This window comes from Uloborus diversus, chromosome 1 (genome assembly GCF_026930045.1).
Source record: "Uloborus diversus isolate 005 chromosome 1, Udiv.v.3.1, whole genome shotgun sequence".
NCBI classification, from domain to species: Eukaryota; Metazoa; Arthropoda; class Arachnida; order Araneae; family Uloboridae; genus Uloborus; species Uloborus diversus.
The window spans coordinates 191,073,571-191,145,659 of NC_072731.1; positions in this window are offsets into that span (position 1 = coordinate 191,073,571).

A 72,089-nucleotide genomic window follows, 5' to 3' on the forward strand; every position below is an offset into this window, starting at 1 on the left:
TAGGTGATTGGAGTAAGCTCAATGATTGGAATTTCTATATATATTGCTATTTTCTATTTGTTAACCTGAAATTAATTTTAGTAGATATGAGGCAATGAGAAGTACAGGGATGTAAATGGCAAAATTAAAATTTGGAGATAACCAGTACAAATAGTTGAATAACTTCTCTTCTGTCTCGGGGCAAGAGATAGTACTAGTAGCCCTGGTAGGTGCTGCTATGCGGCATTATTTAGAAAGAAAAATGAAAGCCTACCTAGGGTGTTCGTTAAATGCGTTTTACTCAAAACTTGTAAATATCCACTTACATCCCTTTGTTTCTCATTGCCTCATATGTAAGGCTTGTAAAAGAATTTTTAATTTCCTCTTTTATTCTGCTTTTGCTAAGCTAAGCTCAACAGTTGCGGTTATAGCAAATATTGAAGAAATCGTGAGAAGAGATATAGAAAAGAGTTTAGTCACATGGCTACAACATATTATTTTTGTCATGAATTAAAAAAAATCAATATTTGGCTGCATTTTTATACTGTCGTCATTTCGTGTATAAGTCAGAAATCAGTGTTCAATTTCTAATGGATAGCTGGCATATTAAGCATTTCCCTCTTATTTTAGCACGATCAATAAACTAGTGGGGGGAAAAACCAAACAAACATGCGTAGTATTGTATGATGCATACCAGTATTTTATGCAGTCAAAATTCATAAAAATAATGAAAATAAAAATAATCCAATATCCCAGCAAAGAAAAAAACACAAAAACCGAACATTCCGCTCTCAATCTGCCTATAAACACGACGAACTAAACGAAAAACATTTCCCCGTTGCTAGGTAACGCATATTCGCAAAAGGAAGTCCGAGTGAACAGTTGATGCTTTTATGAGGTATCGTTTGAGCCCCCAGTGTGCGCTCTACGAATAAAACTCTAATTCAATGTTGAAAGCGACTTTAAGCGACAGGACAAAAAATGGGTGGCGCACGCTACGGTTTAATGGGAACTTCCTATGCCAGGGCGGAATAGTTTGCTGAAAGGGTGGAGGGAATATGTCAGAAACAATAGAAGGCCATTTTTGGATTTGCAGCGGGGAGATAAGGCACGGATAGGAAAATTGTTGGGCTTGTTCCATAGACTTTAGTATAGGGACATGAATAGAAGAATAGATTGTATGAATTTTGTCGAGGGTATGCAAAAATAAAAGGGTGATTGTTATCTGTGGAGTATGGGTTCTGTTTCGCTTATTATCGGCATCCACAAAGTTAATTTTTGCTTTTATGAAACATTAAAAGGGGGGGGGGGGGGAAAGCTTTGTGCATATATATCTAAAGATGAGCTAAAACAAAGAAGATGGTACTAAGCAAATTAACGGGAGGAGGTAAAAGCCATTTTTTTTTTTTGCTTTTCCAGCTTATTATTGAAAATTCTCATGCTGCAAGCATTTAAAGTACACTTTTTAAAATAAATTAATTTGACATTTTAAAATATTAAGCACAAAGGCAGGAAAAAAAGGAAGAAAGGAAGAGAAATGTATGCATAAAAAGCCCTATTGAAGAATAGTATTAGCTGGGTGTAACGAACTTTAAAGTCAACTTTTTAATAACGTTAACAATAAGAATTACAATAACTTCAACAATATGTGTGTCCCTCATTAATGTAATAACCAAATATCTATTTTGGTTATCCTGCAATGAGAAAATTTTCCCTCGATAGTTTTTTTTTTTTCAAACCTAGTTTATCGCTTCATATAAAAATGTTATTTCTTGCAAATGAACTTTGTTCAATTGAAGATCTGTTCACTTCCGTTTAAACTTTTACACTTAATACTATTTGACACAAATTTTTCAGGTACAAAGTATATGGGTAAAAACAATAGAGAACAGACATAAACTGCGATGAATTCCTTTTTTTTAAATAAATAATGAGAACAGTACATGATGTAAGTTAACAACTACAACATTAAATTTTATGTTTAGTGGAATCTAATTTAGAATTAGGCTTCTTTAAAATAAGCTCTCTTTTAAACATATCTTTTTATTATAAAGTTGCCAAATAAAATTCTTAAATTTTGTCATAAAAATGACAGGGTAGCCTTTATTCTGGCTTTTAGCGTGTCATCGCTGCTTAACTGTCTTTATTGTACTCTCCTAAGCAAAGAAACCGGACAATATCTTTTTCTTGAAATATTTTTTCTTTTAGCATCATTTATCAGACTTAAGGTCTTCTCACATGCAACACTCGTAGAATTTCAACAAGCGTTGAAGTAGGGAAGTATTCGATTTTTTAATTTAATTTTTATAAGATATAATAACGTACATGAAGATCACTTGTGAAAAAAATTTGCTATACGATAAATATTTTTTTTTTTTAAATAATTTTAAACGTTCATGCGAAGGTGACGTCATCACACTGTCTTGGACGTCATTGTTCTTCGACCTTGGTGACTGAAACGGTGGCACCAGTACAAAATCAACAGCATCTGGGCTACCGTAATAGGTAAAAGTCACAAAGTAATGCATTTTTAAAAATTTCAGTCTCGTTTTCTTGGAAAAAGATTAATAATACTATCATTGTTGACACCTAAGTTAATGAATAGACCTAAGTTAATTAATAAAATCCGTGATGAAAAAGTTAATAGCAGCAATGCTAGTGGTGTGGAAGGTTGAGCTATACAGTGTAGTGACGTCTGTTGCTGTTTAACACTTTAAGAAGGTTTAAAATTTCAGGAAGGTTTCAAGAATCGGGGTAGAAGTGAAGCACCCAAGAAAGCGCTTGCGGAGTCGAACACGATTTTAGGCTAAAAGAGTGGGAGTCGGAGTCGAAGGATGTGAAATTCCTGGAATCGGAGTCGGAACTGGTCATTTCCCCTCCAAGTCCGCAACTCAGTCATCGCTTGCGAAGTCGGAGTCGAACACGATTTTAAGGGTAAAGGAGTTGAAGTCTCTGAAATTCCTGGAGTCGGAGTCGGGGCTGGTCATTTCCCCTCCAAGTCCGCAACTCAGCCATCGCTTGCGGAGTCGACATCGAACACGACTTTGGGCGTAAAGGAGTGGGAGTCGAAGTCGAAGGCTCTGAAATGACTGGAGTCGGTCACTTAGCCTCCGACTCCGCAGCCTCGCTTTTGCATACCGCTTAGTCGGAATTTTTAATCAATTTCTTTCGTAACGAGTCATTTAAAAAAACATAAGACAAGTTTTAATTTATTCTAAAAATAAACTTTTTTTCATTTTCTTATGATGCACTACACCAAGACCGAAGTCCTTTAACGAAATTCTTCATGGAAATCCTTTCGAAGGAATTTCGTCATAGTCTCACAGTTTAATCACAATCATTTTAATTTGTACGCAATTATTCCGAATTTCTAGCAACATCCATTAAGTTTCTGTCGCCATTCCGCATGCTTTCACGCTTCTGAATAAAACTTCTTTTTTAATTAACAAAACTCATTCATAATAGGAAGCATTTTCGAGAAAAGTAAATTTGAAAAATGACATCAATGCGTAGAAAGAACGAATAGAGATTAAATGGAAAATGGAAATTTCATTAGAATAATGTGAACCATTACAGTAATGAAATATTATGGCTGTTTACATACATGAAGAATATATTTTTGTCGTCTGAATTTAGCTGAGTTGTTTGTTTTTATGGAGAAAGTTTGTAGACTTAGTAAATGATTCGGTGTGATGTTAATATGCTTAAGTGAATGTCGTTAAATATTTGACATGGCAGAGAAAATACAGATAAGCTCAAGTTAAATTACAATTCTACTAAGATGCTTTTAATTCAATTTTAATTGTATTTGACGTTATAAATTTTGATTTAACCAAATGCTTTAGACTATTTTTTCGCAGATTTATTTATTCGTGTTGACTTACATATTCTTTGTAATGTTAAATATGTATATATATTTATAAGTTCATTCATGCATAATGAGCTTATATTCCCACTTGATTTTTCAAATATTTTCATTTCTCTGTTTAATTGACTTGACAGATTATTTTTCATTTTTTATTGCTCAAAAAAGAAGTAAAAATGCGAAATTTGCTACATTTGTCTAAAATATATATAACATTACAAGCTTACGCTCAAGTAATTATATGGGAAAACCGCCTATGTTGGACCCCCTAAGAACAAGAGACCTGTGTCGCTAAATGTGAAGCAAAGCAAAAATGAAATATAGGGCATCAAAAGCCAAATTTAATTAGGAACCGCCATAGGTACTTACATTTTCTGCAAATATGACGATATTTTTTTTTTTTAATATTTTTGACAAAGTTGCAAAAGTCCAATTTAGGAATATATGCGCCTATTTTGAACCATGCGCTTTCTAAATTGGACCGCAACAGTAAATGACATATAATAACTTGCATTTGAACTGTACAGTCTTTTTACAGGATTTACAATAGAATTTCTTTTGCTTTTGGCTAACTTAGCGCAGTGTTGATGAACCCACTGATGGCATTTCTTGCACTAAATCATGCTTTAAACTTCATCTCTATGGCAAATATTGCAATACCAGTTGTTTTGTGCGGTTTTTGCTTCTTCTTTCGCTACTTTTTCTGTTTTGTGTCTTTTTTCTGTGGCGATGAGGTTAGAACATTTGCCGTAGTATGTTTACTTCCATTTTTGATGCAAAGGTAATATGTGTGCCACTTTAACAAAATCATCAATAGAACCGACGATCATTACTTGTTGAGAACTAACCACTAATTAATAAAGAAATTAGCTAATAAAAAGGCTAACGAGCCCAAATTTAAGTGAAATAAAAAAAATAAAAAAAATAAGCAATTTTATCCAACAGAACTGAAGTTGAAGCTTCTGGCTAAAATGAAAAGGAGAAAAAAAAAATCTATTTTATGAAGTTGAAGCTTCTAAGCAACTTACTTAACCTGTGTGAATGCTTTAATGAGCCTCAATTTATATTTTGAGTAATCTTAAATGCGCATTTAAAAGTCACCACTAAATTATTTTCAAAAAAAAAAAACCCTATAAAGTTTGTTTTAATTTCATGTTTTTAGACTGGACTATCGGTCCTTGTAATTAATAAAATAATCAGTCAACAAGTAATCTGAATAAGCACAAATTTTAGTCAAATTGAAAAACTATATTTAACAAAACGTAAATTGAAGCTTATTGGACAAACATCTAGTTTTATGGGTGGCAGCTTCTAGAAAGTGTGCTTGAATAAAGCAAAAAGTAAAAATGAATTTCCTAATTTAGTGTTAAAATATGCTCAAAATAATCCTTACTACGTTATTAAGTTACACTAATTACTTATTTTATAACGTGATAAGTAAAAAGGCTTGCTTAATTACATATTCTTAAATTGGACCACCGGTCCCATATAGGAAAATATTTTCGGTCCAATAAAGGAAAACACGCCATTTTTTATTCTTTTATTTATACCTTGTCAACAAGTTTCTCAATCATGCATATATCTGTAATCCTCAATAAATACTGTTTATAATATTATAAAAGCAATTTTCTCAGTTCATAAATTTTAGTATTATTCTACTAGATACAAGTTCTCAAAACAAGACCGAACACGTTTTCAACACAAATCACATCGTAACTCAAACTATGCAGATCACAATGTGACGAAATTTCAACCTCAAAGGTTTCAGACACAAATCTTTGCATTTCCGCCAGTTAAGTATAGCACAGAACTCTACGCTAGATTTTAAGCCCCCGGTCCAATTTAAGCAGCGGTCCAATATTGGCGGTCTTCTCCTACGCCAGTTTGTAAATAAACTAATAACATTTCTAATGAAATCATGAGGTGTAACTACTGAATCTGAATAGATACTCTAAAAAAGGCTCAATTTTTTGGAAACAAGGAAAACAGTGATATATTTTTGCCTGAAATTACTTTGGATTAGACAATTTTAAAACTTTTAAAAGTGGATATTTGATTCACGAAGTGCTCATATGTTTCAATCTTCAATGACAGAATACTGTGTTTTTCAAATTCTAATAATCTAACTAAATATGAATACAAATTTTGATTAATTTAATTTACTTTGCCTGTTAGAAGTATGTTGATAACTATTAAAATTTCGGTTATCATAATAAATATACAAATTTTTGAAGTTGACAGACAATAGAGGCAATTTAAGTTGATTATTTCAATGATTTCTATTACGAATAGAAGCAACTTGATGTTGATACTCAAGTTTAAAAAAAAGTAACATCAATTTATTTGATTTAGCAATTTATTAAAGCAAAAATATTCTGAAGAAAATATTTTTTTTGGAAGAATAAAAAACATTTACCTTTGTGATTAAATAAATGAATAAATGAGTAAATAAATAAATTAGTAAAAACAAAAAGATAAGATAGAATAAAATAAATAAATAAATAAGTAAAACAACTAAAATCAAATTTAAATAATTAAAAAAAATAACTAAATGAAAAAAAAAATGTTAATAAAACCACAAAAACGTGTAAAAGTTTTGCATTCACCAGTTTCGGGGTTACAAGGTGCAGTTATCGCGAAGCAGATTGTTGGCCTATTTGAACCTTTGACGCCAAGTAGGTGGTTGCTGATTAGCATCAGGAGCTAAAAGCTTGTTCTGCACGGAAAACAGGATTCTTCGTAACTTCGAAACACGCGTCTTCAAGTACTTTAAGATTTTGTGCTTCAATAAGAGAGATTTTGTGCCTTTTTTTTTAATTTTTAGTGATGCAAAATACTAATCTGTGAGAAGAAAAAAAAATGGTAGACTGAAAACTGTTAGTGAATTACGAGTTTTCACGTAATATACATAGTCTTTTATTATTTTTTAAAAAAAATAAGCTATGGTGTTTTACCGAGCAACCATTTGCATTTCGATGTAAAAAAGAAAAATTGTTAGAGTATATTTATATGAGTTTTTTAAATACACACTAAAAAAGTGTAACTGTTTTTTATTTTTATTTTTTTTAAGTAATGCAGAAAAATATACTGCTGTTTATTTAAAAATTAAATTCAATCCAAAATCTATATGAATTCTTGACAAGAAAAGTTGATGCTTGTAAACTCAAAGCTAAAAACAAACTCAAAGCAAGGCTACAAAACAAATTTCAATTGAAAAAAAATAAAGGTTTGTTGGGCATTATCTATTTTTCCTTAACATTTAAAACTAGTAACATTACACTTTAAGAATAAAAAAAGAAAGAAATGAATTTGCATTTTCGAGAGAAAGTACAAACAAGATTAACCGATTCACTTTCTTACAGAAATGAATCGGCGGGCAAGAAATGAGTCGGATTCTAAAATTTGATGGTTTTTCTAACACCATGCGTTCGTGAGCGCTTTAATGGTTAAGCTTAGAAAAGATTTATGATTTGCAAGTTGGGGAAAAAATATTTCCCCACAAATTCAGAAGTAAGGAGATGAATAGCAGGAAAAAAATGTTAGACAGGGAAAGGAATTTAAGGCCAGCTTTCATTTAAATAAACTTCCGTTGCTTGTAGGGGACTTTAATCACTATACATCAGCAATGCAAAAACTCTCATGCTTGCGAAAAAGAAAATGTTTCCAAGCGAAAACGAATATATTGAAATTTTATTTTTTTTCGCCTGTTGTTTGAATAAAAAAAAAGTTTTCGCAGGATAAAACATTTAAGCATTTTTTTTCTGTTTTTAATTTGGCAAAAATTTTGGATTAAAAAAAATGTTGAAAAATCTTTATTGCGATTAAGCAATTAATCTTCACACGCGAGCGGTATTTAATACATCTGATCATTTTTGAAAAAAATATGCTAACAAATTTGCTGATTCAAGTGATTTGTTACATTTAATAGCAGAAGTTTCGGTATTTTGAAAGATTAGTGATATGGAGTTTAATGAAAAAAATGTGCAGATTTTTTTTGAACTTGGAAATAAAGCTCTATACATTTTAGGCAATGAAATCAGTGGTATAAAAAAGGAAATTAAAGTTTTTAATTTCATTTTTTTAATGAACCCATTGGGACATATTCTCATAAACAAAAGAATGACTTACGGAGTGTAATATTTATTATAACAGTAAGTGAGCTCAGTGCGTATTCTTTTTAATTTTATTTACATTTTTATACACTGAAGGGCTAAAATAACTAGTTTACCTTCTTAGCTCCCTCGCCACCGCTCAGAAGCACCTTACTACAAAGTGGCATGGGATCTACTAATGACTGGAAAAATAACGTAAGTAATTTACATCACAAATCCAGAGTAGTAAGAGGTAGTGATGATCTTTCCTGAATAGCACGTTGGAAAGTATCGCAGAAACCTTCAATAACGTTCATGTCTTGGGATTTAAGTGATCAATGGAAATATGTAAAGGCAGAACATTGTTTCCGAAGCTTGTTTGTAGCCATTCTTGATGCGTAGGGTGATGCATTGTCTTTTTGAAATTGGCCGTCGGAATGCATAATGGACATGAATGGGTGTAAGTGGTCTGTATGTCTATGTATTTGTTACTTAGTAAATTAATTGTTAGACGTATCATGTATCCGATATTATTCTAACTCAACACGTTCCATATTACGACAGAGACTCAGACATGTTGAATAAACCCTTGTTGACATGAACGGTCCACGGATTCTTGAAGTTATCTTCATACTCGTGCAATGTATTCTTCCCAATTTAATCGGAAACAATACTCGTCAAACCAGGCAACGTGTTTCCAGTCGTCAACAGCTTTCGGTCAGCAAGTAAGTCTTCGGCTCCAAAAGCCCAAATCCCTGATGACCTGTTGAACAGTTCTTATGCTGATCTCTTATTGATGTTCAAACTTCGAATTCTGCAACTATTTTTGGGAAAGTTGCTCTTCTGCCAAGTTTAATGATTCTCTTCCGCCTTCTTTGTTCACGCTCTTTCTCATTCTTTTTCGACCACAGTGATGACTGAAATTCTGTGTTTCACCAGATTCCTTCATATTAGGCACTCTAGAAATAGTATAGGAGAAAATTCGAATTTCATCGAAACCTCGGAGATGCCCGTTTCTCTCACGTCAACAAACACCGTGTTCAAACTCATTTTAATCACGATTTCCTAACATTGTAGCAAATAATAAACCTTGCCAGACACTAGTCATTTGATACCAACTGTTGATTGCAACACTTTGATTCGATCCATACCTTTGTTGTTTGGAACAGTGAATAACCGAGTTGGAGACAGATGCCATCTCATTGAAGCTGAGAGTGCCGACAAACTGGTAGACAGGGGCGGATACTGAAAAATCTTTTGGAGGGGCATGGGAAATTGAATCCCCCCCCGACGCCCTTCATGTTTCATAACAAAGTTCTAATGACTTTATTTTTAAATGTGAATGTTTTTTATTTATTTATCTATTTTTTAGGATTCCACCAGATCAATGAATTTACTTCTAAGTACATGAATATTATGCAATAATATACTTTGAATGTGGACGGAAAACATCTTTAACGTTTCAAGCCAATTAAATACTGAATCCAATATAATGTCACCGAGATGCTAGACAATGAGCGGCTTTACTTAGGAACATTGTCATAATGATTATAACACGAAGGCAAGGTGATTAAATAAACCCATACCTCACTTGATTTTTTTTCAATTAATTTATAATGAAAATCATAACTTCATAACATATAAGTTTTAATGAAGAATTCAGAAACTATTTCTGTGTGAATTTCAAAACAGTTGCTGATTTGTTCTTAAAGCCCTGATACAGTTGAGATAACATATTGATACTACATGCCGCTAGTAAGAACGGAATTGCAGTTTCAGGATGTGATAACTGTTCTGTCTGGTATATTGCACGTAGTTCTGGGGGGGGGGGGCACAATTAATAAATCCTCTCAAATTTTTGAAACTGACTGATTTTTTAAGACAAGATAAAACCATGTAAAATTTTATCGAAGCAGTCATTTACACCGTTAGATTATTTTCAGTATAACAATCTTAACCTCCGCGAAAAAAGATATCATCTGCATAACACTAGCAAACGCAAAACACATATTTGCTGCAATAATATCATTAAAATGCACTTAAAACGGAAGAAAATGTGCATTTTTAAGCTGTTAATGTCTCCATTTACGACCATTTGCAAAAGCTTGTCAAACCACCTGTCGCAGTGTTTGAATTCCTTATCATTGCATATGCGTGTGTATAATTGTCGTCAAGGGGAAGGAAAAAAATCGCAAGAATGATAAGAAAGGGAAAGAAATGGACAAGCTTATAACAGAAATGCGTTTCTTACGTCCCAGAAATGTACATGGATCGTCAAAATATGATGTTCCCTCTGTGTAAACGGAGAGGAAAATCTATTGAGTAGTCATGCAATACGGTCGTTAAAGCCGTGTGTGTGGTATATGGGAGTCATCAAGCCTCCTTTTGCCATTTGGTTGGAAGGATCATGTACTTCCTGAACGTTTATCTGCAGAGTTTTATTTTAGTTTTTTTTATCGAGTCTTCACTGAGAGATTTTTAGTACATCCGACGTCAGACTGGCTGTTCCGTTCGCCCATTATCATCCTTGTAAGAAAGAGGGAAAACAATTCAGAATTTTTGGTTGTCAAATGAAAAGTGGAGGGAGGATGTAATAAAGCAGAAAACGACGAAGAAGCAAATAAAGAATGAAAACAAATGGTTTTTAAGACAAATAAAGAGTTATGGACTTTCCGTTGATGACCGGACTTATTGGAAAAACGTTTTCAAGAAATGATTGTCTATTTATATCCTTCCGGTAATGGAAAATTGAGTCGCATAAAGTAAAAGAAATGACAACCGTATTATATTTATTTAAGACACATATTTATAAAACGTTGATCTCTCCTATCACGAAATACTAATCTCATTTAATGAAATCTGTCTTATTTAGCACATAAAAAACGAAAATGTCGCAATATTATGAGATTAACTTAAGCAGAGGAGATAACAACAGTGGCATACCAGGATAATTTTATGTAAGAGAAATAAATACTGCGTAACATTTCTTTTTACAAAAAACTATAAATTTTCTTTAGTAATTATTTCTCCAAACTCATGAACACATAACATTTAAAACAGCAGACTCGAGCATCATTTTTTTTTTCTCAGAAGAAAACAATCATTTTTCATGGTCTCTCTAAGTGTTTTTTGTTTATACAAAATCAACTTTTAGTGTTGGATGTTTCATATTTGTCATAATTCTCGTAATCATAGCCATAAAAAAATCATATGATTATGATAATTTATGTGATAATGTATCTTTGTGAACAAACCTTCGTGAAAACTATTGATAACTCTAGTGCCGAGTTTCAATACATAAAACCAGAATTAAACCTCTTTAGTGATGCAAAACTTAAAGAAGATAAGAAGATACCTTGTCAAAACTCCCCCCTTCCTTTTCATCAAGTCAACAATCGCTTGCTGATTGATGCTTTTCATTTTATAGTACAGTAAAATTAGGTCAAACAATGGTCAAACCCAAACATAAAAAAAAAAAAGAAAAAAAAAAAAGAAACCTGTTGCAAATTACTTCTTAACCTTCCAGCAATAAGGGGTAAGAAGTCCCAGCACTTTGCGCGTCGGGTTTTTGGGGAAAGGGGGGGGGGGGCGAAATAATCCTCTTCTTAAATAAAAATAATTTCTATTGCTTAAAAAAAAATCTCAAAACTCGCAGAAACCACTCTATAATAGTAAAATAATAAACTCTCACAGAAAAAATTCTAATTAACTGGAAAGCACAGACGGGGGGGGGGGGGAGTCCATGGCGCAAATTGCGTCATTGGAATTTTTAATGCAGTTTTTTCAAGGGGGTACTTCTTTCTTTTTTGAGGACTTTTATTTTGGATGGGTACTCCGTTACACTTAAGTGGTGCGCCATCGCTTGGGGGGGGGGGACGCTGAATTTGCATTCTAAAATCAACGATTGCAGTGAAGTTCAAGGAAAGAAATCGCTGATTTTAAACTTTTCCGAAGTACAAAATGCCACACAATGATATAGTAATATCAGAAAGATGATTCTAAAAGATCTAAGCGAGCTCAAAACCAATTTATTTGTGACTGGAGTTATTAAACTGTTTAGAGCGCTGGTGTGATATCGAAAACAAAATCCCTGTGCAGCATAAAACAAGTCCAAATTGACTCAAATTTCCCTCCCTTCATCTTAATTAATTTACTTCAACTTTTCTACAATCTTTTGCCATCACCGTAAGGGGGTTAAACCGAAATTGCCAATAGTGAGACGGGCAATGCTGCAATTCCGCACCCTCTAAGTCGGTGGGGGTTCTCATTTGCAAACACCAAGCTACCTCTCCTTTACGCAGCTGGTTATGTAAACTATGCTAAATATGCGCACATATACTTGCAGCACTATCTGAAACTTTTAAGTACATTATGCGATAAAAAATATTTTGATCACATCAAACATCAGCTATCCAACTATTTTACAAACACTACTGACAAATTTTGGTGGTCCAGAACCTGTAGTGATCTAACGATGGAACAAATCTTGATGAGAGCAATGAGAAATACAACTGTAGAATTCTAAATATTTACATCTTTTTGTCTCCCAGTTTGGAGATCACAATCCGTTTCTAAAGACACCAGAAGTTTTTTCCCTCTCTATGGATATTGACTCAAGTTGGTAGTGGTACTGCTCGCTGGTACTGGTCGGTCGCTGATAATAAGGCAAGTTGTGATGAGGACTTTAACGTTGAGGTAGTAACATAAAATGGTATTGAAGGCAAAAAAAAATTAGTGGCATTTCTTTGTAAAGGAAGTGTGCAGTTAAGTCTCTAGCTTCTGTTACGAGAGTAGTTACTATCAGTAAAGATGTGTAAACCCAAACCATCTTTTACAGTACCTTACCAGTAACCAAACCATCTTACCAGTACGTACAGTAAGGATGGAATAACAAATTGCTAAAAACTTTCAGTACGAGTTATGCGCTGATCGTATATCAGTATTCGATGAATCAAGTTTCATAAGGAAAGAAATCCTGAACTTTTTAAATTGTTATTGCCTGAAGCAAAAGATCCATCCACCATCACAAATCAAACAGCTGGTGTCATTTATGTTATAGATGGAAGATAAGTTCTTCATCATTGCAATATTCAAGGAAATGTGCCAGATGCGCAGTGCATATGTCACTTGTAAATATGGGAAAGTTAGTGTCATTTTTGATGGGTACAAAGAAGGAGAAAGCACTACAAAAATATCATCTGCGTCCTATTACCACAGCCAAGCCTTCTGCTCTAGAAGACTTTCTGGGTCTCAAATCTTGTGCTTGCTCTGAGGGGTTCATTGGATAAAGTGAATGTTTGAAAAGTCTAAAAGTGGACTGAAATGCTCAACTATACGCACAATAGCTGCAACAATAACGATTTTGCTTAGGACCTAGATTCCAAAAAAGATCTTGATAATGAAGACTTTTTCTACAAGCTTAGGAGAAATGATTTGAAAGCAAAAAACAATTTAGCTTAATTTTCCTGACCATTTGATCAAATGTGCTATCAGAGGGGGGGGGGGGTAATCTTTTAGTATATAATTTCGTTTTGGGAGGTGAGCTACTGTTCTTATGGGGTGTACAGTCCTGATTTAATGCATTTTAGATTTGCATGAAATAATACTTCTACTTGAAATGGAAAGGAGGGGGGGGGGTTGGATTGAGGTATTATTTTATTTGGCAGAGGGGGGGGGATATCTGTAGTTTTGGGAGGAGGTGCACGCATTATTGCACTTGGAGGATGGACGTACTTGACTTCTAACTTTAATTTTGCATAAAATAATATTTCCATATAAAATGTATGTGGGGGGGGGGGGGGGGCTCGGTGGTACTGCTTCGTTTTACGGGGATAGGGGAGCTCTGTAGCATTTGTGGGTTATGTCATTCCTTTGGGGGGGGGGCAAATACCTTTAATTTCGTGCTTTTAAATTTAGTATGACACAATATTCCCTATTGAAATTTACTCTAAAAATTCCGAAAAAATGCTCAAAACAGCAATTTTTAGATGCCCCCCATTTCGAAACTTGACGCACACTGGGATGGGACTTTTTACCTGTTCTTATTGGGAGGGTAATAACCAATTTGCAAAGATTTAGCTTTTTTTTTTGGATGTTTGGGTCCGATCCCTATTTTTACTGTACTATTAGAGCGAGGTTCGTGATGCCAAATAGAGAAAGTAGTGAACAATTTCTTTGCTTTAGACTTTAGGGTAATTTCCATGGTATTAATCATCCATATGGGTTTACACTTTTCTATTCAACTTCAATTGCGTGTCACAAAAAGTCTGTTCTGATGGAAAAAAGCTATTTATATATTTGAATTCAGCTTGCAATTTTACCAACATCAAATATTTTTTTCCCACCATGAACCAATAAATAAGTGTATAAATAAATACAGAAATGTTTCTTTTTTTTTTCTTTTTTGCAGACTAGTATTATTTTTAAATTGATTCAATCTCTTGAACAACAATAAGCCACTTATACAGTTTTAACTTTTCAATGGAAGCTCTATTTATAAAAAAAAATATGCATAAACTGACATCAGCATTTAAGAAATACTTTGTTATTAACACCAAACTAGATGGAGAACAAATAGTACTTATAAGTCAGCTCGAAGTAAGGCAAGGGAACTTTCATTTTCTCCTATAATAGGCAGAAGTAAAAAATAACTGTACAACATTTTTCCATGCGAGACAATAAGAGTACGTTTTTCATATTGTTGTTTCATATATTATGATTGAAAATCGGAAAAAAAAGTAATAATTATGAAACAACATATATATATATATATATATATATATATATATATATATATATATATATATATATATATATATATATATATATATATATATATATATATATATATATAATATATATATATATATATATATATATATATATATATATAATTATATATATATATATATATATATATATATATATATATATATATATATTACAAAAGTAATTTCCATCATACCTTTTTCTCTTTCATTACGATTTCTTTTTCGAATGAAAAACAGCCTCCGCAAGCCAGGCTCGTAAAACCTCATTGTAACTTATTTTCCAACAGCTCCCAGAGCCATATCTCGACTATTTCGGGCCTATCTTTGCCAGATAAATCATCAAGATTAATTGCAGAAATGCTACAAATCAATGCTTATATACGTTCTGCCCAAACACGGAAGAAAAATAAGTGAAAAACGAAAGAAAAGTATCATAATGCATCTGAAACAGGACACAATACCATTAATCCTGGTGTAATGCCACCAACGAAAGCAGAAAATAAATTGAACCATTCCTTCCGAAATTATTTCATTCCAAATAAGTTCCAAACTCCGGAAGAAAGTGAAAATGAATAAATCATGCACGAGGGTAAAGGAAGGCAGCTGAGGGTTCCGAAGCAGAAGATAAAAATTTAATTTTAATCGTTTGCGCTAAAATATTAAACCGGCAGTTTAAACTTGGCAAAAAAAAATCTCCCTTTATTGATCTTTGCTTCATAAAATTATCATTTTTGTTTTCAGTAAGTCTTTATTAAGAGTTAAATACCAAGACTTTTTTTTTTTTTTTTTCCTGTCTCAAATATTTTCAAAATTTTCTAACGCAAAAGCTGAATTAAATTACGGATAGTTTGTTAAGCTGCCATTTGATGTGATTTTATAGTTATGTATCTTATCGTGTTAAAATTGTTTTACAAAAGTTTCTAGCATTTCACTTAAAAGGTTTCCGAGGCTTACTGACAGGTTAGATGGTGCAATACGCAATGTGTTACATTTATTAAAATAAATAAATCTTGTTACACGCGTTTTTCAGGTGTTCAAACTAGAAAAACGTAGTGTTTTTCCTTTTTTAAAAAAACATACGGGCTGCAAACCTTTTGCAGATAGGTAAGTTTAATTTTTTGATTATTGTTATTATTTATTTACAATAAGCTGGAAATTTAAAAATACCTGAGTTGTAAATGAACTTTTGAGAAAATTAACAGAGCCTTATGTCAAGCAATACCGAAGTAGACACTTAATAAGTAAAACATTAATAATAATTTTTTTTTTCTGAAGATGCGATTGAGAAAACACTCATTTTTCATTCAAAAACTTAATAATTTTTTTTCCAGAAATAAAATTAATTTTTCTTAAAAAAAAAAGTTAAGTTATATTACTGCCTGAGATATTTGACCCTAAAAAAAGTTTCAGGAAAAAGTAATAAATTTAATTCTTAGTATAAAAATAAAACCTTTTCATCTCCTAAATAATTTATAAAAAAAATCAGCTTTTTTCTTCGGCAACAAAAGTTCATACCATATCTCTTATCAATGTTAAGTATACGGATGAATCTGTCGTGGGCAGGTAAAATTCAGTAACTGCAAATCTTCATTTTTTATTTTCTTTTATTTCATGTTTTTCACTTTTTTTTTTGCATTTTTTTTTTCATTTATTGTAGGTTAGCTTTATCATACGATCTTGCTTATTTGTTTTTCGCAGAAAAAAAGCACGACCCCCCCCCCCCCGAATTTCAGCATTTCTCAATTGTTGGTATTGAATTCGGAATGCGTTTCTTCAAACATCTTTGGAACTCATTTCTGTAGATACTGCCGTTTACCCTGCCTTAAAAATCTATTTAATTATTATCGCTTTTTCGATTTTTTGGTGTTAAAATTTCTAGTATTATATGTTTTTTTTAGGTGAAACGGATTAAATTTTATTCAAATATTAAACGATTTTCAATTGTTAAAAAAATACTTGTAAATTAATTAACTTAGAAGAACCTATCTCTGTTCGTCAAGGTCCTTTTCTGAAAATATACAATACGTTGGGAGCAAATCCGCCTATTATAGATCATGGTTTACATAGCATTCAAATTTCTGTGCAATGTTTTAAACTATGCAAAGTATTCCGAGAGTATTCAAAGTCAAACAAATATACTCTAGGAATCTTTTACATATCTCATGATCATACGATTTGGGCCCTGTCGGTTTTGTGTCTCTCGAAAATCCACCGACTTGAGTCTGATTTGAACCTGAGCCTTCAGGCATAAGAGTTCAAAGCTTAACCACTCTGCGGCTCTGCCTGTAACCTTTATTGTATTATTCTTGTTTTATTTTCCTTCGAACGGTACTATTGTTTGTTTCATGTCTTAGACTGCTTATTTAGCCAAATTTTTTGGCAAAGGCTGATCATCGTCACCGTTCAGCCAAGAAATAACTTCCATTGAATTTCACTCTCGGAACTCAATCAGGTAGCAAATTTTAAAATGTGTTTCGGTGCTCCTTGTAAGATTTTCAATAAAATAAATGTACCTATTCAGTTATTGCGATTTGCTTACTTTAGAGTATTTTAAGATTTTTTTTCCCGAAAATTACCTTTTCGACGAAAAAAAAGGCAGAGAAAATTTCATTCGCTTCATCGAATTACGAAAAACTTTTAAGTTTCGAGCACAAACAATGCAACAATACTCAGAAAAAACAAGCTATCGCTTCAGGCTGATATGTGGAACACAAGCCCTGGGAAAGAAGGTAATGGAAACAAGGTAAAAAGTCGAGACCTCTTCTTCCCACCCTTCGAAAAAGTCGTCTGCCTTTTGGATCGGTGACAAATTGTTTGCCAGAGCAACTGTCCCCTGGGGGTGTCCAGTCTGAAGTTTGTGACATGTTTTGAATTAACACACTCGATCCGCGATGACTAAAAACGAAGTACAAGTAGAAAAGGAGAAGGATTTCTTCAACTGGCAACAAGCGGCAATTTCTGTCTTTAAGCCAACCGAATCTTAAGTCCTCGTTGCTATGGAAACAGGAAGGAAAGTGCAGATAAAACTACTGGAGTTCGGAAGCGGTTTTCGTGAGAAACCTGTAGAACTTCTCAATATAAAAGTTTCACTTTTATTAAAGTAATTTATTCTTTTCAAAATAGCATAACGCACTCATAAAACCAGGGGTACTTAAGAGAGCACTGGACGCCACGTGGAGGGGATTGGGGAGTCTATGGGGCAGATAGCGCAATTAAAGTTTTTAGATAGTAATTTTGAGACTTTTGATCTCTATTTAGGAGGTTCTTGCTCTAGGGGTTGCTTTGTAGCAATTAAGGGGTGAGCCACCGCCTTTTAGGTATGGGATAAGCACCAGTAAATAAAACACATGATTTTGTTCAACTATTAATTTGTTCAATTTATGCTTATTTTTGGTCTATGAGTTTGCCTAATATTTTTGAGTATTTTTCAGGATTAGGTTTTTTTTTTTTTTTTGGTTCCGGTTGATCTTGAAATCATGAAAGATGAAAATGATATACCGTAAACTGGGACTACTTGGACCCGAAATTTCATTTTTTTTTTGCGAGTTTTACACTGACTTTTTGGTTAAACCCACTATGTGTCCTGATAACCTTGCTTTATCGTTCTGCTACCACCTTAAGCTTTTTTTTAAACAACAATTTTAACTCTTTATATTTTTTCTATTGTTAAAAATTGGGTTCAAGTAGCCCCGCGCTGGGGCAACTTGGTCCTACTCAACGAAAAAGCTGTAAAACAGGAGGTGGTATCAAGAAAGACCAATGATTTTGAAAGAAAGCTCAAAACATAAATTCTAGTGAGCAAACTATTCATATAAATTGCAAGTTAATTATATAAATTAATATAAAATCAACGTACATTCATAAAAACATAATTTTAAGCAAACATAATTCCTCAAATAGAAATATAATCTAACTACAGCTAAAACCAATTGAAATGCTCATTATTTAAACATTAGAAAGAATGAAAACTCCTCTCTTTAATGGCTTGGGTGGATTCATTTTCTCTGACAGTTTTTAATACCTGCTCTTCCTAGCTAAGATGATCAGACTTGTTTTGTGAACGGTCTTTAAATTTTCTTTTTCAAATTGATATACTTGGGCTGATGCCACTCTCTAAGACATTTCTCCGGAATTAATTGAATCTGGACACACTTGTAAATTAATTTTCCTCTTAATAACCTGCATATTTCATACTTCAAAGGATTCTTTTTTTACTTTCGGACTCTTTTTATCCCTAGATCTGCAAGTTATCGGGTATAAATAGTAGCTAACCTCTTTATTTTAAAAGATTACAAACCTTACATAACATAATTTAATGATAAAATCTGGTCTGGGACTGTTTGAACGATGGGTTCAAATAGCCCCATTTTTAAGGCAACTGATGCACTTTTAGTAACTTATATTAGTTACTGTGTTAATTATATAGCTATAACCTTAAAACACTGTTATTTTATTAAGAAATAGAATGCAAACATAAAACTATCTTTACCTTGATGCTATTAGATGTTTCCATGAACTTACATGTGAAAGTTTGCAGACACTAAAAACAACTAAGGTAACGCACCAGTAGTGGCCACAGTTAAGCATATTTTGTGTCTTTTTTAAACTGTGGGTCTACATTATTAATTCCAATTTTTTAGCTCAATGAGCGTATTATAACCCAACTATTCCTAAATCGTCCCATTTTCTAAAAATGCCAGAATTTAAATTTTTTAAATTTTTTATCCATTTTTTCCCAAACTTCAAATTTGATCCAAAAGTCCCCACTCCAAAATCTGAGATTTTCAATACTGGCCACATGCAGGAGTCAGTAGTGGCCATCTGACATCCTTTCCTTAGAATTAGCATTACTCACTTAAAATTCAAATAGCTGATGGATAAAATTGATTCAATGCATTACATTCAATACATTTACGATAGTTACATTAAGTACCAATATATTAATCACATTTTTATTGCACATTTCTTTCTTCAAAGTACATACGTACTTAGGATAAAATAAAGAGTTTTTAGTAGAAAATTTGTATTTATATTTTTTGCACGCTAATGTAAAAAAAAAAAAAAAAAACAGTAAAAGAAAATGAATGTACTTTTTAAGTATTCTACATATGAACTTTGGTAAGTATGAACTGAATAATTATTACCACTACGAAATCATCTTTACTAATAAAAAAGCTGAAAGTCTGTCTGTCTGTATATCTGGAGCTCTGTCTGTTTGGATGTCTGTGACGTGCATAGCGCCTAGACCGTTCGGCCAATTTTCATGAAATTTGGCACAAAGTTAGTTTGTAGCATGAAGGTGTGCACCTCGAAGCGATTTTTCGAAAATTCGATTTTGTTCTTTTTCTATTCCAATTTTAAGAAAATTTTCCCGGGTAAAATTATCATAAAATGGACGAGCAAATTACCAAGTTATCATAACGTGGAACCGTAACATGGGCAAGCCAATTGGCGAGAAAGTTACCATACATTATTTGTAAATACATAGGCGAACCAAAAGACCTTTTGATTTTTCTACTACGAGCAAATCCGTGCGGGTACCACTAGTTCTTAAGAAAATAGTAAGTACACAATTCAATGTAATTCTAGGACAATTTGTTTCCTACAACTTACCGAGGTATATCAATGGATATAGGAAATTGACAGCTTAAGTTTTCAATACTACTAAAGGCACTTGTCCATGCACTTAGTGATTCATGGATTTCAGCTATGATCAAAAATGTTCATGGAAAGTCATGATTTTCGGCAAAAAGTGCTCAAAAATCATGGAAATTGGCATTTGGTCATGAATTTTGAGTTCAAGAACATGCATATTTATTGAATTCTACACATTAGCTTAAACTTACGCATCTTGGCCATTTTTAACGCTATTACGTGTTAATCCCAATTTTTCACACGTTTCTAAATCCAATTGCATTACTTCGATTAAGCATTATGCCCTTCCCCTTCATTTTTTAACCTGCTCAGCAAGCAGGTTGTAATCTCTCTCTCGGTTCTAGTAGAATTTTTCTCCTCTATGTGCACTAGTACCAAATTCCTGTTTTTTTTTACCAACAAGCTATTTAATAATCCCCCCCTCGATATGCGCCCCTAGGCCAATGCGTATGGGTCTAGGGGATGGCCTGTTGAGTAATCCGGGCCTGTCCATAGAAGAGGTAAACGCACTAGCAGTCGCCACAGTGAAGCATGTTTTTCTGGCTTTTGTAAACTGTGAGCCTATAATATCAATTACCATATTTGAAACTCAATGAGCGTATTATAGGCCTTCTCTTCCTTAATCGTCTTACTTTTTAAAATGTCAATTTGTTCAATTTTTTTCAAACCTCAAATTTGATTCTTTAGTGGCCATTGTACAATGTACAGAGTCAGTAATAGTCATATTGCTGTTTAGAAGTGGCCACCAGGTGGCCACTACTAGATCACACTATAATATTATGTCAGAAATGAGGCAGGTTTTTATGTTAAGAGATTACAACCTATTAAAAGGAAAATTGAGTTGATTTATGAAAAACCTTCCTGATTCAGAAGTGGCCACTCGGTGGCCACTTTTGAATTTCCAAACTTTTTTGGTACCAGTAGTGGCCAGGTAAACTGTCAGTCAAAAAAGCAACTATTTCGAGTTGAAAACATTCCGAACATGATCTTTCACAACTCATAACCTGGTTACAGCTCTAAAAATATTATTTTTGAGCATTGTTCTATTCATAATACAACACAATGTTTTTATACCTCGTTACGGAGAAGCGTTAGAAGACAGCTGAGAAAACATGGACAATCCAGAAGACCGTACTAAATAATTTATAACAATTTTCCATGATGCTCTACCTACTCCTCCTTGAACTGCTTACTACACTATAGCCTGAGGTCTACCTCCTGCAAGTTTGAATCCACTAGGACCCCTAGAATCCTTATTTTTAAAATATAAAACTTAAAGTGACCACTACTGAAGCAGTGCTACTGGTGCATTTACCTTATTTAGACAATTTGCAATCATAACTTCTATCAGAAAAAGACGGGAATAGCAGAAACTTTGTATCATGCTCCAGCTCTGCCTAGTACTGCTACCGGTCATGGAGAAGATTTTTTAAGTCTATACTTTGAGTTTTATAGGACCAGGACGGATTTCAAACACTTTTTTCTCATGGGTTTAAGTAGACCCTGGAGACTCAAGTAGACCCAGTTTACGGTAAGCCAAAAATGCATTAAAGACGAAAATTATTTATAAAAAAGGAAAATTTGTTCAGAAAAAAGTTGTATACCAGAAAACAAGTCTACCATTTAGGAGGTTCAGAAATTAGCAATGACTTCTCCTACGGGATTGAGAACCTTTTGAATACAAGTGGGGCGCGTATTTTCAGTTTTTTTTCTATTATTTTTTCTGTTTTTATTTGCATTGAGCAACACCGAAACCTACAATATATCCCCAAAACCAAACCAGTGGAATGACAGCCCATGAGGGCCAAGGCCTGCTGTACCCAACTCAGTTTTCCTGACCAGGGGCTGTGGGGTGCAAGGCAGATAAATGTTGCGGTTAGGTGGTCAGCCTAACGCGGAACCCCCAGTTTTTGGTTTCCAATTAAAGCTTGGTGCTCATTTTATCGACCTACAGACGGGATGAACGACTGAGTCAACCATACTCAACCCGGGAATAGAACCCGGGCTGCCGCTACCACTGAGTGACTGTGTGTGCGCTTTACAATCTATCCCCACCTTCCACAAAAATTCAAAATGATGGGCAGCCAGAAGAATCACCATTAGCGAAAGATACTAAAATAGTAGGACCACGTTGAACTGAGTACACACATGTATTCCTTTATATCAAATCTACTGCCTATGCTGGAAAAAAAAACCAGGATCTCAAAATCTACTTTTAAGAACATGTAAGTTGTGTTTCGATACATGAGTCTTTTCACTCATGTAACAAGTTCAGCACAATTGCTTGAATACCATTGAACCACACATGCTGTTTTAATGCAGGTGATAATTTAGATCCCCCCCCCCTCTTTTGTAAACTTTGCGGGTGAGGTTTTAATATCAAGTTTTCATCATAGTTAAAATTTGTTTCTGCTCAGTGGATACCTCATTTTTTCTGGTAAAGATTTTTCTCCCAGTATAACATCCTTGCATTTCCGAAAATTTGCAAGCGTCATTGCAAAATAGCGTCCAATATTAACAGATTTCCTTAACGGTAAAATGTTTCCGATTAAAAATGATAATAATAATGAAGTTTTAAAACAAAAAAGTTTAAAAAATCCATCTATATAAATAAAGAAATTGATTAATGAATAATATAAAATATTAATAAATAATTAAAAAGAAAAATGAAATAAAATATAAATTCATAGGTTAATGAAATAAAACAAAACCAAATTAAATAAAACATCAACTAAACATAATAAAATGAAATTAATCCAAGTAAGAAAATAATTAATTCAGATGAAATTAAATATAAATAAATAAATTCAAAAATAAATAAATAAATAAATAAAATAAAAAAATATAAATAAAACATATGGATTAATGAAGTCTTTTTTACTGAAATAAATAATAGTAAAACAAAATAAAAATAAATATCTTTTTAAAGTAAAAAATAATTAAATAAAAAATAAATACCTTTCAAAAGTAAAGTAAAATATAATATTGATTTAAAAACTCATAAAGTAAAATAAAGATATGAGAAAATAAACAAATCTTCAAAATTATTTAATGATACATGGAGAGAAAAAATATGTTACGGGGAAGGCGCCGTCCATCTCTGACTACCACATAAATTCTGTCAATAAATTTTCTCACGAAATTGTCGACAAGTTTTTCCCTGCAGCTTGAACCAGTTAGCACGTCCAACTTTTTTTCTTTCTTTTTCAGACAACCTCAAGTTAACACTTCATCTATTGAAGGACGAATGACAGTCGAGAAGGTAGAAAACGGTTCCTCTCTCCAACTGCAACAAGCGATCTCGTGCGTCTTTTAGCCCTTCCTAAAATCTTTAATAGCAGTTGCTATGGAAACCGAACTCTGTGTGTAGATTAAATCGGCGGCCTGCAGGTGATTTTAGAAGATGTCGAAGGTTTTATGGAAGAGATCGATTGGATTTTGTCTTTCTCCCGGGGTGTACATTATCATAGTTCAAAAGCTTAACTTTTATTACTATGCTAAATTATATTTAAGTCTTGAAAGGAAAACTATTTTATTTAATTTCTTTTTTTCCCTTCTTTAAATGTATGCACTTAAATAATATTTTGCACATTGTAAAATAGAAGAAAATATATTTGCGTTAATTCGCACAAATTACTGCAGACATGTGTTTCGGGATTTCAAGGAACCTCCCTTTTGATGCTAAAAGTGAGCTTTTAATGATATAAGTAAAAACATGCGATAAAAGTATCTATTGGATGCATTTACATCTATTTGCTCCAAGTTTTGCATAACGCATATTTACAATAAACAAAACTGAAATGTGCATCAGTCTCCTTCAAACACCGAAACAGGTGTCCGCAGTTATTTGCAAAATTTTACGGTTTAATTCTTGTAGTTTCTTTTATTTTACTGAATAAAAGTATTTAGCGCTGCTGGACTTGTGCAGTAAAGCCATTAATTTAATAATGTGCAACATCTGCATGAGACTTTTATTTTTCTGTATTAAAAAAAATGCAAAACGGTGATCGAAATTCAGGTTACTTATTATTCCTCCCGCCCCCAAACATTTAAAGTGAGATATTACTATTTAGAAAAACGCATCATCCAAGAGTAGGGTCTGGTGGGGGAAAGTGGTCAATGGGGGTAAAGTGGTCATTCGTGAAATAAATGGCTATAGCTTGGAAATAAATGTTTGAATGAATGTGAAAATTTTATTATAGAGTAGGGAAGTTAGAAACTACATTTTGAATACAAAATTTTACAACTGGCAAAATTTTATTTGGTGAAAAAAAATATTTTGTGTGAATATGAAAAGTTTTAAAATCGAAACACCTCTTTTAACTTCCTTGGGAAATTTTGTTTGTTAGAATTATGAACAGATTGACTGCATAGGAAGCTTCCTACATGTCTCAAGAACTCTTACTCATCAGCAGTTAGCTGAATCTCTTTTAGATAATTTTTTAGAACAATTTAAGTAAGATGGGGGTAAAATGGTCATAATAGTAGGCGTAACAAATATTGTTCTTCTAATGCCACTTAATCGTTAAGTATAAGGTAGATATAAATTAAAATAGTAATTTCACTTAATATGTATTATTTTTACAGTAAACGGGGTTAAATTTACGAGTATATGCATATGCACACGCATATACTCGTGTAGGGACGTATATAGACGTATTCACATAAATGCACCAATAAATACGTATATGAGTATCTGCAAGTATTTTTAATCTATACAGATATACATTCGACTATACACGTACATACTCGCTTATACTCGTATATGTATAAACACTTATATAGTCAGGTAGACACGAATATACGCGTACGTACTCGAGTATACACTTACATACAAGCATATAATATACAAGTAAACAGGGTGAGTTTAAACATTTAGGCAAATGATTAAAATGTGTTAGAGGGGAGGATAAGAAGCTAGAATCGTAAGGAACATATGGTCACAAACACAATGCTGACGCACCACATGCACGCAAAGCCAGAAACTAATGGATGCAAAACAGGTCACAAATTTATATATTATACAAAGAAAATTTAACACAACATTGTAGGTCTCAAGAAAGTTTTAAAGCGATTGATGAAATTTGCGGCCTGCTGCTAGAATACATGTGCGTTGCAATCACAAAGCACTCTCTTGCAATAACGAGACTTTTGAAAAAGTTTCATCTGTCGCTGCGCCTTCGTTGCGATGCTTGTATTAGAGCTACTACAGGCCGTAACTTTTACCAACTGCTCTAAATATTTCTTAAAAACTAAAATGTTGGTTAAAATCATCTTTGTGTTACAAAATTGCGAATTGTTTGCATCAATCAGTTTCTGGCTTTGTGTGCATGTAGCGCGTCAGCGAACGTAAGTTCCTTATAGTTCTTTGCTTCTTATCCTCCCCTTTCACACTCATTAGATTTTTGCCCAAGAGCTTTTGCTCATTCTGCAGGCACACACTATGCTTATATACTCGTGTATACATACATGTACTGGTGTATACACGTAAATGTACTTATATACGTCTATGCAGGACGTAATCGTGTTTGCACGTACATACGTATGTACTCGTGCTTCACAATATTTATATGTTAGTAGACACGAACCCCCCCCCCCTCCCAAACACGCACTAGATGTATCCACGAATTAACTCGTTTATACCCGTATATGTGTGTATATACACTTATATATGCGTGTATACGTTTACTGTACACGTATATACTCAGGTATGCACATATGTACTCGATATACAAATGCATACATGCATATGATATTCGTTTACACGCTTATATACCCGTACGTACACGTGACACGTATATACACGTGATACGTATATACCCGTGTAGACACGTATACACTCATGTAGGTAATCACGTATACATGCTTATATACTCGTGTATACACGTATATACTTGAGTAGGCACGTGCATGTATGTATCTGATGCACACATGTATCTACTCATATATGAACGTGTTTACTAATGTTTACACGACACGTATATACTCGAGTATACACATATGCTTGTGCATATACTTGTAACTATAAAAATAACCGAAATATACAAATATTAGGGTTGTTTATAATGGTTTTGCATCTATTTTTATTTATGACCACTTTACCCCATGCTATGACCATTTTCCCCCACCCCATGGGGTAAAGTGGTCATAAATACAAAGGGAAAAGAAAGTGTTATAAAACTACTTAAATCAATATTTATTTTCCTAAAACTCAATGTACTGTGTTCTTTAATAATGCAATGTAAAATAAAAACAAAAAAAGTTTAAATGTTTAAAGAATTTATTGTATCTATTATTCACATAAGTTGAAAACCTTCGATTTTATGACCACTTTACCCCACCAGACCCTATGTTTCTAGAGATCATAACTAAACTTTTGAAAACGTATTTTCAGGAGAATTTCTTGCGTGTTAAAACTTAGACTTTTGAAATCACGTAATTCATTCTTATTCTTTGTCCTTTTGGGAGAGTTTTATTGAACGTACAGACTGCACTTTCTTTCGTTTAAGAGCGTATAGCATTTTTCAATAGAAAATTTTCAGAACTCAAAGTTAGATTTTGTAAACAATTTAATCATGTTTCTCTTTTAATAATATTAAGAATAAAGTTTAATTTTTGAAATTCTAAACGCACATTCAATTATTTTTTTTTACTTTTTGCGACAGTATTATTAAAATCAAAGCTAGAATTTGTATAACTACTTTCACCTATAAAACCTGTTCATCAATTGTATTTGAAAAAAAAAAAAAAAGAACAAACCTAAGACTTTAAAAATATATATAAAGTGAAAAATAGAAAGACAGAGGAAAAAAGAAACTAATAACTTCAGTGATTTTGTAGGCAAAACTAAAGAAATATTATATATATATATATATATATATATATATATATATATATATATATATATATATATATATATATATATATATATATATATTGCTTGTGAGATCGTCATAATAAAAATTTATCATATTGTTAAAACCTTAGTTTTCTGTATTTAAAATTGTTCGTTTTTGAATTTTACACCACTAGTTGGCTTTATTCTTCCTACCACACATGAAGGTTTTATCTGTTAAGAACTTAAAACGCTGTTTTTATATTTCTGCTGCAATTTTGAGATTTCCTTAAAAAATATTTGTTTGAATTTGGTGTACGTTCACAAATTTCCCGAAAAAATACCATTTTAGGAGACCACAGCGACTTCCCACTGTGGCAGGCCTGGAAAACACTTCTGCAAATTATCTATCACTCGTTGAGTTTTTTGGGTAAAATGTTTCGACCCCTTATTCCAAATCCTCAATAAACTAAGTACGATGTTCAATTTCTTTCCTTTATGTCTATTTGAAGGAAGCATGGATTTTGCGAAGAAGGTCCTGGAAATTCATTAGAATGGAACGTGAAACAGTGGAAAAATGCAACCTTTCTTTCTGGATGTTCTTGATGTTTGTAGTAGCGTCACACAGCGGAAAATGTTAAAAAGTAATCAAACTTATGATAATTAATTTACTTCTGAACTCACCCTCCCTCCTACTTATGACATATTCTTACTCCTTACATCACATAAAAATTTTGAACCAATTTTGTTACGTTTTATCTCCGTGCGAATGCACCATCGTGCTGCTTACCTTTACAAGAATTCGTGGCATGTTTAAAATAAATGAATGAGTTGGAAATAAAAAATGACTATTGAAGTCTAATCGCAGAAGTTTAAGAAATAAACTTGGTTACTTGAGTAAACATTCTCCAAAATAAATTTTATATTTAATTGTTAAGTAGCTTAACGCTTAAAATTAATGGCTTGGTTTAAAGAAAAATAGTGATAGTTCAAAAAAAAAAAAAAAAAAAAAAGGCAAAACCCACACACTTATTGCCAACTATTTTTTGGTCATGCAGAGAAGGTTGAGAGGAATAGAACGGCGGAAAGAATGGAACAGCATCATTTATGACTATAAAAATGCTAAATTTTACTTCTTACTTAACCAGAAGATTTAAAAACTTCCCACTCTTGCTTAACTTTTCTGAACAAGCGACAAGTACTTTTTTTTACATTTTCTTTTGTCCCAAATGCATCTGCCCCGCCGTCCCGTTCTTCCCAACACTTTATTATAGGTTGGAATTTTCCAAAGTCAAAACACATGAAAAACTCTCAGGTGAAGCTTATTGATTTTACTCTGAATAAAACATAGACGGTTAATTGTGAACGCATTTACTTTTCTTCTCTAAAACGTAGAGCTACGCTAAACGAACCAGCTCGGTATTATGCCGATACTTTGCTCACACAATCAAATGTCTATAGATAGACAACATATAAAAATTCAAAGTAACGCTTGCACTCTCATTCTACTCTTGAAACACGAGTGAAGTAATTAATCAAGACGCGCTGAGCTAAAAGAAATAACTCGCATGTTTATCTGATTTTTTCTTTTGAACTAATCAATACTTCTCCCGACTTTTCTTAAAGTGAAGTATGAAGTACTTCAACTCTTGATACCGAGAAAAATTCTCAAGATGAAAAATTACGTGGAAAAAAATTTGAAAGATAGAGAACAAGTAAAAGAATATGCGACATAAAATAATTTAAGAAAGGAATTAAACTCTGTTAATACTGTACTTTCATATCAATTAGAGCGGTCTAATATCAGGGTGTCTTTTTTCCAAGAGGGAATATTTTTTTAAAACAGGATGGAGAGGTGAAAAAAGAATTAATTGCTCAAAACTGGAAGAAAAAAAAATCAGGTTTTTAACCACTTGTCTCTTTTTTTAGCACTAAATCGATAGCCAGCAGTTTATCATTTTTCAGTTGCCGAATTTTTGAGGACTTTCTTTTTTTTCCGACTTTAAAAATATCGTTTGATAAATGATGTTTTGAACTTGTATGAAGGTTTTTCAATAAAAAGATGGCGTTTATTGATTTATTGCAACTTTTAGAAGTGAATAAAGTAGAATTTATGAGAGATAATGTTCTTCTCAGAAAGATGAACATGTGGCTTCAAGTCGCGCAGTAGTGGTATTTTAGACATCATTTTCCACGTTTTTTAAATTTTAATGTTTTGGAAATTTTAACTGTTGTAAATAAACGAAATTTCATTTATAACATAGTTAAAATGCAAGTATAATAAAACAAAAATAAATAGATAAAAATTAAAGTAAAAAGCTAAAGAATCTTTTCCAGATAAAGGAAACAAGAATCACTTTTTAAACGAGCTGATGTGTGTGCATCACATGACTTCCTTTTACTCCAATTTAATGTCATTTTACCATTATTGGCAATTTTAATGTCATTCAATAGTCTACTCTCTAATTATCACCAACAGTGGCCAAATTGAAACCAAATTTAAAATTAAAAAAAATCGCCAAATTTGTCGACAAGTTGGTGACAAAACTTGGCGACCAAAATATTGGCGATATATCGCCAAATGTCCAATAAATTAAAACACCACTTGAGTTTACATCGAAATTAACAATGGTTTTCCCCCCAAAAGGGGCAAAAGACCTCCTTAGAAACATCCGAATGCAGCCAAAAAGGAAGGTGCACAACTAGGTCCCACTAGGAGTTTACGTACCAAATTTCCACTTTTTAGGACATACCGTTTTTGAGTATGCGAGATACATACACACATACACACATACACACGAACATACGGACGTCACGATAAAATTCGTTGTAATTAACTCTGGCGTCGTCAAAATGGATATTTCGGGTGTCTGTAGGTTCCTAGGCATATATCCACATGTGGTTGGGTCGAAAAAAAACTCAACATTCATTCAAGGGTGAGAAAAATGGAAATTAAGGCCGATTTTTGACTGAAAGTTTTTCGCGAATACAATACTTCCTTTTTTGTAAAAGGAAGTAAAAATGCTTTTATAAGTTTCAATCAAGGCTAAAGAGAATCTGAGAGAAAAAAAAAAAAAAAAAAAAACAGAAAAACTTTACCAGCTCTATGGTTCTTTACATATTACTAGGCTTGTCAGACGTCCCGATTTGACCGGGACAGTCCTTATTTTCAGACAAAATCCCGGATTCAGACAAAAATAATTAACTGTGAAGGATTATTCAAAATAATACTTTTGTCATATCTGCACCTCAGTCCAAAAATTGAGATTTTCTGATTATTACTGTACTAATCATACCCGCACGGCTTTGCCCGTAGTAGAAAATTAAAAGGCTATTTGGTTCGCCTGTATATTTACAAATAATGGATGATGAATTTCTCGCCAATTTGCTATGTTTATTTGCTCGCCCACGGTCGCATATGGTAGTGCTCGTCCACGTTACGGTAATTTGCTAGTCTACGTTATGATAATTTGTTCTACCACGTTATGATAATTTGCTCGGTAAAATGATCTTAAAATTGGGATAGAAAAATAACAAAATCTAATTTTCGAAAAATCGCTTCGAGGTGCTCATTCCTATGCTACGAACTAATTTTGTGCCAAATTTCATGAAAATCAGCCAAAAGGTCTAGGCGCTATGAACGTAACAGAGATACAGAAATCCAGACCCACAGACTTTCAGCTTTGTTATTAGTAAGGACTGTGTAGAATTCTAGCCCATATCGACCCACGCACACGTAATTGAAATGAAAAAAAAAAAAAGAAATATTGTTAATTTTTACCAGTGTTAAAAGAGTGCGCTTCCTATCCTTTGCATGCGCCAGACAAATGTTTTTCCTATCTCCTGTAAAGTAGCGATTATGTGACTTGCGTTAGTCTGGCTCTGATTTGTAACATTGACCTGTAAAATTAATATCGGATTAGCTTGTTAGGATTTTCACTGAGAGATCAAAAGGTAAAAAGACTTTCTAAAAAAAGTCCTAGCCAATGCAAAAAACATGTAAATGTTGTTCAAATTTTTATTTCTCGTTCTAAGTTTTTTTTCTTACTAAAATAACTTATAAATATTAACCATGTAGGATATAAAATGCTCATTGTATTTACTTGTGTCATGTATTATTTATTAACCCTGGTTTAGGCTCATAATTAGTAACGTTTTGAATATCTGCTGCGGTGGTGGGGAGGGGGGGGGGGCGGGGAGTGTTCCGGTGTCCATGTTGAATATTTCAGAAATCTGGCAAGCCTACATATTACAAATAATCGGATTTTTTTTAGCTCACAGAGATAAAAAATTTATTTAATTGTTTTTTGGAAAAAAGAATTTAAGACTCTTTAACAAAAGTACAAAAATTAGTTTAAAAAAATGAAATTATGTTACTCTTTTCACCGCAAGGTCTTGAGTTCTATAAACTCCGAAAATGATATTTACTTTCGCTTGTTACTAAATGCAATTTAATGGAGTTATTCAACGTTTTATACTTTGGGGAACCCTTAGAGCTTGCTGTTTAACTAAAAGAACCATTTGATCAATGATAAGAAAAAAAAAAAAGATATCAAATCATCATTCTGCTGAACAGTACAAAATTATTATTAAACCATTTTTTTTTTCACATTAAAAATATCTTAATAATATAATCAAAGGTAAGGTAGCTAATTGGTATCGTTGTGTTCTAAAACATATTCCATGAATAATAACAAATTAATAAAAAGGAGGAAAAAAACGACATTTTTACACTGTAAAAAAATTTAGAAACGTTACTGGTTACTCCCGCGGAACGTTTCGGGATTTCAGAGGTTATCGACTATTTCCCCATAAAATCAAGTATCTTCGCAAAAAAGTTTCCTGAATTGCTAAAAGATGCATAAATGCGGACTTTTCACTGGTGTGAAACAATTTTTTTGTTCCCAGTTTAAAGATTGACTGAGCGTGTTTATTAAGTGCATCGGTTGTAGCTTGAGTACGGCCCGTCTGGTTTGACGTAAAAACTCCCAATGGGAGCAGGTAAAACTCTGAAAGGGTGCAGCTTTGCGAGGCAGGTAGTGTTTGCAATTCTCGCGTAGCTTTGGCTGTGTGAGCTTTCCATGTAAATGCGAAAGATTCTAATCGATTACATTAAACCTGCTTGCTTATTTTTTCTAAAAAATTTCCCGAGACATGACTGGCTTTACCAGGGGAGATTTTCCAATATATCAGAAAGTTTCAAGGATAATTTCAGAAAGGTTACTGACTTTTATCGGAAAACGTTCCTGGTGTTTACAAGATGTGTTACTGGCTGAAATTGGGCACATCAGCTGCCTATTATTTTCCAGGGACGTTTCTGAATCGTTTTTACAGTGCATTTGTATTTATTTTTACGAGTAAGCAAGCTTAATAATCCTGTTCTTGAATTAAAATTTTGCTAAAATCTTGACGGTATGATTAAGCGGATAGTAAGCGAATAGGCAAACGCTAGTTAAAGTTTCAGTGAACCTTTGGGTGCTTCAGAGCTTAGGTTGAAGGCCTCTGGAATAAATAGGCTTGCATTTACCCTCAAAAATAAAAATAACTTGCTACACAAAACACATGAAAGTATCCTTCTTTTCACAAAGGAACACCTTTATTGCAAAATGTCTACTCAAAAGATTTTGTTGAAAATCTTTTAGAGTAAAAAAAAATTAACAACTTTACAAAATATTTTCTGCTAACCAAGTGGTTAGAAAGAGTCCGCGTTGGGCATTCGCAACAGTGCCAAATGCGATAATAACGTAAATTAGGCGAAGCGAACTCTGGTTTGGCGAAAAGAAAATTCTACAAAAAATTCAACAGAAAAAAAATGCCATCTTCAAAATTATGTCATGAGATTGTTAATGATTCCGTAAAAGAAAATAATCCCCGCCAAACAAGTACAGTAGAAAATGTTTATAACGAGCCCTGATTTAACGAGAACCCAGATTTAGCAACAAAATCAGAAATATTTGGTCGGTACGATATGTTAAATGTACATGAGCATAACTCGCTTATAACGACCAAACCTTGCTTAAAACGAGCAATATTTTTGTGATTCGTAAAATTTCTATTGATTTCCAGCTCAGCTTATCCGTTTTGGATAAATTTTCTTTAACATTCCAAAGTCAACCAAAGTTAGTGATAAATCATAAATCTTGAGAGCAAAAGTTGACAGCACTTCTTTTTTGTTTGTGAAGTAAAGAAAAATAAAAACTAGCAAAGTAATCAACCTATTTGGTACATAACAGCAATTAAAAAGACAACTGAAGGCAACTCCTCCACTTCTCCCCTGAACGGTAACAAGACCTTCTCGGTTTTGGTGGGAGATGTGGAGTGACTTTTCAACGCCATCCAACTAAGAAACTTTTCAGTAATTAAAAAGAAGAAAAAAAAACAGCTATGATGAATTTTAATAATTTTTTCCCCGAACTCGCTTTTTATGAACACTTGGTTATAACGAGAAAATATCGAGGTCTCTTTGCCCTCGCTATGAGCAAGTTCGACTGTGTACGTATGAGTGCATCAGTGAATGCTACAACTTTAAAATATAAAGACAGGCGTTTGCGTTTGATACTTCCTAAAATGATACTTTATTCTATGATCTGTTAATACTGTTTGTCTAAGACTTTTAAAATTTTGCTAATGTTTTTAAAATTTGACTAATTTAGTGGCGAACAATTTGAAATCCCTATTGCGGCCCTATATGTTCAATTTGACATTATTGGACGAGTTCTCAGCTACTATTGTGCATATGTATGAGGAGTAATGCCCTTATGTTAAACGGAAGTATATTCTGAATTTATAAGACAAAGAATGCTTATTGACGGAGGGAAATGAATAATATTATCCGAGAATGTAGCATTGCCTTATGTTCAGACAAAGAATATCGATCCCCAAGCAAAATATACTAGACACACGGCCATTAAAATTTCATCTTTGACTTTGTCGGCACCGAACATAAGCCGAGCGCTCTTTACATATGAATATTAGTAAGGAGAAACATCGTTATAATCACATAAAAGATCACATCAATGTTTCTTATAAAATACTCCAGCGCGTATCGATATTTGATACTTACTCCGTAGGGAGAAAGGAGAGGGGAGATTTTAGAAATTTATTACAGGTATGTCAAACTCCTTAATATGCTTGTTGGAAATTTTCTCAAAATGTCTTTCATAATTCTTTCATGGCTTTGGGAAATGTTTGAGAGGATATTTGCTTAGAAACATGGCTCAGTTTACTAAACTATTTTGCAAGTAATTTTAAAGGAAAATATTTTTTCTTTATTTTCAAAGAATAGTAAGATTTTTATCGAAAAAATTACGTACTTGTTAGCATATTAATTTGATATTTGTATTTCACCATTTTGTCTGAAACTACGATCAAATTTCTTCAAAGTTTGTTCGTTCCTGTCTGTGCAGTTCGTGCAAAGAATCATCAACAGCACAAATACGTCATCTACCTTTTTCAAATTAAATTTTAAGTTTAGAGGGAAAACTTCCACAAGTTTACACTGTACTAGCACTTAAGTTGCTAAAGAATGCATTACTAAAGCATGAAACATCACTAACGTATAAAACTTTACGAAACAGGTTCTATGCCAAAACTTTTCGCACTATCAATGGAAAATGACTTCACATCTGAGCTGACCTTGTTTTCTTGGATGAGGCAATACAATTTTTTAACCTTATTTTTAATCATTTTAATTTCAAATTTAACTGCAAACGATATTTTGGATTAATTATTTTTAAGTGGGTATTTTTATTTCTCAATTCATGTGGAATTTCATACGATCATTATGAAATTGTATCACATTACAGTTGTAGTTAATACTGGAACTGTCTCGAATAACTTAAACAGTTACGCAGAGATAAATATGTCATAAAGGAAATACATGTTTTTTAATATTCTATTTTAACTCCCCCATGCAACGGTTAGTGTTAATTAGTTACAAATACAATTTAAAATTACATATTTTTTTTCACCAATTGAACGTTTCGAAGTATAGACTACCAAGAAATCGAGGTTTAGTAGCATTCATAAACCTACCTCCTGTGCCTGCGAATAAGTAAGGCGCCACCATTGAGACTAAAGAAAAATATAGTCTAATTTTCCTTACTTTCTTCTAACAACTATGAAGTTAATTTTCAATTTCAGTAGTTTCTAAGAAGTCATTAACTCATATAAACTTATATATAAACAGCTTTAAAGCTCCTCGCTATGGTTTACATTTCTTACGAAAATATATTTAACACAATATGCAATACACACATTACCTTGCTTAACACTTTGACAGCTAAGTGCTTAAATATTATTTCAACCTTGACGTTGAAACACTTCTTAATTCCTGTCAAAACTCATCTCCTTGAGAACTCATCCTGCGTCCCTCTCACTTAAGCTCCAATAAATATTTAAACTTATCATCGGGAGAGGAATGTTTAAGTTTGATGAAGGAGTCTCAACTTACTTTCACGCAACGTAGTAGCAGCTCGAACTGAGGCACAGTTTTCGGAAAATGAGGGCTCGACGTCAAAGTTGTGCATAAATATAGAGATGTGTAAGTACATACTTAAAAGGGGCTGAAAGTGAAGCCCAAGTGAAGCACGCCACTTACTCGTTAATAGATGAATATAAAAATTTCATGACACCTGTGTATACATTAGGAAGGATCTCTACAAAATAAGCGGAAAATTTTCCATAAATGGATGTTCACGGGAAGAAAAGGTGTACTATTATTGAGGGGTATGAAGATTTTTGATAGACCAAAGAGTTTAGCCAGTATTTCGAACGAAATTAGTAGACATGCTTCTTGTATTTTTACAGGAACATATATGTTGGTGGAAAACACATCTGTAGCCAAAAAAAAAAAAAAAACATGTTTCCCAAAAACAGTTAGTAGTTTTCTTACAAACTTCGTATATCTTTGGTTTGTTGTTATTTTAATACCAAGTGACAGTCTGTCACGAATTTCCACAGACCCATATTGTCGTTATTGCAACCGGCGTGATTGCGTCATAACATTTTTTCACTGCAACAAAACCTAGTCGTCACTGGTATCAAAAATCCCTCGGTGATTCTTCAAACACAGTGCTAGCCACATTATTAGACTAAGAACTGTTTCAAAAGCAAATTCTTTATTGATTACATAACTGTAGACACATTAACGAATAGTGAAATAATTATCTAATATTTAGTATGCATTTCCTTGTTCTTGATGAGCATTTTAAGTCTTTTTGGCATAGTTTTCACAAGGTTTACACCATTTTTTAACTTTTTTAAAAAAGGAGGTAAAAACTTGTTTATACTCACATACACATACTCACTAATTACTTAAAACTAACTTTAAATATAACAGAACACACTAATAAAAAGAACTAGTGAACTGTTTAAGCTGATTGAGGTTATGTTCCTGGTAGATAGATAAACAAAGAACATAAACAAATCAGACAGTGTTGCCACCTGCAAACATTAAATTATGCTAAAATAACGTAATAATCAGTACACAGTATGTACTGTACTTTAACAGTAAAATAAATAGTATTTTAGTACAAATAGTGTACAAAAAAAAACCCTTTAGTCTGCCCTTAGCACTGTATTTCTAGCAGCGTATGTAAATTGTGCGCCTACAAAGGTTAGTCACAAAAGTGCCTAAAGCAGTATTTGATGGTAATAAAATAAAATCAAATAAAAAAATGAAATAAAATAAAATTTTGTGACATGGGCGAGTGGTAGCTTCAATTTTAATAAAAATAAGGAATTTCTGGAATGTTGTTTCTAAAATAAACTTAAGTATTTAAACGAAATAGAGCTCTGAAGCTGAATATTCAGCAGTTATTTTCATTCATTCTCATGAACCGGAATGTTTTTTCTGCAGGATACTTTAGATGGAGTTTTAAAATTCCAGATGAAATGATGAAAGAGCTAAGACTAATTCAGGTATAAAATTTTCTTATTTGCGTTACAGTGTTGACTTTATTCCTAAAAAAAATCTTTAATTCAAAAAACAGATCATAAGGAATTTCCAAAAGAAGATTTGACAATTAATACTACGATAAGACATTACATTGTTTTGTAGAAACTCTTCAGACACCGACGAACTGAAATGAACAAAAAATAAAAAAAGCAAATCTAACATTTAATGTTTGATTTGACTCTACAAATGTTGTAAAGAAAAAAAAATGGCGAAACTTTTACTTCCGAAAGACAATCTTCGTTTCCAGCTCAGTAGTCACCCAAAGAATTAATTTAGGGATACTCAAAAACTGTCCTACCTTTAAGGAACATATTTCACGATTCGCAACTATTCGTCTAAGCGTAATGCCGGGCTTCGATATTCAGTTTGAAACGAAAAGAATCATAAAGTTCGGTAAGTTTATGCATTGAATTAAATTGCTTTTTACAGAAAATGTTCATGCAAGAGAATTGTTTTGTAGCTGCAACTCCGTTTCAATCGGTTTTTCTTTGTTTATTTCGTAAGAAACGAACAGAATTTTTGACATTCTTCTTGAGTGCTATTGGGAATACGTTGTATCATCAAATCTCTCGAGAATTCTATCTTTTAAACCAACAAACCATATATTTTTTTCTTTTTGCTTTATAAATTTGGGTTTTTTTTTCAACAGAGATTTTAATTTTCTCATCTCTTTCTTCGCAATGTGTTTTATTTTCTTGTAAATGAGAAAATTAAGAACTGACGCAGAAAAATATTTCTTAGAATACAAACTTAGAACTTTTTAAATAATTGAGGCTTTTAATATAAAGATAGCTCGATCCATGAATTAAAAAAAAATCGCTCATAGTTTGATAATTCTTGGGCGATACAATCACGCTACAAAAGATTAAGGTTTGAAATGAAATCTTCTTAATTAAGCAGTCAGTTACCACCCTTAAGACAGGATTAAGGCAGGACTACATGCAATACACAGACAGCCTGTTAATGCTATCCAAAGACTAAGCTTCAGTGAGATAACACCTGCCATCAGCTTAATTGTCGTTTATTCTAGACTGACGAGTCACTAAAAAGAAAGAAGCTGCAGTCTCTGAATGGCATAACCAGGCTGTCGATATATTGCATGTTTTTCTCAATCAGTTAAAAAACGCTCTATAAAACCACTTTTATTTAAAAACGAGCTCAAGTCATGCTTTTACAAAAAGCGGCAAAAGTAAAAACTCTTGGGCAACACCAACAACATTATTCTAATGAATTGCTTAATTATTTGCAGTTAATAATTTTTCACGCTAATACATGGCTTAAAATTGATATGCCGCATTAATATAAGTAAAATGTTAGCTGAATTAAAAAAAAATGCAGATTTAGTTAAAAACAAAATCAATCCAAAATTATTTTTATCTGTAAATAAATTAGAAAATCCTGTTAATGAGAAAAAAAAATAATAAAGTCGTGCACCGAAGGTTATGCAGACCAAAATAATTGTTTTCGGAAAAACTAAGTGAGAAGAGGGGGAATTTTTATTTTTTTTGTTTTCTCCAACCTGTACAATTTTAATAAACGGTTTGAGCTTTTTTTGATACTAAACTCCTCGACAATGCAGAATAGATATTATGCAAAAGCTCTACCGTTTATTGGAGAGGTAATTTGCCAGTTGACCTTATGTAGCTAGCAGACGTGATTGGATCATCAAAATCTGTGTGAACAGAATTGCTCATAGTAAAACTGTCTCAAGTAAAGAATTATTGCCAATAATCAAGCGTATGTGATTACAGGTAAACACATAATTGGAAATAATAACAAAAAGGAATGAAATAATAATGAAATAAAAAAAATATTCAAACAATTGATTCTTTAAACTTTCATTCTTTAAAGATAACATATTAGAAATAATTATTACCGCTTAACAAATGACAACTGGTGGTTTCATGTGTGACTATTTTACGTGGTGAATGGTGAGCAAAACGGATGCTGATATGACGTCAATAATAATAATAATAATGCCAAAATAATAATACTAATTAAATAATAATAATAATACAAAAATAAAATAATAATAATAATAGTAATAATTATAATGATAATAATAATAATAATGATGATGATCATGATGATGATGATGATAATGATAATAATGATAATAATAATTAATATAATAATAATAATATTATTAATGATGATAATTGAAAAATAATAATAATAATAATAACAATAATAATAATAATAATAATAAAAACAGCATCCAGCACACAACATCTTGCATTTAACCCCGCCCATTATTTTATCTTGTTTCTACAAATGGCTTCTGTCGCAACCATTATTGCGAAAACCATATAATTTGACTTCAATCATTACAACAGATTCAAGTAGTAAAATATAAATTCAGCAGGATAGTAGTTCTGATTACATAAATTAGCGATGAATTTTAGACTTGTTCATTAAAAAGCGTGTCATCATTGCATATTTTAAAAAAATCTACAAAGTTGACCAATGATGATGTTAATAAAAATCTTTTTATGCAAATTGCTAAACCAGTAAGGCATGCTTTTAGTCTGAAAATTAAAAAGTTCTTTTTCATCATATAAATCTGTCAAAAATTGAAAACTTTGAATCTTAAAAGAAATATCCAAAAAGTTAGCAGAATCTATTTCCTCACTAGCTTTCCTTAATTGAAATGTTTGTGAATACATGACCTTAAATTCTTCCTCCATATTTTTGTTAAATACAAGAATAGCATCGATATATCTGAATATGTTGATTCTTTTCTTTGACCGTGCAATTGAATTCATAGTCGAAGAGGTACAAGTTCGCGGCAGTGCTGGAGTAATTAGTACCCATACCGATTCCATGTATTTGTTTGAAAGTAGCACTATTGAAGGTGACAAACTTATTCGAAGTACAAAAATGACAAAGACCGTCGAAAAATGTTCTATCTATCCCTACCATCTCACCAATATTAAAAGAATCATGGATTTTTCAGAAGAGTTGCATACAGGTCTTCTAAAGGAATATTACAAAACAAATTTTCAAAATCGAACGAATATACAGATGTGGGTGTGGAAGTGGAATTTATTTTAGCTTTAATTTCGTAGCTATTGTCTATGCACCAGAAATAACTCGAGTGCATGTATTTGTTCTTCAGAAAACTGTAGATCTGTTTAAAAAAAGATTGAAGTTTGACGTTAAAACATTTACCAAACCTGTTTTTGGTTGAACCAGGGCCGCGCCAAGCCTGATCGGCGCCGTCGTGCAAATGTCTTTTGAGCGCCTTTATGCAGTGGTGTTCAGCAAAATATAGTTAACTCCTGGGGTCAGGTTTTGTAGAGAACTGTAATATGGAAAAAAATATTTTTGGCATTTGATTTATTAAAAGAAAAATAATCTGTAAATATTCAGTTTTGGAACACAGTGTACTTTTTACTTCATATCTCGAAGTATTTCGAGTATGGGTGGATGTAAGGGGGGAGTGATTGAAATTGACTTTTGGAATCTGACTTTTTCTCTTGGAAACCTTGCACTGAGCTGCCGTTTAATAAGAGATTGCCAGTTTCAGTTAATCAAAGCATTTTACCCGAATAATTAAAAACCATCTTGAAATGTGATCGAAATAATTATTGCTTGCTAGTATGTAGCTTAAATTTCTAATATTTGATGTACTGTCCAGAAAGCAAGATGTCTATTTCTGGACTGATCAATGTTTAGTTTGTTTCTGAAGAAAAATGTTTCAAAATATTGAAAATTGTGAAAAAACCGGTTAATCGAGATAGTGGGTTTTTTCATGTATGCCTGCCAAAAAAAAAAAAAAAAAAAAAAAAAAAAAAAAAAAAAAAAAAAACGGGGCTGATATTTTTTGGGCTGCGCCCGGTTTGGCGAACCTTGCCTTTGATATTCTAATGTATTTTTGGGAAAAGAAAATATTTTAAATGTCAAAGTTAACACCGCTCTAAATGTCTCTCTAATTGATAAATAATTATTCAAAGTGTTATGTCTGTCAAAACATGACAACAGGGTACTTAATAGATTTCTAAATTAAAGTACAGGATATTTCCCCTTAAAATCTGAAATTAAAATCATTTTGGTATTTTGGTAAAATCAAAAATTCTAAAATACAGAACCATTGCAAAAGGCATTGAATTTAAAATCCAAGCACCTCCAAAGTTTTTTTTTTTTAAATTTAATACACAAATAGTTAAAGAGATAAAAGGGGGAAGAAAATCGAGTAATTATGGTCAACTAGTTACTTTTCGGAGTTAAAAAATTAACCTAAATTATTTTCTACAATATATAAATATTACGCACATCTAAGTAATATGCAAATGTGCTTACCGTATTTTTTATGTATGATAACACGAAGCAGTAGAATTACAACGAATTAAAAACCACAAAAAGACTATGATTACATAAATTATAATTCACCCCAAGAACTAAAATGGGGATATGCAAATTTCTTGATTCTCGTATGCTCCACCTTGTTACTTTCTTTTACAAACGAGCTGATGTGTGCATCAAATAACTTCCTTTTACTCCAATTTTAATGTCTTTTTCCCGTTATTGGCAATTTTAATGTGATGCATTAGTTTATTCTCTAAATATCACCACCAGTGGCCAAATTAAAACCAGAATAAAAAAACCGCCAAATTTGTCACTAACTTGGCGAAAACACTTGGCGACCAAAAGACTGGCAATATATCGCCAAGTGTCTGCCAAATTATATTACCACTTGAGTATACATCGAAATTAACAATGATTTAACTCCAAAAGGAAAAAAGACCCCTTTATAAACACTCGAAAGCAACCAAAAGGGGAGGTGCGCAACTAGACCCCACTAGGAGTCTACGTTCCGAATTTCAATTTTCTAGGACATAGCGTTCTTGAGTTATGCGACATACATCCGCACATACGCACATACATACATAAGTACATACGGACGTCACGAGAAAAATCGTTGTAATTAACTCGGGGATATGTCAAAATGGACATTTCGGGTGTTTGTACGTTCTTAAGCACTTATCCGCGTTTGGTCGGGTTGAAAATAAAAATCAACATTAATTCGGAGGTGAACAAAATGGAAATTAAGGCCGAATTTTAAGTGAAAATTTTTCCGTGAATGCAATACTTCCTTTTTTTGTAAAAGGAAATTAAAATAAGTATTGTATTCGCAAAAATATTTTCACTCAAAAATCGACCTTAATAATTTCCATTTTACTCACCCCCGAATGAATGTTGTGTTTTTTCTCTCGACTCGACCACACGTGGATAAGTGCCTAAGAACGTACAGACACGCGAAATATCCATTTTGACGATCTCGAGTTTATTACAATGAGTTTTCTCGTGACGTCTGTATGTACGTATGTGCGTATGTATGTCGCATAACTCAAGAACGGTATGTCCTTGAAAGTTGAAATTTGGTACGTAGACTTCTAGTGGGGTCCAGTTGTTCACCTTCTCTTTTGGTTGCATTTAAGTGTTTCTAAAGGGGTCTTTTGCCTCTTTTTGGGGGAAATCATTGTTAATTTCGATGTAAACTCAAGTGGTGTTATCATTTGGCGGACACTTGGCGATATATCGCTAATCTTTTGGTCGCCAAGTTTTCTCGCCAACTTGAGACAAATTTGGTGATTTTTAAAAATCTGATTTCAATTTGGCCTCTGTTGTTGATATTTAGAGAGTAAACTATTGAATCACATTAAAATTGCCAGTAATGTGGAAATGACATTAAATTAGAATAAAAGGAAATCATGCGATGCACACATCAGCTGGTGTAATATATACATATCGAAATAGCATTCACAGCTCTACATTAAAGAGGAAAATGCTAATGTTCATTAATTAATGTCATTTGTTTTCCGTGTAAAAGATAGCGCTTTTGAACAGCATGTTTAGGCACAACAAGTCAATAATTTTTCCTTTTAAATTCTCAGCAAGACGGATTAATTATTTCAATGAGCAGAATAATTTCACTGCCTCCTTAAGATATAATCAAGAATTCCATTTTACCTTTTGGTTACAGTTTATTTTCCCTTCATTTGAAGCATTTTTGATCGGTAGAGCTCGACGCCTTTTTAGCTCTGGCGCCGTCGTGCTTTGCACGACCTTGCACATAGGGACGACGCGGCCCTGGGTTGAACAAATAAATCTAAACGACTGGGGATTTATGGAACTAGGGATTCATGAAAATGAATGGTAAAGACTAAGAATTAGAAATGGAAAAATTATGAGCAAGCTTCGATTTGCAGAGTTTTTTTTAAAAGCAATAAACTGCTTCAAGATAATCTCGGTTCGATTTGCTGTACTAAAAAGATGAAGTAAGCTTTTGTATACATGTACTAATAAAAAACTTTTTTCATATGATACCGTAGTTATTTGCTGCTTTGTCAATAGGAACTATTATGAATTGTTCTTTCAGTTTATTTTTAAATTCTGTCATGTTTATGCAGTTTTTGATAGCAGTACTTTTTAGTATTCAGCTTTGTACTTAAGAAAGTTTTGAATTCTAAGATTATTTTTTACCTTCATTCTTGGAAGGCTTCAAAAGGTATAGAATTTGTATATGCTGTTTTTTTAATGAAGTTATCAAGGTTTTCATTGAATATTTTAACTACTTTACCAAACTTGCAAATGGCATTTTTCCTGAAATTTGTTCAGAAATTCATGAGATTTTTAATGCTTGCGTTGTTAACGATGCTTAAATTACCCGTGATTATATGTTTGTGATGAGGGTCAATAAGATTAACGTAAGTATCTTCATTACATATACAAGGAGTATTTTCAGGTGTATTCGAAAAAGCTACCTAACAGTAGTTGAAAATCTTTTTACAAAACGGTTTTGGGTATTTGAATGCGGCAATAATATTCTTATTTTGTACAGGAAAAATTTTGTTAAGGTTATTTAAAATTCAACTGAATGGGATATTCTCGAAACTTTTCTGTTGGAAAAGAATAGTAAAATAAATGTGTTCTTTCAAAGGCAATTCAGATTTAATTCGATAAATGATTAAGTCAAGAATTAAGTCTTTGCATTGTTCATTTAGAAATTTGCATTTCAAGCAACTTTTTTTTAGTTTTTTGAAAGTGGCGATTTTTAATTTAAATGTACTTCTTTTAACTTGACTGACATTGAAAGATTCAACGAATGCATTTTCAGTATCTTTACACCATTGTTCGAAATTGATATTGTTAATGAAGTTTACTGTTTTTATAAGCGCCTTCTTTGCCCTCTGAGTATAATAGTTTTGCAATTGAAATTCCGAAAAAGTTTAAAAACTTTGCCAAAATCACTAGTGTTTAAAAAATTAAGCTTCGTGTTTAAACCATAAGGATATAGAGTCTTATGTGTAACTAGTGGTACCCGCACGGCTTTGCCCGTAGTAGAAAATTAAAAGGTCATTTGGTTCGCCTGTATATTTACAAATAATGGATGATGAATTTCTCGCCAATTGGCTATGTTCATTCGTTCTCCCATTCCAAGTCACGATAATTTCGTAATTTACTCGTTCATCTTATGATAATTTTGCTCCGGAAAATGTTCTTAAAATTGAAATAGAAAAAGAACAAAATCAAATTTTTGAAAAATCGCTTCGAGGTGCACACCCCCATGCTACAAACTAACTTTGTGCCAAATTTCATGAAAATTGGCCGAACCGAGTCACAGAGACCAGACATCCCGACATCCTGACAGAGAGACTTTGAGCTTTATTATTAGTAGAGAAAAAGATGATTTTTTTTTTGGCCTGTCTTTTGCATATTTCTGTACTATCGTTTTTATCTTTATTTTTTGTGATTTTCAATTAGTTAAATTAATGTTAGTACATTAAAAAGACATGTTTGTCACTTTGTAGCTAAAAATAAACTCTACCGAAAATAAATGATTAAATAAACAAAACAAAATTGCAAAACCTGGTACGGGAGAAATACAGCGTTTACAAAATAACTACCGAGTTGTAATTTTTAACCGCAAGGTACGTTTTGTAAAGCTGTATATAGCCTGTTACTAACTCCATTCAGAAACTTCGTTGTTATGGAACAGTTATTTAATTAAAGGAAATACGCTGCTAATTAAAGGATTATAGTATATATCGATTACTTTAAAGATTTCTACCTATTTCTGATTTCATTAAAAAAACCGGAGTAAAATCGATGCAATCAATTATAATTTTCAAAGAAAGTTTAATGATTCTGAGAAAAAATTGAATAATCATGAAGTAAAAACAAAACTAAATGAATGATTTAGAATTCTTTCCATTTTTCGCCTTCTTTATGGTGTTTTACTTCGTGTTACTGTGCATAAGAAATGTACTGTAAGAAAAGTACTATGAATAAAGACTACCTTGTGAAAAGTAAATCAAGAAAAGAAAGTGATCATTTTGAAAAAAATGCGGAATCAGTTGACTTCATGAAATGAACTTCAAAACTATATCTTAAAAGATAACAAAACATAATACCGTTAACATTTTTTTTTTCAGAAAACATTCTCAGGAGGAAAGAAAACTGAAAAATATATGTAATAGAATATCTACCATGTTATTTAGTTTTACAGGTAAGAAAGCAGAACGTTACAAATGAGAAGCATTAAATGACGAGTATAATAATAAAATGCATTTTTTTATTTCAAATAAAAAAAAAATGTTTTTGTTCTGAATATTTTGCAGTAAATTTTGTTATAGGACTTTGACTAGCAGACAATCTTTTATTACATCAATGCAAGATTCATTACTGTATTACTATCGTTATAAAGGTGAAAATGATCATGATAAACTTTTTAAAAGTTTTGTTTGAATAATTACTGATAAAAACTGTATGTGTTAGGTTTAACTAAGCTCCAGAACAATAAGCATTCTTTAATTTCATGCATTATTCCTCAGTATTTTTTGTAACTTGTTTCCATTTAGATGTATACACAGTTTAATCTAAGCATACAAATATCGTTTAAAAACTCCAGTAATAAATTCTCATTTGCAGCATTCATTTTAGTTTCCTTGCTGCATTTAATTGGGTCAGAAACCATTTTTATTTCATGTTGCCACAACCCAATTCCTCAGTAATAATTTTCAAAATAAATTGAAGTGTACCACTTTCTGTTTCTTTTATTTAAATTTGAAGAACAGTATACCTTTTGCTTTCTTTATCTTAAAATATTCAGTTTCATAATCATTTTAGTTTTAATTCCTTTTAAAAGAGTTCTCGAATTGCATTCTGAAGCATGATATAATTCTTTCAGTGTAGTAATCGTTCCACAAGACAAACGGTGCAACTAACTGATTGCATTTCATACATTTAATCTAAACTTGTGTTTTTATGTAACGTGATCTAAATCGAAGAATTGCTTAGGAGCAATTTCCGTCGCTTCCATTAAAGTTTAATTTAGTTTTCTTTATTTTTGTGAATCACGAAAGAAATTACTTTCTGCAATTGGAACCAGTGTTTACACGCTTTTCTTAGTGTTTTTGAATTAAAATTGCTTACGTCAAGTCAATATGGTGTGTGAAAAGATTTTCAAGTGAATCGTAAGAGCAATTGTTACCTGTAATGTTTTAAATTATTCATAGGCCATTCGACGGAATATCCGTCATTATGTGATATCCGTTTTAAATAAAAATTGCTTACGTCAAGTCAATATGGTGTGGAAAAAGATTTTCAAGTGAATTGTAGGAGCAATTGTTACGTGTAATGCTCTAAATTATTCATAGGCCATTTGACGGAATATCCGTCATTATGTCAAAACCGTTTTAAATAAAAATTGATTACGTCAAGTCAATATGGTGTGGAAAAAGATTTTCAAGTGAAATGTAAGAGCAATTGTTACCTGCAATGTTTTAAATTATTCATAGGCCATTCGACGGAATATCCGTCATTATGTCATATCCGTTTTAAATAAAAATTGCTTACGTCAAGTCAATATGGTGTGAAAAAAGATTTTCAAGTGAATTGTAAGAGCAATTGTTACCTTCAATGTTTTAAATTATTCATAGGCCATTCGACGGAATATCCGTCATTATGTGATATCCGTTTTAAATAAAAATTGCTTATGTCAAGTCAATATGGTGTGGAAAAAGATTTTCAAGTGAATTGTGAGAGCAATTGTTACCTGCAATGTTTTAAATTATTCATAGGCCATTTGACGGAATATCCGTCATTATGTGATATCCGTTTTAAATAAAAATTGCTTACGTCAAGTCAATATGGTGTGGAAAAAGATTTTCAAGTGAAATGTAAGAGCAATTGTTACCTGCAATGTTTTAAATTATTCATAGGCCATTCGACGGAATATCCGTCATTATGTGATATCCGTTTTAAATAAAAATTGCTTACGTCAAGTCAATATGGTGTGGAAAAAGATTTTCAAGTGAATTGTAAGAGCAATTGTTACCTGCAATGTTTTAAATTGTTCATACGCGATTCCATGGAATATCCGCCATTTTGGCCCGCACGTGACAGCTAATATATTTCATGAAAAATAGTAATTTCAATAAGTGATGACTACGTTTTAACAAAAGTTGGGTTACTTGCACTAGTTGGGACAATAGTAACCTCGCAGTGCTGTGGTTATAATCTGCGTAGTCTTCACAATGCTGCCAGCATGTCTTGAACAGCAAAGTTTTATTCATTACCTTATTAAATTGTGTTTAAAAAACATGTATATGAGCTGTCAGGTACGGATCAACATGTCCTCTTTTTCGTGAAATGGGCATCAAATGGTCTTTCAATACATTTAAAGAACTAACCAAGGAAATGGTGAAAATTTAGGTCATGATGGCTACAAATGATGTTCGCGTTACTTTTAATTGGTCGGCATTGATTTATTTTTCCCCAAGTATACAAATCCTCACATGAGGCTCATTACTGCTGTGAAACTCATTTTAATTATGGCGTTTAATTTTTAAATGAAACGTCTTATTTAAAGCATTCTGTTGAGTTAAAGTGTCAAATTGAAATGAATGAAATAAGAAAGTACTTTACATTGATTAAAATACCAGATAATACTTCAACGTTGGCATAGGCTATGCCGTTCTTTGTAAAGTTTCGTTCGGGAGAGGATCATTCACTTCGACCCGCTCATTAAACATAAATTTGTTAATTTAAAGAAGTTACTTAAAATTTTCAAAAAGTTCATTAAAATTGTTAAATATGCACTGTTAAATGCTATTAACTAATTATAGTATTATGAATGATTAAAAGCCCTGACAATGGGCTATGAAAATAATAAAACTTTATTCATTGACTGGCTTATACAAGATGGTGACGAAAAGTTTGTTTCCATGTAATATGTACAGCATCTGAACTTACATTAAGAGAGGCAAGGGGTATTATTTTTTATTTTTTGTTAATACATTTTTTTAAAAATAAGTTTCTGCTTATGTGGAGCGTGACACCCCGACTAACCCTATTGTACGATAGGAATGAAATGATAATTGAGCATTAGTATTTTACGCCTTCGGGTTTGTAACACAATTTCTGCTGGGATCTTGGAAAGACGGAAAAACCGCATAAAAAGTTAGTTGGCTTGAAGCTCCACGGGAGAAGGCTCTCTTAAGTTGAGCCATGACCTTGATAATAATGACCATTTTTTTTAGGTTGTTAAGTGAAAAAAGTTGGGTTATTAGAACAGATTGGAGTTGGAATGATTTTTCGAAACTACTACGAAAGTCCGCAACTCAATTACCCTTCCCTATTACTCAAAAAGGTAACCATTGTCCTAGTCATAGTGTAACTTATCAGAACCGCCCTATTTTAGAATTACATTGGTGCTAAAATATAAAAAATAAAAAGGAGGCAGCGAGATAAATGGAAGAAAAACTCGTGTGTACCAAGTGTAGGAGTGCGCGCTCCTCATCGACGAAGAACAGCATACATGATTTTTAGTAGTATAATATCTGTAAGACTAACGTATGTCCAAAATTGCGATTTTTCGTTTATCAGTACATTATATGTCGAATCCTAATCCGCATCAAGCCGTATGAACGTAATAAAAAGAAAAAAAAAACCTCTTTGTAATTATTTGTCAGCTTTGAAAACCAACTTCATGACAGTTTCTGTGGATGCAAAACAGAAATGAAATAAAATGAAAACTAAATAAAATGAAAACTAAAATGAAATAAAATAAGATCTTCACCACCTTTTCCTGCGCTGAGCAGTTAGAATATGAATTTTTGCTTAAGTTCTTTTTTTTTTTTTTTGAACGTTTAAGAATATTTTTCATCAAAACTTTTTGCGTATCTTATATTTTAACTTAGTATAAAAATATTCATTCAGATTAAAAAAAAATCAGTTTAAAAAAAAAAGAATGAAAAACTACACCAACTCCAAAGAGACACGTGACAAAAAAATCTTAAAGTACAAAATTTTCTTATTCTTGTGTATCTGTTTGGTACATTCTTCATCTAATGTATTTGGTGCATTTTAGAAACATTAAGTAATTGATGAAATGCTGCTCTCCCGATGCCTTTTTTTACAGTACATTCAGAAAACTTTCACACACAATAGATATATACGTCAACTTGTTTGCTGTTCTTCTCTTCAGTCCAATGGAAAACCACTAAAACATATAATTTTTTTAACAAAAAATAAATATATAGAGAGACAGTTCAAAGACTAATTTTAACTTAAACAAAAACACCAGTTTACACTCATAAGTTTAAATATGTCCATTCCCCAGTCGAAACATTCGGAGCAAGATTAAATGCTCAATTACATACTGAAATTTTCTATCGTGCTTTACATATTTGTAATGAAATCTAATTAGATTATTTCAGTAGTAGCAACGCTAAGAAATGTGTAATTGCACTTATCCATTCTTCGGAAAAAATTATCGCATCTGTTTTAATAAGCACTAATTGGCATAAATGATTATCGAAGTTGTAGAAAAGGTGGTTTTCTTTGCAGTCCCATTGCTAAGATTCTTTTAAAGCTGATATCGCGATTAAACATTCTTTCCCACTGATTAAAATAAATTGAATTTTCTCGATCTACTGTGTTTCGATAAATTTATGACCTTACAGCTTAGTGCTTATTGCCAATTGTTAAATGATGGTGCAATGAATTGATATTTATCTACTTTGAAATTTGTAATAAGGGAATATGGCCCAAAGTGGGTAGATTTTCGAAGAACGCTCGAAAATTGTAGTTTTTGGATTTTTATTGCAGCAGTTTTATTTTTATTTCGTAGCCGGGTTCTTGAACTTCAAAATAAAAAGTGATTTTTGTATCATTTCAAACCCAATCTTTATTTATTATGAAATATTACACATATTTGAAAAACCCTCTTTGCCCTACCAGGGAGCTCAAAGCGGGTAAGTTTTACTAATTGTGATTTGGTACATTCGCCAATCAAATATGAACTTATAAATAATTAAAATAATTGAGTAAATACCTGCCATTATAAAAAAAAATTAAAAAGTTGTACTTATTCCAATTTAAAGTCAGAACATTTGCTTCTAAAACATAAGGAAATAACTGATTAAATTAATAGACTAATTAATTGCCATCCTAAAAATATCTTTTTAAAGTTATACTTATCCTATTTAAATAGAAAATCTAAGTCGGCACATGTGTCAAGAAATTATAAATAAACGTATGATTAAATCCTATGCCCGCTTTGCCGGAAAGCACGTTTTATTTTCAATACTTATAACCTTTAATTTAAAAAAGAAACAAACGAAATGATCATCGTAGTTTGTAGGTGGATGGTTTCAGAATAACGTAATATTATTGACAGTCAAAAAAATAGGCTGGTCTTCGACTAATCATAAGTTACAAAACTTCTTTTTTTTTAGAAATGTATCATTTTTTTTTAAATTTTAAGCCTGGTTGCGCCATACCGCTTCACTGCTGCTTCGTTGGGGCTGATTAAAACTCGGCGGTGTTCGGGTAAACACGACATACGTATGCATCGCCGCTTACACACCCGGGGGGGGAGCATACGAAGGCCTACCTGTTTTGGGCCCCCCTCTCCTACGCATATTTGAAATATTGCGATATTTGCTTTTAATGTTTGAACTATCTAAGAAACTGCTATGTTTTCAAGAACTTATGTTTTCAAAGTTTTGGAATATTTTTTATGATGGAATTTCGTGGGATTGTGAAATTGCTCTACTAAATTTTTATCAATATTTAATGTTTAGTATATAGCAGATCAACCATGAATGCGGGGCAAAGTGAAATGGTGAAATATTTAATCTGTTTTTGGCGTCACCTATCCAGTAATATTTTAACCATATACAAACACATGTAGTCGATTCCAGTAAGGTAAAATTAACCTTCGATGATAATGCACACTATTTTCAAAAATTAAGACTCATATCGTAATATTTAGAAAAACTCAAAAATAATTTTTGGTATCATAAAATATTAAATTCTTACTTTTAACATTTTAGACATTAATTGAGACTTACTAATATTTAGTGCAGTATAATCACTTTCTATTAATCGTGTTTTTATTTTAACTGTCTTGTATTAGTCATGCGCATGCCTGGTAAAGTGGATGAGGTGAAAGAATTACCTTTGTTTACTTATTCAATCATCCATCAAATCACCTCTATATTCATGTACTGAATTATTCATTCACACTACTTCATTTGATAATTCATTTAGTCATTCATTCACTGCTTTTCTTGTCATATACTATTTTATTCACTCATGCATTGTCCTTCATGTATAAATTATTTAATTTATTTTTTATTGCTTTATAATTTATTCATTTATGTTTTGACTATTTTATTTACTCATTAGTTTAAAAATTTTTTTAAAATATTATGCAGAAAAACTCATTAGAAAAATATTTTCTCTTTCACTTTTTCCTACGAAAAATAAAGGAGTGAAAAATGTCCGTTTTCTTTTAAGGGTACAAATTTACCGCCAAAAATGACAAAAAAAAAAAAAAAAAAAAAAAATCAAGATAAGTTTATTTATAAAATAAATTCTTTCTTTACTTAAGTTTTCAGAACAAATTTCCAATTTGAAAAAGGTAAGTTATGTTCACTCTTTCATTTTCCACCAAATTCCATTACATTTGCGTGTTTTGCAATCATGGTTTTTGCAAAAAGTTGCACATTATTGAATTTTCAACCAAAATTTTTTGCCTATAAAGTTGTTTGATATTTAATGTAAACATCATAAATTTTTCTTTCAATAAGTGAAATGAATCAAAATGCACAACTTGTATTGAATTAAAACTTTTAAAATAGTTTAATATTACTAACTATTATATAAATTCGATTATAGAAATACTTTTATTTTTTAGTTTTTAACCCATTCCATGACCAGCCCGAAAACCCTTAACGCGCATGCCGCAGATAACGAAACGGAGTTGCTTTTTGCTACATTGTAATAACACTTCTCTCCCCATTTTGCTATCGGTATTTTAATGTTGTTTTTGCTGTTCAGCTTGCATTCGAAAATCGCTTCGCTTTATTTGTTTTTAAGCACTGAATTAAATAGTGCAATAAAATACAAGGTTGCTAATATGTGCTGAAATATTCATACATTTACGTAGTACATAACAGGAAAATAAGAAACAATAGAGGATTGGACGAAAAAAATTATTTTCATAACACAAATTATTATTTTATTGATTTATTTTTCTTTTTGCTTTTATCTCAGTATATCTTTTTTTTTCCTTTACTGTTAAATGTAAGATGATCTATCTTTCAAAAGGCCTCAACAAAACATTCTTCAAACAATAGGCTGATCGATCTAACGTGTGAGCAAGCAAATTGAATGGACAAAAACGCTTTAAGTGTGGGAATGATATTCTAAGAGGATAAAAGTATTCTTCGGCGCCTTTTGATATATTGTGACACTTCAAAACGACCAATAAACACAGAGACATCCCTTTGATGGCAGGACTATGGTCGACTTTTATCGTAATTCAGGTGACTTTTAAATCCCTTCTGAATGCCCAGATATCAGTTGCTCAAGCGTGGGAAGTATTTTAAAGATAAATGATTACAAAAGATCAAAACTTGCGGCTAATCCCCCATTTCCCTAAAGGATACTTTTGTGCATGCAGCTAAAAGCCCCCAGCTGAGAGAGGAATAACTAGACCGACTGGGAGGTCTGCATTCTCCAAGGACCCTCTTTGCAAACATCCGAGCAAGTTAGTTCCATTCAAAGAATGGTCAGAAGGTTTTAGTGTTTTGTGGTCAACCCTTCCACATTATTTTCTTGCAGCAAAACAGTTTAGCTCAGAAAGGAATTTCAAAGCAAGCTTTTATGCTTATATGACGGAACATGTCTTCAGAAGGAAAAAAAAAAAGGAGATCTTGCTTGAAATCGAGTCGGATTTTAAATCATTTTTTTTAAACATACTTGGATAAATTTTAGTTAGTTTCATAGGATTATTTACTAATTATGGCAATTTGATTATTGAAAAGAAACCAAATATTTAATTTATCTTTTTAAAATCTCATAAAAGAAGGCACAATTAAAACATTGGAGCTATTTTAAGACAATAAATAAAATCTGAAAAAGAATGGGAGAAAAGGAATGTTTCGTTTCTTATGAGTAAAGCGTACAACAAAAGAACTCAAGATATTATCATTTTATTTGTACTGTCGTATCTATTTTATGTTTTACATAGTCAACTTTTACGTATAGTCAATGCGGTCGTCATTTTTTTTCGTGAAATAAAAAATATTCAAAACCGTATCACTAAAAATCCATTAAATGGTGCCGCAGTTATAAAAAGATATAATTTACGTTTCAAAATATCATGATTTAAAAATAAATAAGTAATAAAAAATAATAATAGTGTACAAATAAATAAAAAGCGTAGTAAACACATTATAATAATAAAAAAAAACATACTCGTACAAAATTAAGATATGTAAGATAGTTAAAAAAATAATATTGTGTAAAATAAATTATAAAATTTGAGGATTATGAACAATTTAGTGAAGGATACTTGCGTTAGAAGGTGGATTTTTGATAACAAGAAAAACATATTTCTGTTTATTTGCTTTATTCAGGCATAGAAATATTGATAAATATGTAAGGAAATATTTTCACACTTGTTCATCAGGAGTTCAAATGCCAGAATGCTAAGAAACAAAGCTACCACGAAAAGATAAAATTATAATGCCTGATTATTTGAAGCATTATACGTGTCCCATCAAAGAGTACTTGAAAAGTTAATATCTTAGTAAAATAAAATAAATTACAACAAGTTCCGTGAAATACTATAAGTTACATTCCCTTTTGTCTAAGAAAAGAGCTTGATTGCCGCTCCCCTAAAAGCTCCAGAACACAACAGAGAAGCGCAATAACAGGGTTCTGCCCCTGGAAGGATCGCCGACACACATTCGGCCGAGGCAAAAACTGCTAGAAACGCCGTGACGACACAGGATCGTCGAGGGCAGTTAGGAACCATTTTCTTGCGACGAGCCTGAATCGGCCGGGGCAGTATTAACACAAACTGCGCGGCCGATCCTGTATCGGCCGGGGCAAGGAATGGGTTAATGTTTTCAAAGAAAATGAACATAAAAATATACTGCTTTCATTAAAAAAAATATATATAGTATTTTTAAAACGATACATAAAACAGTATATAAATTTGTTTCATTGGCAGACATATTTTCAGAAAAAATAATTATGCAAATGAAAGAAAAAAAAACCTTAAGATGTAACAAATAAATGAATTGTAAATAAATTTACGAAATCATCCAGCAAAATTTGCAGGCAACACTACTGCGCATGCAAATCAAAACTCATTTTAGGCTCAAGCATCAATCATAGCTTAAATATATTTAGCACAATAATCTTGAAAAAGAAGACTGCTGCAAAGTTTTCGCATCAAAATATCCTGAAATATACAGCAAAAATATACGAAAAAGCATAAGTCTTTAGCATAACTTTCGGGGAAAGAAATTTCAAAAGCAATGAAGAAGTCAAATTTCAGCCAACGTCTATTTTACAAATCCCTCGAGAGTTCATGTATTTTTTTATGCACTAGCATTTGGTTTGTATTGATTTCCGGGACAGATTATGAAACAGGCGCCTATAAAATTGTAATTCCCTCGTAAAAGATTAATAAAATTGAAGATAGCACATTCAAAAATTTAATGCAACGGATTCAGATAAACCCAGATGTCATAAAATATTGATATGGTGAGTAGCGAGGGGTTGTGGTCAAACTGCAGTTTCTTGTGAAAATAAAATTATGAGTTCAAGATAAATGGCATTAAGGGCGCGCCATCAAATAATATTTATTCATGTGGACATATGGCTAATTTTACGCTTAACAGTTATTAGTTAAATTGCCAGAAGAATTAAGGGCAAAACTGGGGAATTCTCTTTAGTCGCCACTGGTCAGTAGCAACAAATTCATGATAGGCACAAGCTTGAATTAGTGGTTACTATTTTGTTATTCAAAGAGCTAAATGGTATACATATGTTTTTTTTTTTAAATTATCAATCCTTAATTCAATAACTACTGCAAATAATATATTTTTCATAATTTAGTTCATGAAGGCTACTTCTCGATTTTATTTTAAAAAGAAGACAATTACTTGATGGCTTACTAACATTTTGTCATATCTCTTCTAATTAAACAGGATTAAGCAGTTTTTTTAGTTTTTACATTTCATACAAAAACACTCCCGACACAAGTTGTATTTTTTTTTTCAAACAATTTTACTATTTAAATTTAACTTATTTGCATGCACGTGCGAGACATCCAAAGTTACCCTCTTGTAACTTGCTTATGAATTAGTTAATAATTTTGCTCTATTAATATACTAATGGTGAAAGAAATTGCATATTTTGAGAGCTAAGGTTTCAATGTAAATAAAATATATCTGATTTGTTGAGAAACAATAGTTTAAATCACAGGGGAAAAAATATGTATTGGGCCATTCCATGAAAAAGTAGTCACTTTGTCCTGCACGTGACAGTTCATATGTTTCATTAAAAAGTAACTATTTAAAAAGGTAATGACGATATCTTTTGCTTAAGTAATCACACTTTCGTTTGTATTTGTTAAGAAATAAAATTTTTATCATTGTCCTTTTAAATTATTATTTTGAATGAAATATATGAGGCTTCACGTGCGGGACAAAATTACCGTTTTCTAGGGAATTACCCTTAAGATTATTATTATTTTTTTTTTTAAAGCAATCCACAAATGATTTTTTCATCTTTTTTTTTTAGTCGCTTCATGGTCAAGATAGGAGGGAGGGGGGGCTGATAATTTTGCCATTTGACAGTATGGTAATTTTCGACGACCGTAGAAAGACGAACGGTTGATAAAAAGTCGATTTGCTACAAGAGCGAGCCCCACGTCTGCAGCACACCCACATTTGTAGGTATACATGTTGCTGTGAAATACCGAATCCTGGCAAATCGCCGGTGAATATCAACATTTTGTATTTGCAAAGGATAACTCGTTGACAACTGCACTTTTAACTTCAAGTGAAAGAAAAATACAGTATAAATATTTTTTTCCACATTTTTTTATAACATTTGTGAAGAAATTAATTAGAGAAATAATAAGATTAAATTGGGAAAAAAAAGCATAAACAATAATACAAAAAATAAATAATTTGAAAACCCAATGCAAAATTGAGTGGAGTATTTACTTTTTTTAGAAGAAGGTAATTGAATGTATTAGTCTGGACTTCAAGTTCAAAATTGACAATAGATCAGCACGGACATATGTCTTATTTGGAGAAGACGAATAATTTTACATTCAAGAACTTTAAAGTTGGTTTTCAAATTGTCGCATTCTACACCCTTAAAAATTAATAAAAACAAGATATAACTTTTATAAAGGGCGCACAAGAAAATCAAAGAGGCTGCACGTTCCTTTTCTATATCAAGATAACTTTCTAATTGGTAGGAAAGACCGCCTATATTGGACTCCCTAAGCACAAGAGGCACTTGTCGCTAAATTTGACTTACAACAAAAATTAAAAATAGGGCATCTGAAGCCAAATTTAATAAGAAACTGCCACAGGTTCTTACATTTTCTGTAAATATGATGATATTTGAAAAAAAAAATTTTTTTGACAAAAATGCAAAAGTCTAATTTAGGAGTATATGCGCTATATTGACTATAAAAAAACTATAAAATCAATTTTCTCAGTTCACAAATTTTAGTAGTATTCTACTAGATACAAGTTCTCAAAATAAGATCGAACACGTTTTCAACACAAATCACATCGTAACTCAAGCTAAGCAGATCGAAATGCGACGAAACTTCATCCTCAAATATTTCAGACACAAATCTTTGTATTTCCACCGGCAGAGTGTAGCACAGAAGTCTACGCTAGATCTTAAGCCCCCGGTCAAATTTAAGCAGTGGTCCAATATAGGCGGTCTTCCTCTACAATATAATGAAAGTTTAGAGTAAAGCTAAGGGTAACGTCAAATAACTCGCTTGCATTGCTCTTAAAAATGCAAAAATAATCTCGTAAAAACTCAACATTTATTCTCAATATAAAAGATTAAAGGCTGTCAGGTCATTATCAATATTTTAAAATGCAACTTTTAAATTGTGTCATGTAGTACGCATGTGTTTGAAATTTTATTTATTTATCTATTCATTTCATGAAGAGCATATAAGGTTGAAAAGAAATCTGTAGTGTAAGGAAAAAAAAACTTATCTTAGTTCCTCACTCTGATTTTCATTCGGCGGCTTAAGATGTTAGTACATGCATTTAAAATACAACGTTAAAATTTGTCATACAGTATGCGGGAGTTTGAACATTTATTCATTTTTTTATTTATTTCATTTAGAGCAAAAGCGATCGACCAAAAAAAAAAAAAAAAAGTAAGGGAAACAAGCCCCTTTTTTCCATCCGGTTTCACTAAATCCTAGAAATATTGATAGGAATTTATATTATAATGTTTAAATGGTTCCAGGTACAATAGGGCCGTTCGAAAATGTATTTATTTATTTCAAAACTAGAGCAAAATCGATTAAAAAATGCAATGTTTAAGAAAAAAAAACTTATTTCATTACTCCACTCTTTACTCCACTCTTTACTTTCCATTCTTATCAACTAAATCATAAAAATATTAATACGCATATAAATTTCTGCACAATAATCTACTTCTAGGTTAATGAGTGTTACTTTAAATTTTATCTAAATCCAAGATTCTAATTCTTTTTATCTTAGCTTTAACTGTTTATCTCAGTTCTTACTGAGGTGCATTAATAGCCGTAGCTTGGCAACGCTGTATCTTTTATTTGATTTCCCATCTTTTTTGTCAAGAGAGTTTAATGCGATCAGGCGACGGCTCCATTAAACAAGGCCAGAAAAGTAATATTTCCATTTGATAGTTTGTTTTATTTTCGCGATGGGTTTCAGTTCCACCGATTAACTTTAATTTTCGATTTAAGTGGAATTTTCGACTTTTATTTATGACTTTTTTTAAAGAAGAATGAGGATTATGTGCGGGTAATATTTAAAGCTTGTATTCCATGGAGCGAAAGCTTTTAAACATGTAGATTGTTTTAAAAATTCATTTCAAAATGAGGAAAAATTCCATTTAAGTCAAAAAATGTAACAAAAGATTTTAATTCAAAGGAATTTAAAAGAATAAATTAAAAACAAAGTACATAAAACACTACCTTTTGAACTACTTTCGTGCAAAGGATTTTTACATAATATAAATTAAAACGAAAGGCAAAATACCGTAGTAATTTAACAAATAAATAAATTAATTAACAAAGAAATAAAAATAAACGAATAAATAAATAAAAAATAAACGAATAAATAAATAAACGAATAAATAAATAAAAAATAAACGATCAAATAAATAAGTAAATAAATCAGTGAAAATGAATACATAAAATTAAAATTGTTTCTATGTTTTTCTTTTTGTATCCCTTGAAGAAAATCAAATATTATGATGAAACTATTCTTTCAGCAATGTCTGCGAAATGCTTTTTTAATAAAAAGTTAAAGCTGAACACATTAAAAAAATGTTTTCAAAAAGTAAATAAATTATTGAAATAAAAGGATATACTAAACAAGTGTACAAATACTATATAAGTATGAAAACGTAATAATTAAAGTATTAGTATTAAACTAAAAAGCATTTTCCTTAGACAGCTTAAACTTTTATCAAGTTTATCGTGTTCAGATAAAGAAATTATATATTTTTTTCAATACTAAAAAGAAAAAAAAACCTTAAAATTTCTCCATGCAACATTATTAAGTTTTAAAGCAAAATGCTCAGGCAGTTTTATTTTCAACGACCTTATAAAATAATTTCTTGAATAAGTTTTGTCACGCGTTCTATAAGGATAAATATTCTGAACACTTAATACAGAAATAAATTGACTGAAGGAAGAAAGACGGGACAGAAAAAAGGGACGATTAAATGAGCAAAAAACACTGAATGAAAAAAAAACCTTTTACTGCACAAAGTAAGGGATGAGTAAAAAAAATAATTAAAAATTTTCACGCAATATCGTTAATCATTTCCTTTCTTTTGACTCTCCTAAGAGTAGATACGCCGAGAGAAAATTTTCAAAGAATTTGATGTTATGAACTAGGTTGCGTCTCGTTTATTCTATAAAAGCTGACATCAGATAAAATGCGCCTCTAGAATATTCAAATATCTTTCAGTTTCTTTTCTTTTCTGTTTTTTACTGCAATTAAGGCATTTTTTCTTTAAAAAAAAACATAGGAGGAGAAGAAAGTGAGGATGATTGATGATTTAAGAAAGTTCTAGTTTTTCAAATACAAAATTTAACTGTTGGTTTCAATAAATAAAATTAGTTTTCATGTCAACGGAAAGAACAAATGTTTTTAGAATTTGAAATTTTTGTGCATTTTATTTTGTTTTATTCATTCGTGTTTTGTTTGACCCGTTGAGATACCCATTGAATGTGAATAAACAATAAATATGAGGTAGTGAGTAGCAAAATGGACATTTTCAAGTTTTGAGTAAAACGCGTAACGTCTTAGGTAGGTTTTCATTGATTTTTTTTCTAAATCATTCTGTATAGCAGCACCTACCAATACTAAGGCTACTAGTACTATCTCTTCCCCCAAGACAGAGGAGAGGTCCCCCTACCATTTGTACTGGTTATCTCCAAATTTTTAATATTGCCACTAGCATCCCTTTTTTTCTCACTGCCTCATATGAAGCATTGGAAAGCAAAGGGATGAAAGTGGGGTTTTTTAAAGTTTTGGGCAAAACGTGTTCAAAGTTCAGACTCTAAGGTAGGCATTCATTATTTTTTTCTACAAATTATGCTGTACAGCAGCACCTATCAGGGCTACTAGTACTATATCTCGACCCAATGCATAGGAGAGGTAAACCTACCATTTGTACAGGTTATCTCCAAATTTCTAAATTTTGCACTTTCATCCCTTTGTTTCTCACTGCTTCATCTAAGCGTATTTTTCTAATGAAATATCATTATGTTAGAGTAGTAATTGTGTCAATTAGAATTGAAATATTTTATAATGCCTTTGAGATAAAAACTCGTTTGTGTTAACACATTTTATAGCATGATAAAATATATTACATTTTAAAAAGTATTTTTTAAAAAAAATACGTTATTATAAGGCTGAAAACAATCAAGCGCGCAATGAGGATTGGGGTCGCAGGTCAATTTTCCACACAATCCTTGGTTTTAAGCAATATTGCGAAACAGTTTATAGAACGTATCATGCACCTCACAAAGATTAAACTTTTATTTTTATTTTCGTCATATTCGACAACGTAGCTAGAATTTCTACGGTGATAGATAACGAGGTAGAATTTGTGTGTGGGGGGAGGAGGAGGTTGGAAGGTGTCTTAAATACTATATACATGTTTGTAAGTACAACACCACACTTAGATTAGCAATGAGGTTTAAACTTTTGGGTTCTGGAGGAGAAACCACTTGTCCCCCCCCCCTTTGCTAAACACCTGATTACTTTTTTAAAAAATATGAAATTGTTAAAAAACTTCTAGAAATAAAAAGGGAAAGTTTTCATTCGGTATTTTTCCTCTTCCCGCGCCCTTCTTTGTCTGGGACCAACTATTGCTGTGCACTCTGGCACACTTATACAGCTGCTATAATTTGCACAATTTTAGCAACAAAGAAGGCATTTAAAAAAAAAATAACTATTTTCAGAAACAAAATAGCATTTAAATATAAATTTGCGAGAAGGAAAAAATATTAAAAATAATTCAACATATTGTACGTTTTGAATATCCATTGAAATAAAATTTCTACATCTGCAACGAAAATCTGAACATTTAGAAAACAGAATGTGTCCTTTTTTTCACTCAAAGAAATCCCAAATACATTGCACAAATTGTAACCTAAAATTCAATAGGCATTAACTATTCAAAAAAAAAAAAAAAGAACACTACCAATGCTTATTCTTTTTTTATGAATTCTTTTTTTTAATTGTCATCTAATATTTTCTTTGAACTGTTTTTTCGTTTAAATATTGCATAAATTACTATTTTGAATATTTTTTTCACGCAAGTTTATTTTTGACAAAGTTCAACACAATGCAATCAAAACTTTTTATCATCGATTTTGAAAGGAATACGTAGGGAAATCCTCCGCATGTTCTGCGCATTTTTCAATACTGATCAATAATCTTCGTTGCAAATGTGATAAAAGTTAGTATTTTAAATTACCTTATCTTCACTATCGGTTACGCATAATACCATAAAAAATTCAAATATTGGCAAAAATTCCCTTTTTATTGTTATCGAGTTCGCATGCAAATCGGTAGGACTTCGTTGGATAGCTTTCAGCTTATTTGCATGCGAGAGTGACGTATTGTTTTAATAAATGAGATTATATCCCACACATTAATGGGAGAATTATTCATGCCGCTGCAGATTTAGAGGGAAAACGCTTAAAGAAGGGATAAATTGAAAGGCAAAAAAACGATAAATTAATTTTAAAGAATATGATTTGACAACATCGGCCTTGGAAAAAAAAACCGTTTTATAAAGTAACTCTTGGGCAAAGGGAATTAAGAAACATTATGCAACACCATTAATCATTTATTATTCTTTCTGCTGTTCCAGGAATAAATTCCTGGTGAGATAAAATTAAGAAGAATTTGATGAAATGGATTTATCTGTTAGTGACGTTGAGATGTTTTGAAGCTGATACGCGACAAAAAAAAAGTATGGTTTCGATCACGAAGATAACTCAGCGCTATAGATCTTTTTTTTTAGTTGGAAAGTTTAAAAATGTGTGTGATTAATCGTTTAGAAAATATATTTTTAATTGCGTATTGCTATTTGAAAAATCTTACGAGAATTTAATAACTACAGTTAAAGCAATTATTTTGAAAAGCTTAAATTTTCGTCATTTTCGCGAGCTGGTCGTCATCGCGAAAATTTAAGGCTCGCGAAATATTTTCACTATTGCTATAATTATTTTTTGTTTGTATAAAATTCGTAAAATTTCCAGCTCGCGAAATCACCGAGGTTAACATTTTCACGAAAAAAAGTGCTTTCACAGTATTAAGAGCGTTTTGGAACATGGGAATTTCTGTAAGAAGAATATGCCCAGATATCTTGATTTGTCTGGATTTCCCTGATTTTTAGATGCTTGGTTGAATTTGAAAATGTTTTGATTTTATCCTGAATTAGTCTGAGCTTTTATAAAATTTTAAAACAATGAAGTTGAATGCCCTAATTTCTATCTCCTGGATGGATAATTTTACCAGTGCCTGTACTGAGAAGCCGAAATTTACTTAGGCAAATATACAGAGTTTATATCCGGTTCTTGTGACAAAATTTCAACAAATACCATTTATTTATGGCTTAGTTTAACAGATGTTTCCATGTTTTCAAAGTTTGTCAGACTGAGTGTGTTAATAGAGTCTCAAACAGTTTGATTGGACATAAAAACCATCAAACGCATTCTTCAATCGTTTTCTTGCTGTGAAATGTACCTACACAAAAATTTAAGGCGACGAAAATTCGCAAAATAAGATATTCTCAACTATCGAATACTACGTCTAGGTTAATTGAAGTAACAAACGGTATTATGAGAAGTGTCTTGAAAAGTGCTATCATTTTACACATTCTATTTTTTAAAGGTGTATATTTTTCTTTCTTTTCTTTTTTTTTAAGGAAGGTCATAACTTTCTTAATATATCATCAAACTTCAAAAGTAAGTATCATTTTATTGAAGATCACTCACTCTTTTCAGTGAGAAATGGGTTTGGATGGGTTTGTTTGGTGCCAGCACTAAAAATATCTGCTTGCTTGACTAAAATAGAATGTTTGATAGCTGAGAGCCGGTGCCGCGCTTGACTTTGAACCAAACCATCCAAAGATCAAGTTCCTGTTTGTTCATCTGTATAGCTTGTTCAAGGCTAGTTAGTATACTCACCTAAGCCATTAAAATCAAAGCAACGGGAATGCTCTTCACTTTTTAAAATCAAACATTGCTTGTAATTTTTACATAGGGTGCTTTTGCTTAGCATTTTAAAGCGCAAATGATTTGCACGGGTCAATTAGTTTCGTTAAGTAATATAGTATTTTGGATCAAATGTATCTAGGCACCCTAAACAACAGCGAAAAATTCAATTTAGAGTACAAGTTGATTTGAGTGCATTAGAATATTAGAGTTTTAAATTTATAAACATGATTTTTTCTGTCTTGGTAAGACTAAGACACAAAACTCAAAAATACTAAATGCTAGTTTCATACTTTTTCAAAAGTTTGGGCTAACTATGTTACTCATATTATGAGTTTTAAATTACCAAAACGTGACCTATGTTATTAATCGTCTCCTAAGTAACACATATCATTATGAGTGTTTTTCTTTCCTCAAATTCTTGGAAGGAGAAAATCTAGAATGAATTTATATCTAAGTGACGTAGAAGTGATAAAAATTCATGTTAACTCTTTAGGAAAACTTAGCAATTCGCATGCAGCAGTTCTTTCATAAGCAAAGGTTTGGATGTCGAATGATTAAAGAATTAGTTTTTTTTTAATGGATATTTCTGTTAAAAGCTTACTAAACAATTTTAATATCTATTAAAAGCAGTTTATTTTAGAATATTTTATGAACTAAAATTCAGTTTCGTCCACTGAAGTTGGTTTTAGGGAGTTTAAATTTCAAGTAGCTTGGAAAAGGACATTCGCATTTAAAAGCACTTAAAAATAAAATAAGGTGAAGGAAATTTAGTGTAATATATTGTTTGATAGAATGAATACTTTTCGACATTTTGAATATAAGGTCTTGTTGGTGCTTATAAAAAAACTGCAATAAAAAATGAATGTTCAAATCACGAAAGTTCCTTAGTGCTAAAGACTATCACTATGAGTAAACGACATCAGGGCCTTAATTCTACCAAAAAAGGCAGGAGTCATATATTTTTTAGAATAATTTTTCAGAATTTCATATATAGTTAGAATGACATTAATATCAATTTTAACTATTAAAAAAATTGTAACAAAGATTCACTGTGTCTAGGGTTGCACTCAAGCTGTTCAATGCTGAAACGAGTGATTTTATATTAAAGCAGGCCTGGCTGCAATTCATAATCGTAAATTTTTTTTAATTTTTCTGGAAAATGAATTAAAATTTAGTTTATCTTTGACTCGAATATTTTAACTTTTACTTTTTTCTGGAACTGAGATAGAAATGATGGTGTCAAGAGAAATCACGGTTTAGCACGTCTCTACGCTCTTCCATTATTTCCTTCTCTTTCTTCAAAATCTTTTTACAAGAAAATAGACTAAAAATACTCAGTTAAAATAGTGTCTTTTTTTGTAATCACTAAACGATGCACAAAGAACTCTGGAGCAATTTTTTATGCACAATTAATCATCTGCTCCAGGCCTTTGACGTTTATATTTATTACGGTTAAAATCTCTTCAGCCACTCTTGGATATCGACACGTGCCTTTCTCCGGGGAAGAAATGTATACATCAGGGAAAACGTGTCCACAACAATGCATGCTAAAAATCCCTCTCCGGAAAATGGCGACTCATCGACTTCTTTGGAAGATAGGGCAAAGCGAGTGATACATAATAGATACCCTATCCACTCTTAAAGAGATCCATCTCTTGAGTTGAGGGAGGAGGAAAGCGGATATACTAGAGCGGATAAAGAGACGAGTGCGGACAAGAAAAAGGGCGGGGGGAGGGGGGGACAAGACGGATATGCTAAGAGGAATCTGCTGACTTGTACGAAAAGTCACTTGGAACGAAGCAGAAGGGAGTGAGGGGGGTGATGAAGAAATGCTGATGAGAGAGCAGGAGGAGAAAAAAAAAGAGAATTTGAAATTGCAAGAAAAGATATTTCAGATTGAGTTTAAGATTTTAAGTGCTTTTAGATTGGTATTGAAAGTAGGAGGACGCTGGCGTGCAGAGACTAATTGTGACAGTTTATTTGTCCGGAGTGTATGTCTTTTAAGAAAAGCTTAGTCGTATGTATATGTTGGGAGAAGGGGATGGGTGGCTAGCGGTATTCTTAGGTATTGATGCTGGAAATTGGATATCTTGTTTGCCTTAGCTGGATTTGGGTTCTTGAAAGATGATTTTTTTTTACATTGCTTTATCATTTTATCATCAATCAAACAGAAAATTTAAAAAACGCTGTGCTTTTGCTTTTAATTTAAAACATTCGAACTCGCTTATAACGGGATCTGATTTAACGAAAAGCTGGATTTTACTAAGCAGTCAAAAATACTTAGTTGATACAATATTCAGTCTATGAGATCATAATTCGTTTTTTACGAGCAAACTCCGCTTCAAATAATCATTTTTTTTTTTTTTTTTTTTTTTTTTTTTTTTTTTTGTGGCGCATAAAATTTTTTATTTACTCTTCCAGCCCAGTTTATTTTTTCTTGAGAAAATTCCTGAAACATTTCAAAGTCAACCAAAATTTAATGATGAGTCGCAGATCCTAAGAACAAATAATGACAGCTCTTAAAAAATATGGATTAGAGAAGTATTTAAAACTAGTGGTAACCGCACGACTTTGCCCGTAATAGAAAAATTAAAAGGTTTTTGGTTCGCCTGTATATTTACAGATAATGTATAGTGAATTTTTTCGACAATTGGCGTGTACCCATGTTACGGTTCCACGTTATGATAATTTCGTATCTCGCCAATTGTTGTGTACCCATGTTACGGTTCCACGTTATGATAATTTCGTATCTTGCCAATTGGCTTGTGCCCATGTCACGGTTCCACGTTATGATAATTTCGTAATTTACTCGTCCATCTTATGATATTTTTGTTCTTAAAATTGGAATAGAAAAAAAACCAAATCGAATTTTCGAAAAATCGCATCGAGGTGCACACCCCCCATGCTACAAACTAATTCTGTGCCGAATTTCATGAAAATCGGCCGAACGGTCTAGGCGCTATGCGCGTCACAGAGATCCTGACAGACAGACGGAGATCCGGACAGAGAGAGATCCTGACAGACAAGAGAGACTTTCAGCTGTATTATTAGGAAAGAAGATCATATATTTTTTGATGGCATTGTTACAATTTCCGAGATACTTACTTTGGTGGAAGTTGAAGCTTAGACAAAAGCCAATGCAGATGGGAAAAATAATGAAAGCGACTATGATCGCAACAAATGGGAAGTTTAACTATCCACAACAGATTCAATGTATTTTGATGTGCAAAATAACTTCAAACGTTTTTCGAAGCCAATGATTGTGTTTCGGGCATGAGTATTCCCCGAAAACAATAACTCAGGAATAAGACAGTAAGGCAGCTCTAAGTAAATCAACCATATTCTTTAGCACTGTTAAAATTCTTTAGCAATGTTAACCGCAGAGGTTAAAAGAAAAAAAAAAACATAAAAAAAAACAGAGCAAATACAAATGCGTTGTTACGATTATTTATGAACCCGTTTTTTACGAGCCCTCGCTTATAACGAACAAATATCCTTTCAAGCTCGTTGCGAGTATATACACTGGCCTCAAAAAGATAAGGTACAACATGTTTTTCGAAGCTAACAATAAAAAAATGGCTGTAATAATAAAATACATAGTTTGCATGAATGATAATAAGGAACTTTAAAACCATTTATAAAGAAAAGGTTGCTAACACTTTTATTTTATAGGAAAAAACATATTTTTACAAGTGAGAAAAAATATTCAAATTTAGATGTTTCGTACTTTTGTGTGTAAGTTGGTAAGTTGTGTTGATTTTCATTTGATATACAGTAAACTCCCGATTATCCGCGGAATAAGGTGGCATGGTAGCCGCGGATAACCGAAAACCGCGGATAATCCGAATAATAGTTAAAATACGGTGCTACTATACAATAGCTAAAAAATATGAATAACACCTACACATAAATTTGAATTTTTACTAAAAACATTGCTACATTGCATCTACTATCATTGAATGTAAAAAATGTACATATGTAAAAGCTAAAAGCGAACAAAAACACAATCATAAGTTTAAAAAACATTTAATGACCGTTAAAAAAATTAGTGAAAAGACCCGCGGATAATCCGAGCCGCGGATAAACCGACCGCCGATAATCGGGAGTTCACTGTATATATATATATTCAAAAAGCTTTCAGAGCACTACTGCCTATTTCACATCGGAATCAATAAATTATTAATCACCCAAAGAAACAAAATTTTAGGCACTCACTTTTGAAATTGCATTCAATGATAGTTTAGCTACGAAGCATTCAAAAGTAATATTTTTTAAAACTTATCTGAGCATTTTCTTTTCCCAAACTTTTTCTTTAATTTATTTGTCGTCCGTTTTACTTATTTATATCACAATTTCTAACGCTTACTTTAATTTAATATATGAAGTAATAATTGAAATAAAACACTTCGAACATTGGCAATTTTAAAAAAACCGCAAGTTTTCAACTTTTGATGGAAAAATATGATTATGTTTTTTTTAAATTCCTTATTTGACAATTAAATTAGGGAAAAAACTGTTACTGCTTGATAATATTACTTCCAGAACCAATCGAAATAAAACTTTAATGGTCTTGATGGCTGCAGCTATCTCAGAAACGATACAACATTTTATTAATAATGCCGATAATATGAGGCACCACTTCTTAAAGTATTAGAGATGCAACGAAGAAATAGAATATGTATTAGAGGTAATTATAAAACTTGCCTATCCTTGTTTGAATACCGCTGCTAACAGTTAAACTTAAGTACTTTTGCACTGTAAGAAGTTTACTTTAACTTAAACTTTTATATTCAAAGTAAAACTTTTTCGGAAATAAAACTTTTTATGTAAAGTTTAAAAAGATGATTCAATATTCAAACTAAAAAATTATTATTACAGTTTTATCAAATATTTAACAGTGTCCGATAACATTTCTACTATGGAAATAGAACGAAGAAGGAGGAGGGTGGCCCAAAGCGGGTAGACCTTCTTATGCTCCCCCCCCCCCAATGGTGTGTAAGCGGCGATGCATACGTATGTTTACATAAACAACCCCGAGTTTTAATCATTTCCAGCGAAGCAGTATTGAAGCGGCATGGTGACAGGCTTAAAAAATAAATAATACATTTTTTTTTGAAAAATTGAAGTTTTGTAACCTGTGATCAGTCGAAGACGAGCTAATTTTTTTCATTGCAAATAATATTACGTTATTCTGTCACCATCCAACTGCAAACTATGATAGTCGTTTGTGTATTTCTTTTTTAAATTTAAGGTTAGAATTATTGAAATAAAAAACGTGAATTCAGGCAAAGTGGGTATAGGATTTAATTATATATTTATTTATAACTTCTTAACTCCTGTGCTGACTTAGATTTTCTATTCCAACAGGATAAGTATAACTTTAAAAAGTGTTTTTTTAGGATGGCAATTAATTAGTCTATTAATTTAATCAGTTATTTCTTTATGTTTAATAAATAAATGGGCTTTTTTATATATTTTTAAAATAATGACAGGTAGTTATATATATATACAATTATTTTAATCATTTTTAACTTTATATTTGATTGGCAAATGTACCAAATCACAATTAGTTAAGCTTACCCGATTCGGACTCACTGGTAGTGCAAAGCGGGTTTTTCAACTGTTTGTAAAGTTTGATAATCAATAAATATTGGGTTTGAAATAATACTAAAATAGCTTTTTATTTTAAAGTTCAAGAACCCTGCTACTAAATAAAACCGAAATTGTTGTGATACAAATCCAAAAACTACTATTTTTAAGCGTTCTTAGAAAACCTACCCGCTTTGGGCCACCCTCGCTTATATTTTACATATACTTGATTATAGCATTCTGATTATAATTGATCACCCATTGTTACTATTATTATCATTATTATTATTATTATTACCACAATTACTATCTTAATTTTGAGCTTCCGAAACTTAAAAATCCAACTCGTAATTTTGTCATAGTAAATTCGAAAAATAACAAAAAAATTAAAAAAAGTTAAAGTGTTGGACTTCATTATTATATTATCCTTGTTTCTTATTGCTATTTTTATAAATTATTCTCAGTAACAATTAATGATGTCACTTTAATTTTAGTTAATGGCAGTGTTATATAATACTTGGATAAAAAATCAATTATTTGTACAACAGAGAATCAACTTTTAGTTTTGCCCCCCAGTATTGTGGAAGTTACGAGTTTAAAAGTGGTAATTATTGTAACCTTAATGCTTTTAATTGTAAGTGGGATCAATTACTTGGTAATCAGTGAAATTATTACCAAAAATTACTTTCGCTAGAATCATAGAAATGCTTCTTTTCAAACAGTAATTTTTTTTCGACTAAAGTTAAAACATAATTCATAAAAGGTAAATTGCTAGCACATTACTATTTACTGCGAGTTTTGTTTTATTTTAGTCTTAAACAAGTCTAGACCTCTCAGTCAACTATGAAAATAAAAAATCAAATAGAAAATGTTTGGTACAGTTTTTAAATTTCTTCATTTTTGTAGGAGAAAAATGTTAAATTTATTTCTTTTCTCAGCTTCGAAATAATTAAAGTTAATGAGTAAACAGCAAGAAAGTTCAACTTGACACAAACACGAAACAAAAAATCAGCGGAATTCTAAGCAACAAAGTTATTACTTTTAATATCTATTATAAAATATTTTCATATTTTTACGCTGTAATATTTCTCCCCATAAAAGTGTCAATCAAGTATGATTACCATTGATACTCCGTGTTTTTATTAAAACTATTTTATAAACTTTATAAAATAAATTGTTCTTTTAAACGTTTTGGGTGTGTGGCAGAATTATAAAATGACGATCACTAAAAATTACCAAACAGGGGCTTTTGTGGTGCTAGTTGTTGCTTCTTTGTGGGGCAAGTTGTTCCAAGGAACAACTAGCCTCATTAAACTAACTCATTGTCCCCATTTATCTGTATCAGCAGTGCAGTAAACATAATAACAATGTTATTATGTTCGTTACCGTAAAATATAGAAATCGGAGGATGTTGACTTTCAGCGGTGATTCACCGAAAATATTTGGTTGTTCTCTTATAGACAGATGGAAAAATATGAAATTCTTGAAGATCAAAATATTAATCAAATTATCTTTCATACTTAAATATGAAATTTTAGAAATGTGTTGTTCTAAAGCTTGATTACGCCACGGTGGTTACGCCTTGCGGTGATTTGAGGAAGAAGTCAAAGAGGTAAAACAGTTCAATGTTGCTCAGACAAGGCAGATAACTCATTAAACAAATCATATCCTACGCAAATGGATCTGTCTCGGATTTACTTGTTTAGCCGTCATTAGCCAGAGACTGTAGCTTCTCATTTTCGAATTTAGCCTGGTCAAACTTGTGTAGGGTTTTCATCATTGAAGGTGTAAATTAAAAACGCAAGTGACCTTCCTTTTCGTAATACAGAGAAAGCTAGTTACAACAGTCGTTGAAAATGGTAATTAGAATATCATGCATGTACAATAAACTCCTGGTTGCCTGCGGAATAGGGTGCATCGGTTACTGCGTAAAAACGGAATGCGAGGATATTTGTTGATGTTGCACACTAGGTAGAAAAAACAATACTAAAACATACAAGTGTAAAAGAAAATCAAGAGCACTGAGATACATTCACACTCTCGTCTTAAGTAACGATGCTAGAGGCCAACGATTAAACTAGTTACACTAAAAGTGACAACTGTACTATGTAGAAGATGTACGTAAATGCAAAAGAAAAATAATAATAATAATAATAATCGCTTATTACTACAAACGGAAACAACCTGCAAATCAAATCCTGCAATCCAATACAAAATCCTGCAAACAGATCAACCAAATCTAATCAACTTAGGTTACGCTAAAAACGTTTAAAACAGGAGAATTTTTCCAAGCAAAACTGGCTCGGTCACTCGTTTACAAGCATGTAGAGTGTAGATGTAAAAACCGGGTTTCAACTATTCAGGTTTCGGTGACCGAGGAAAGTTTGATGTCTTAGGGAAAAATGGGGAAGAAAGAAAATGGAATGTCTAAAAATGGATCTTGCACGTGATAAGTTACATTGAGTATTTTCTAAATTCAGTAATTTATAAACACAAAATAAATAAATAAATAAATAAATAATCAACAAACAAATCCACAATAATAATATCCTCCCGCGAGTAATCAGGAGTTTGATGCTATCATTTGCACCAAACTCTTTTATGGATCGTCTGCGAAGTATCGTATTATTTACAGCCAAAGATGTTTTTCTGTTATGATTGCAGACTAAACTAGTTATCATTGCTTATTAGCTACAGAAACTGTTAAATATTTCATTGAAATTTACTACATTATCCTATTATTGCTATAGTTTACTATATTACATAATATAATGTTACTATACTTATTAACTGTGCCTTAATATATGTTTTTGTACTTAAAAGGTAATCATTAAACCTGTAAATACAAGATATCAATGCTAAAATGTAAAATAAGTTTAGTTTGTTTTAAGTTTAAAAAAATACTTGATTTATCGGAGAAATATTGCTTATTAGTCTTTAAATAAACACTTGCTTTTAATCAACATTTATTTTTTAATCACAAATTATACGTGAAACAAATTACTCGTCACGAAACGATGTTCATCTGAAATC